This window comes from Diachasmimorpha longicaudata, unplaced genomic scaffold, assembly GCF_034640455.1.
Source record: "Diachasmimorpha longicaudata isolate KC_UGA_2023 unplaced genomic scaffold, iyDiaLong2 ctg00000089.1, whole genome shotgun sequence".
NCBI classification, from domain to species: Eukaryota; Metazoa; Arthropoda; class Insecta; order Hymenoptera; family Braconidae; genus Diachasmimorpha; species Diachasmimorpha longicaudata.
In genome coordinates, this window is record NW_026973913.1 from 219 (window position 1) to 72,307 (window position 72,089).

At 44.1% G+C, this 72,089-nt stretch overlaps 4 protein-coding genes and 1 non-coding gene across 5 annotated transcripts in view; 4 read left to right on the plus strand and 1 right to left on the minus strand.

The window, feature by feature from the left end:
• Window positions 1–1,491: 1,491 nt before the first annotated feature.
• Window positions 1,492–5,665, minus strand: LOC135171709 (uncharacterized). Its single transcript, XM_064138320.1, has 2 exons — window positions 5,596–5,665; window positions 1,492–5,507 (listed from the first exon to the last, which is right to left on the minus strand). Exon 2 carries the CDS (start codon window positions 5,398–5,400, stop codon window positions 1,561–1,563), a length of 3,840 nt encoding a protein of 1,279 aa, XP_063994390.1. The 5' UTR covers window positions 5,401–5,507; window positions 5,596–5,665; the 3' UTR covers window positions 1,492–1,560.
• A 7,547-nt stretch (window positions 5,666–13,212) lies between these two features.
• On the plus strand, window positions 13,213–14,240 carry LOC135171708 (uncharacterized). Its single transcript, XM_064138319.1, has 3 exons — window positions 13,213–13,352; window positions 13,689–13,781; window positions 13,894–14,240. Exons 1-3 carry the CDS (start codon window positions 13,264–13,266, stop codon window positions 14,048–14,050), a joined length of 339 nt encoding a protein of 112 aa, XP_063994389.1. The 5' UTR covers window positions 13,213–13,263; the 3' UTR covers window positions 14,051–14,240.
• A 20,331-nt stretch (window positions 14,241–34,571) lies between these two features.
• LOC135171704 (uncharacterized) lies at window positions 34,572–39,355 on the plus strand. Its single transcript, XM_064138317.1, has 3 exons — window positions 34,572–34,635; window positions 34,724–36,235; window positions 36,306–39,355. The coding sequence occupies exons 1-3, from the start codon at window positions 34,572–34,574 to the stop codon at window positions 39,353–39,355; spliced, it is 4,626 nt and encodes a 1,541-aa protein (XP_063994387.1).
• A 21,239-nt stretch (window positions 39,356–60,594) lies between these two features.
• On the plus strand, window positions 60,595–66,298 carry LOC135171705 (uncharacterized). The gene is made up of 4 exons (XM_064138318.1): window positions 60,595–60,743; window positions 60,863–62,118; window positions 62,185–64,439; window positions 64,496–66,298. Exons 1-4 carry the CDS (start codon window positions 60,595–60,597, stop codon window positions 66,296–66,298), a joined length of 5,463 nt encoding a protein of 1,820 aa, XP_063994388.1.
• Window positions 66,299–72,071: 5,773 nt separating this feature from the next.
• Window positions 72,072–72,089, plus strand: part of LOC135171714 (small subunit ribosomal RNA) — a 1,921-nt gene continuing 1,903 nt past the window's right edge. Inside the window, exon 1 of the ribosomal RNA XR_010300599.1 lies at window positions 72,072–72,089. This exon is cut by the window's right edge and continues 1,903 nt beyond it. This is a non-coding gene — a ribosomal RNA (small subunit ribosomal RNA).

The window sequence follows — 72,089 nt, forward strand, 5'->3', positions numbered from 1 at the left end:
CTCTCTCTCTCTCTCTCATCTCTCTCTCTCTCTCTCTCTCTCTCTCTCTCTCTCTCTCTCTCTCTCTCTCTCTCTCTCTCTCTCTCTCTCTCTCTTCTCTCTCTCTCTCTCTCTCTCTATCTCTCTATCCCCTTTATCCCGTTTAAACCCTTCCTGTCATTCCCATCAGTCCTCTCCTAAAATACACCTCTTCCCCTCCTTATTTTCCTATTTATATAAAATTAATTAATTTATTTATTTTTTCTTTTTTGTTGCAGGCCGGGGCTCGCTGGGAAGGAGGTGGTCGGTCCGGACACCCCGAGAGCGCGCTGGGTCCGCGCTGTGAGGCGCGAGGCGCGCCAGTTCGAGACCGAGGGCGAGCAGGTGCTCGCCCTCTACGATGTCGAGGATGCCTGGGCCCTCAGGATCCTCTTCGGAGAGGAGCCCGCCGAACCCGACCTAACGGAGGAGGACTGGTCCTTGGAGCAGTGGGACTGAAGCCGCTGCCCCCCCCCCCCTTAACTCTTACATTAAAATTAAAAAAAAATTTAAAAAAATGTATTCTAGGATTAAGTTTTTTTTGAATAAAGAAAAATTTTTTTTAAATGAATATTTTCTTGTTTATTTATTTATTTATTTATTTCCCTTAGCTTTAAATTAGAAAACAAAAAAAAAAAAAAAAAATTTTTTTTAATATATAAACAAAAATTTGTATTTTAGTTTAAGTTTTCTTTTAAAATAAATAAATTTTAAAATAAATATTTGTATTCCTTTTTTTTTTTTCTTAAATGTTCACTTCTTTTATTTTTAAATTGTTATTAAATTATTATTATTATTATGATTATTTTTATTATTATTATTTAAAAACTTGTATTTAGTTTTAAGTTTTTAATAAAAAATTTTAAGATAAATATTTGTCATCCTTCTTTTTTTTAGACATTTCCTCCTTTTATTTTTAAATTATTATTAAATAGGAATTGGGTGGGAATAAGTGTAAAGGGAGTCTTTTTAATTTTTATTCATTCATTTATTTATTTTTCATTCTATAACATACATTTTTCTTACAGATAATTTTCATTTTCGCGGGCCGCGGGTTTTTGAAACTTCGTATTTCAATTCGAAATACGAACGGCTGAAAACCCGCCCCGTCAAAGTTGACGGTGGCGCCCCCCTGACAGTCGGTAACCCCTCCCAGGACCCTAGAAACGTACATTCCCAGAATTCCACAGTGTCGGTAAAACCGTAGGGCCGCCTCCTGACACCAGGAGGCTCTGCGCAAATGTAAACACTGTAGGGCCCCATTTTTTAAATAATGAATATCTAGTGAACAAATTAACTTAAAAATATGGAAGTTGGATATTAATTATCAACAAACGATTCCCTATCCAATGATAATAACTATTCGAGGCTACAATAAAATATTAAGCGAGTGGAGGAATAGCCCCTACTCATTAAATTGTTTAATTAATTATTAAATAATGCAGGCCTACAAACGTTTTTCGTGCATAACAATATTATACAAAACTACTACAATCAATCTAAATGCATAAAATACTTAATTTTTAAAAAACAGTGCGCCAACTAGCAGCGGTTCAATCGCGGTTTTTTGAAACCATAGGGCAGTGTCGCGAAACCATCAAGCCGCCGTTTTGGTCCTGTCGCACGTACGATCTTACTCTCAGGTTTCGTGATGACGTCATGATACACTGTCCGACGGATACCATGATAGTCGATCTGGTAGGGATCTGCTTTATCGACAACGAGCGCGCGAATCGAGTCGTAATGAATTTGTTTACGCGATTCATAATTCAGTCTAACCCCTTTTATTTTACTAACTTCCGCGATACTACCGTCCGGTTTTTTTACGCGATAAGTATAAAATTTAGGCCCCCCAGAGACAAAAGAAGTAATGAAACTTCCTTCTCCGTAGCCCTCTACTTCGTCGGTCAAATCCCCTAGAAAATTCCCTAGCGGTAATTCATTTGATCCATCGCTGACGTAAATTACCGAATCTGTATCATAATATAAAACACGTTCTTGTTGTTTTTCTAGATAAGAATATAACTTTAGACGCGCGTGAGCGGTTGTATAAGCCGCAATAACAACATTAGCCTTAGTGGACATTTCCGCGGCTTCGTTTAAATGTTTCCAGGACATGAAGAGAGTGTCGTTATCGACAGGAACAAGTCCTGTTACTTCAATTTCAGGATTAAACATTATATTTGCAAATTCCTCATGTGTTCGAATAATAGCTTTTTTTGTCAAGTTCTCCCTCTCCCCAAATTTACCCCAGAGACAGTTTAAACAAAGTTTTGCTACGGCTCTTAATCCGGCATTCTTTTGAATTTTATCTTTGTCAAGTTTTATACCTTCTCGCGTCTCATATTCAGCAATATATCGATTCTTTGATTCATCATCTACACACTCAGCAGGCCAATCCGAAGCCTCTTGTTTTATTTTCAAAAAAGTGTTAATGTATTCGGCAAATAATCCACCTGTTCGCGTCACAGGATTATAACGCGTAGTACTCTTATACTCCCAAAGCTCACTGATTTCTAATATTTTATACCCCATTTCTACGGCTTTACGAAGTTCTGGAGCGACCCAAGTTCCCAAAAATTCGCGAGCAGCGGGATCATCATGAGGGCAATTATCTTGTACAAGATCATCGCAGCATGATCGACAGAGAGGGAACAGTAACTTTCCATGGGCTTTTACTGGTAAAACAGGGTGAAATAATTGACGAGGGGGTAAAACGCGACATTTCACGAGACCTTCTATCCGCGAAATATTATTATTAGGGCATATAAGCTGACAATCACGCCCCACATGGACAGTGGGATGTCCAATCGGGAAAATCCCTGTCTTTAAAACGTATGGGTATAACGAACAAACGTCAACATAGCGAATTTTCTCATTATCTTTTACATCATAATGTGTTACGGTATTTCCTGTTCGTCCCCCGAAAAATGCATCGCGCGGATCCAGAGCTATAAACATTTGCTGATCAACGTTTTCTACAAAATTCGCCAACACATGATCTGTCTTTTTTTGACGAATAAAATCGCATTCCCACATTTCAACGACTTCATAACCCGAGTGTCGCAATTCCCGGGTAATCGCCCCTGTTCTCTCATATCGGCTCTCTAGTGTATCCTTGTGACTTAACTCTTTATCTCTATTGAATTTGAAACACCGTGGGCATCCGTGCCAATAACATCCGTGGAACTGATATGCATATTTCTTATTATTATTCGCGGTATCCTCCCAAAAACCATCTAGACGCAGGCCTGAAGTTGTTCTGTGTTCACGAGTTCGTCCGGCATGTATTATTCGATGATTCTCGCAATGTTCGCGCCACAAGAGCCATTCAATTGCGATTTTCGACTGCGTTTTCCCTAACCGATATCCTCCCTGAGGTATAATGCCTATCTGCTTGTCTTTTAAGAAATTTGTTTGAAAAATACGCATGCATGTAGAAGCAATCGTTACACATTCTGTAAAAGGACAGACATTTCCAGCATTCATAATCAGTTTTCGAAATTCAACACAGGCTCGTCTCAAAATTGTAACATCAAGTCTGCAATAATGAAGAATTTCTTTACGAAAATCAAATTCATAATCTTCTTCGACACGATCATTATACCAGGATAAGAATTTTTCACGATCTTGTACTCCCATAGTGTCAGCACCATAATATTTTCTATCAGGTATAGGCCCTACGTAGTTTTGATTCTCTTTTGTATTGAAAAAATGTGGAAAATAGCCTTTCGCTATATTCCCCAATCCAAAAGCTTTCGGTAAACTTGCAAGAGCCATGTGAAAATAATTTAAACTGTCTATAAATTTATTATCCCCAAAATCCATCAAGATAATGTTTGTTCCGTTAATTATCGCTTTAATTTGACTGTTAATGCGTTTCATGACGTCTCTCAAAACGAATTGTGAATCATAGCCTTTCGCGTTATGTGCAATACAAACTACTTTTTTATACGTCTTACCCATCGACGTGATGTAATCAACAAATCCTCGCACAGGATCCTCACCATCGAAAACATTTTCCCGATGTTTACAAACGCCACATGGATTTCCGTGATTATCGTTTGCGTTCACAATGTCATCGTCGGTCATATCTGCACAGCGGTCACACACAGTTTGTGCAACGCAAAGATTAGGAATGTGTACGTTGACATCTGTAGTTCCTTGCAGAAGCTCATCCTGTCTGGTTTCAAAGTCGTAGAAAACAAACGCCACGCGTTTCAAAGTCAATTTTTTCTTGCTTTTTAAGGTGGGCATATAGCAGAGATGAGAACTATCTTCGTCCTTTTGACATACGTTGCAATAATATTTATGGCACACATGATTCTGAGCTTTGCGATGATCAATTTTCGTATTACATTGGCCACACAATTTTATATAGTCACAGACGGTGGGGTTATTTCCGCTGAAAGATCCTGGTTTCTTATGTTGATCGAAGCACAATTGCCCGTGAAACTCTCGATTACAATCGTCACACACTATTTTATCAACAATCGTAGAGTCACACGGAGGATTCTTCAAACACCTATCACAAGTCCTATCACAAACATGTCCTTGCGTAGTGTAAGGTTTGTTACAATGCTCGCAATAATACTTCACGCCAAAGAATGAAGGTAAATTTTGGATTGGCTCATAGTGGTTCTCTTCAGGATAATACACAATCGGTAAGGTATATCGGACGGTCATCTTTCTGCTAATCAATTCAGGTGTACCATCGTAGAGCACAGGGTGATCTTTTCCGTTTCTCATGAGGGAATAGACCTTGATAAGGCATCCTTCTTCAGCCAAGTATCGCTGATATTGAGCAACTTCCTGTAGACCACAGCCTTCGTCAGGAGCAATGACTCCTGCCCTTCGAGTTAGTCTTTCGGCCTCCTTACGTTGCATTTTTCCCTTGCATTGCCGGATTGCCTGCCATACCTCGTGGATCTTGCCCTTATCAGCTCTGGTTTTTAATTTTTCTGCATGTGCTTTGGCCACAACAAGTGATCGGGCTAGACACAAGCCATCTTCATTCGAAATCTGAAGGATACATTTTCTACTAAACCCTCTTTTCATGCCGTTTTCAAGGAAACCTTGACCTACCGGGGCTTCAGCCACGTGAAGTTTGATCCAAAACTTATCGGCACATCCGAAACCGTTTGCGCTCTGCGCGATAGAACTAACAAGATTCCATAGATCTTGAAACTCATATCCTTTGATCGCACGTGGACTTATCCAGGCATTGTCTCTTTGCATATTTGCAAAATTGAATGTAAGGCACATTCGATTCATACCACGTCCTCCAGCCTCAATAATTTTATTATAGACATCACGAAAAGCTTCTTCAACCCAGTCGGCAGGGTCACGACTTTCAGGTAAAGGGTTGATTGCAAACTCCATCACATGTGTGTCGAGTTTGAAACGTGGAAGTCTCTGGCGTGATCGTCGTATTGTCCTTAAGGCCGGCAATCGATTTTCAATCTCTTCTTCGCGGCCATTTTGTTGATCTGAAATTGGGTTTAGTATTTTTCAATAAAAAAATATGCCTAAAATTTTTTCTCGGTATTATAAAAAGGTATGAAGCTAGATACTTACCATTCTGCTGATCTAGTAAATCTAGATTAAACTCTTCAACAGCTTCCAAAGCCTTAGGGTCACTCACAACATTTTCACCACCACCGCATTGAATATCAAAGAGCGCAGAATTAAAATTTTCGAATAAATCTCCATCAAAATTATTTTCAATGGCGAAATCACCGAATAACTCAAGATCAAAATTATTTATCCAATCAAAATCTCCCTGTGGAGGTGTAGTATTTTCTTCGGACGGGTCACTGGGCCCCGCTAAATCGTTTGGGTCCGACATTGTGAATGTCCCTTGGACGACTGCAGTTAGTGCGAGAAAATTCGGGCTATATTGGGAAAAGTCAGGGGTTTTACTGTTGGCGCCACAGGGGGGCTACTGCACTTCTTCGCCTTTTTTACCTGCCCCCGCCTACGCGCATTGTCCTTGTCCTAGTCATAGGCAAGCCCACTTGACCCCAATACAGGTGCATTACGTCACGCCCCTCTCTAGCATTTTCAAATCCATATTTTCGGATATCGTAAAATTGTATAAAATGATGAGATTTTAGGCATGATTAATCAGAAGGCAATATGGACACGAGGTGGAAACATCCCTTTACTGCAATGATTTGTGGTCCCACGGGTTGTGGAAAAACATTTTTTGTTAAAAGGTTTTTGAAGGAAATTAAGCAAATGTGCGATACACAAATTGAAAAAGTGATCTTTTATTACGCTGAGTGGCAGAATGGATATTCGGATTATGATAATAATTTTGTCGAATTTCGTGAAGGCCTACCAAGATCTGGAGATTTTGATGATAATAAGCCAAAATTGGTTGTCGTGGACGATTTGATGCGGGAATCTTCGAATGGTGCAATAGTTGATTTATTTACAAAAGGAAGCCATCATAAAAATCTCAGTGTAATGTTTCTATCTCAAAATTTATTCCACCAAGGCAAAGGACAGAGAGACATTTCATTGAATACAAATTACATCGTCGTATTTAAAAATCCCAGAGATCGTGCACAAATTGCCCATTTGGCTCGTCAAATATACCCAGAAGATCCAAAATTTCTGCAAGAAGCCTATTTTGATGCAACTTCGGCAGCTCATGGCTATTTGTTGCTAGATTTGAAACAATCGACTCCTGAAAACTGTAGGTTTCGTACCAATGTATTCCCCAGTGATCCCCATCATTATGTTTATATTCCGCGGAAGGATCGCAATATAAAAGGAGGAGGGGCATCACGGAGTGTACCAGTCGTTCATGTGTGATGGCAACGAGAAGTCGTTCTGAAAGCGGCTCTGTTCGCAAGTCGCTTGGAGAAAAGAATACAGCCTTATTACACGCTCTCATCTACGCACCACCCAGGCTACGCCGGGTAATAATACAACACGCTAATAAAGATTTAATTCGCTGCATTTGCGAGTGTGCTTTAAATTTATTACACGGAAATATTCCTTTGAAAAATTGTGAGAAATCAAAACTGTGCAAACATAAAAAACTATTGAGAAAACTTGCCGATAAAAAACAAAGTTTAAGCAGCAAGAAAAAAATCATTAATCAGAAAGGTGGTTCAATTTTGCCGATGCTATTGGGTCCTCTGATAAGCGCACTTATCTCAGCCATTGTATAAGGATGGAACATGCACGTAAAATGATTCTTGTACCAGAGGAGAGTGTGGAGCGTCTAAAAAAAAAAAATTCTTCACATGTTGATGCTCACCATGTTTTAACGGAATTGGCTAAAGAAATTCAGCCATCAGCGCAAACTCCAGGCACTGTTACAAGCAGATTAGATACCCAGCTATTGGAAATTTTAAATTCGAAAAGCCCTAGAGATGACCATGAAAAATGGAAGTTGTATAACGACGTTCTGAGGCGATATTTGTTTTATACAGAACAAACTAAAACGCCGGTGTTAGAAACGGAGGCCCACGGCGAAACTGAAACCGCTGAACGATACGACCCAAAAGCTATTGTTGCTACTGTACCTAAAGTATATCAGCGAAAAGCCGCTGGTATACTAGAATACATTGACGCCATTGATACTGCTAACAGACTCAAATGGAATTCAAAAGGACAAGTGACTTTGGATGGACAGACATTTCCTGGTGTCAATATTGTGGATCTCATACAAGATGTTGTCAGAGCACGGAAAACATATTCAGCTAAAGGATGGGAGCATTTTGCCGTTTATCTCCAAAGCCTGAACACCCCTCGGGAGTTTCTGGGTAATCCCAAGTTTCATCAGTCTCCACCAGCATTGCCAGACAGTAGGAATCGAAGAGAACCTGAAATTTCAGAGGACGAGAGTTCCGTAGACGAAGATAGAAGAAGGAAAAGCTATAGATCACGCACTCCTCCTGTTCATCGCCCCCGTAAAAACTCGAAAAAACCCCGGCTTAGTTCTCCCTACACTGCGAAAACCGACAAAGTTACATCATGGCTTCCGTTTTGAACAATGAAAAACTCTCGAGGACATATTTTGACCTTCCAGAGCCTGAGGCATACACAGGGGCTCGAAATATTTTGTCAAAATATAAGAAAGAAATACCTGAAAGTGAAATAAAAAATTGGCTTAATGCTCAGAACACTTATACCCTTCATAGACCCATTAAGCGTAAATTTCCGCGTCTTCATTATACAGTAACCAACATTGATGATGTGTGGGAGGCTGACTTAGTTGAATTGAGATCATTAAAAACATATAATGATGGGGTTTCATATTTACTTGTAGTTATTGATGTCTTGAGTAAATTTGCCTGGGTAGAGCCATTGAAAGACAAATCAGCATCACAGGTTCTTGAAGCTTTCAAACGTATAATGGATACAAATGGAGGGCGCATTCCTGTTTCGATACAAACGGACAAGGGAAAAGAATTTATGGCCAACAGTGTCCAAAAATTTTTTTCTGATAAGAAAATAAAATTTCGTGTTGCACGTAATCCCGACATAAAAGCTGCAGTTGTGGAGCGCTTCAATCGGACATTGAAGGAACGTATGTGGCGTTACTTTACACATAGTCGAACATATAAGTATACAGATGTTTTGAAGCAAATTGTCGAGTCTTATAACAACTCGCGACATTCTTCAATAAAGATGGCGCCTGCGGCTGTGACTATGGATAATGCACCATACGTATGGCGTAATATACAAAGTCGATTCAAGACGGAGAAACCACGTAAAGAATCCTTTAAATATAAAGTTGGTGACTATGTACGCATCAGTCGAACGAAAGGCATCTTTGAGAAAGGATATGAAACTAATTGGAGTAAAGAAATATTCAAAATAACGAAAGCCGTTTTCAAACAATCATTGCCGATATACGAGTTGATGGATTTTGCTGACGAACCAATTGAGGGATTTTTCTACGAACCAGAATTGGTGCTTGTCAATAAACCAACGGACAAGGACGAGTTCATAGTGGAACGTGTCATACGCTCCAAGGGAAAAGGAAAAAATAAGCAGGTTCTTGTTCATTGGGAAGGATATCCTGATAAGTTTGATTCTTGGATACCTGCTGCAGAACTGCATGCAATTGGGAAAAAATGAAGAGAAACGAATTTTATATGGTGCTCCCCAGCAACAGCAGCATGAGCTATCATCCTGATAATACAGCATCGAAATTCACGACCTTGCTTCCAAAACAAGTTGAACTGGAAGGAGAATGGGTAGTGGGTCTAAGTGAAATACAGTTTCCTTGCAATTTTTTACATATACGTAATGGAAAAGATTCTCCAATCAATTTCGTTAGTAATCCAATCCCCAATAAGAGTAAGGTAAACGCACTACAAACATTTTTTCTACCTACTGCAGTTTTCAAAGATATAACAGATTTAGTGGGGTTCATGAATACTTTTCCGTCTTTGAGTACTCATATCCGATTTGAATATTTAGCGCAACAAGGTTTTGTGAAAATTGTAAAACACTGTACCTCCAGGAACTGCACTAGCACAGTTCATACAATAGACTTTTCCGATAAAGTATCCGATATGTTGGGATTTGAGAGAGGTATACACAGCCTCACAAACGCCAGGCCGTATTGTCAAGGATCTTCACCAGCAAGTTTGGCCAGAGGTTTACCTGCGAATTTGTTCATCTACAGCGATCTTTGTGTACCCTCCGTAACAGGTGACGTGCAGTCATCTCTGTTACGAGTGATACCATTCAGCGCTTCTACGTATACCTATGGGGCCATGCACTGTACTACGTTTTCCACTCCTCATTATATTCCGTTGATGAGGTATTCATTTCGCACAATTGAAATAGATATAAGATGCAATCAGGGTGATATGATTCCATTCGAGTATGGTCCTTTGAACGTGACGCTTCATTTCAAGAGGATTGATTGACTAAAAAATGAGCCCGTACATTGCATATTACGCAAACCAAGCTGGTGGAGGAACAGTGGACCGATATAATGATTTTGGAAGGATATTCGTTGGAAGTCCTTATCAACGAGGTCATGGAATTGGTGCTTTCCTTGGAGGTCTGTTTCGACGCATTCTGCCCTATCTGGGAAGCGCAGCCCGAGCTGTCGGTAAAGAAGCTCTCAATGCGGGTATTAACGTTGTTGGGGATGTAGTGACAAATGGCAAGCCCTTAAAGGTGGCGCTGGAAAACCGATTAGCCGAGTCTGGGCTGAAATTGAAAAGGAGGGCCCAGGACAAAATTGGGACCATGATGCGTGGCTCAGGATATAAGAGGAAGCGTAAACGCCTCGCCTCTCATAAGCTCACTGGCCGTGGATCTGCCAAGACATCCAAAACTCGGAAGAATAAAAAGAAAAGGCCCGTTGCAAACAAAAGAAGCAAGAAAGTGAAAAAAGTACCGAGACATAAATCAAAGCGGAAGACTCGTGATTTGTACGATATTTTCAACTAATCATCATGTCGTTTCTACATTCGCACTCTTCTGAGTGTGTGAAGTCGGAGCTGGACCTATTTACCATACCACCTACCCAAACAAGTATTGAAAATTCTCAATTTGTTTATTATAATCCTGTATCTACGCTGTCGGACGATGCCCCAATTGAATTCATCGTACCAGGCCATGGAGAAGAATATATTGATTTGGCACATACCATGATCAAAGTTCGCGCCAGAATCCTGAAATCCGATGGCTCTGCTGGTATAGACGACTCTGTTGGGCCTGTGAATAACTTTTTACATTCAATGTTTAACCAAGTGGATGTATATTTCAACCAAAAAGTTGTTACGCCTCCAAATAACCTGTACGCTTATAGAGCATACATTGAAACATTACTAAACTATGGAACCGATGCAAAGTCCTCACATCTTGGGATGTCTCTTTGGGCTACGGATAGCTATGGTGCAATGGATTCTATTGCTGTAACGGCGGCTGATGCAAGAAACAACGATGGACTAGCCGTACGTCAGGCAATTACTAAAGGTGGTAAAGCATTTGATCTACTGGGACATTTACATTGTGACGTGTTCAATCAAGACAAGTTTTTGATGAATGGCGTAGAGCTACGCGTTCGTCTTATCCGTGCAAAGGACGACTTTTGCCTTATGGACTCCACTCCCCTGCATTATAAGGTGCATATAGAAGAAGCCTCCTTGATAGTTCGCCGTGTGAAACTCAGCCCTGGAATTTTGATAGCTCACGCTAAAACGCTTGCAAAGACAACTGCGAAATATCCTTTGACACGGGTGGAGGTCAAATCTTTTGTTCTCCATCGGGGGATTATGGGGGAGACAATAGACAATGCCATTTTGGGTCAACTACCTAAAAGAATCATACTGGGATTTGTTGACAATGTCAGTTTCAACGGATCGAGAAAGAAGAACCCCTTCAACTTTCAAAATTTTGGGATAAACTTTTTATGCCTGAATGTCGATGGACGCCAAGTACCTACAAAACCTCTGCAGCCAAGTTTCACCTCTGGTGCGTGCCTAGATGTGGAGGCATTCAACACCCTATTTGCTGGTACTGGAACACATTTCAGCGACCATGGAAATAGCATCTCTCGTCCGGCCTATTCCGATGGATTTTGCTTGTTCGCGTTCGATCTGACTCCTGATTTATCTGCAAGTTCCGCTGGCCATTGGAATCTGGTGAAAAGTGGAAGTATTCGCATTGAAGTTCGCTTCAATAGAGCAACAGAGCAGAATGTGAATTGTCTATTGTACGCCGAATATGACAATTTGCTAGAAATTGATTCCACAAGGCAGGTTATTGTCGACTACAGTGGATGAAAATGGAGGGCTACTTAATGGGAGCGCAGAATAAGATTGCATTAGTTGCATTCAACCTGCTGAACGAGACCAACGCTCATTTCCCGGATTACCGACGTTCTATGAATACCCTTGAGCTCCTGGAGATATTACCGCATACAGATGCATGCATTGGAGGTGTCTACCCTGCCGACCGTGTCCCCTGGACATGGTCCCGACCCTGTGCTATCATCATCAACACCGACAACCACAATCAGGCCGGAAGTCACTGGGTTGCCGTTTACCTCGGTTCAAATAGGCGAGGAATCTATTTCGACAGCTTCGGAATGCCACCCTTCGATACAAGAATCTCTCAGCGCCTTAAGCGAAATTGCAATGTTTATGAATGGAGCCAGAAGAGACTCCAAGATATATCGTCTGATGTTTGTGGGCAGTACTGCATTGTTGTGCTTCACTGGTTGTTCAATGATCGGTCTTTACAGTCCTTTCATAAACTATTTACTTCAGACACAAAACGTAACGATCGCATTGTTATGAAAATGTTCAACAAAATTATTCATAAACACAATTGTAATCGTCGAAATTTAAGTAAACCTTTTCAGAACTTGTCTGGTAAAGGTAGTTTGCATTGTAACCAGCGGTCTTTAAAAAATATATTCCATTTGCGTTAATTTAATAATAATAATAATAATTTTGATTACTACTATTTTTAAATCCCTAATATTATGTACCACCCCTCATACAAGTATAATTTCTGAATAAATGATTTATATACTCAATAAATTATGTATTACATATTTATTTCATTTCCCCATATATACCCACATTTCCCACGCCATCCACTTTCCCCCCACTCCCGCCCGTTTGGATCACGTGATCCTTACCACCCATTTTCCACCCACCCTCCCGTTTGGATCACGTGACCGTTACCACCCCCCCCCTTTTTTTGAATCACGTGACCGTTACCACCCTCCCACCACCCACTTCCTGTCAAACAAAAACATTCCTTTGGGGACCCTCACCCCAGGGGGCCCTAGAGCGGCGACGTCCTCCTCAAAGGACAATGGGGAAAACGTGTTCGGACACGTCTGGAAAAAGGGGGGAAGGGGGGCGATTCCTGGAAGAAAATTCGCCAATCGTGCCCACTTACTACTGCCGTTCATTATGTGCAGTATTGTTTCCTCTGTCAGGCAGCTGACGATCAATTTTTGATGTGAAACATCTATAGGCGGACCCCTAAACTGAATCGTTAGCGTGGCGAAACTTGCCGTGGCGAGCATTCGCCAGGCTATACTAAGGTATGCCTATCTATATTCTGTGTAATAGAGTGGACGGTGTGCGGATGGGCCGCCACGCTATACTGAGGTATACCTATATATATTATGTGTAGTAGAGTGTACGGTGTGGCTTCTCACGCAGTTCCACGTGGTTCTTTATACGGTACAGATAACCTGTGTTTTATGTAATTTTTTATTTCAATTTTTGAAAATAAAATATGTGTGATAGTGATAACTTAGAAGATCAAAGTGATCAACCGTGTGCAAAGAAAGAGAAACTAGACTATGGCATACTACCAAGTCATCAGTAAGTAGATCCTATTTTTCATGTCTCCATAACTGTAATTTTATATCTATATATTTAATTAATTATATTGATATTAATCATATCAGTAATTTATAAATTATATTAGGATTAATAATTATATAAATTATATTAATATTATCTTTAATTAATTATTTTTTTATTATTCATGAAGGAATGAATATGGACAAATTTATTAACTAAATTTATATTCTCAAATCTTTAGTCATATATTGAAATAATTAACTAAGATTTGAGTTCATGAGTATATTGAAGCCATACTCAACATTTTTTTTTTTTTTGGTATATTTTAATATCATATTTTTTAAAATATTTCAGTTCCCAACAATCATCGCAGGGATCACAACATATTCTTATTGAAACTGGACGCCACCCTGATCATTCAAACACAAGGCATACTATCAATCTTGTGTAAGACTTTATTAATCGAATAGTACCAGACTATTTTAATTTTTATCTTAGATTTTATTAACATATTTATATTTTTTTAAATATAAATGTGTGTTTATATTTTTTAATATAGAACAACAATAGATGCTGTATTTGTGAGATATCTTGATGATGTTCCGTCCAATATTTTTGTAATGTACTTTAGTTATCATCGACCAATCGTCACAGTAATACCGGCAGAGGAAACATCAAATATAACTATTACTGAAATCACGAATGAAAATATTTAAATTGTGGCCACTTGATATTAATATCGAACTTTTATATCACATGTAAATAAATGTTTATTAAATAAAGTTACCATTTTCTGTAAGAAATTCGTAATACTTCATTTTTCCATTAGGCTATATTTAATTCCTGTAATAATATCATCTTATATGCATATTACTTGTACACACATGATGTTTCACATCTGCCAGGCGTCCCATGACGGCTTTTTTTAGCTTTACCCTCAAGCTTTTGCCACTCCTTCAATGCGGTACTATAGTTAGCAATAGTTGTTGAATTAGCCTCGGTTCTTGGGGCTCTGGGGTGGTGTCATCCCTCGTTATAATTTCGTAGGCTTTTATTGCCATGAGGTGAATTCGCAGTTGGAATTTCTAAACTGCCCAATTCTCTGCTCGTCGCAGTTTTCTATATTTTGTCTTATCACCTCGTTCGTCTTCCATTCTGGGTCATTTCGCGCAGTCACACACGGGCCGGTAACCTCAAACGTAGACTCTTATGTTTCTTTACTTTTCACTGGATTTTTATGAAAATATCTCAAAACTCAATCTATTTGATTATCCTAGAAGCTTTTCCCAGGGCCGATGACCTGTTATTTATTTGCAGGGTTCTAGGAGGAATGAAATGTACTCGGATTACGTTTCGTAATATATTGTTACATGGTTCCGTGATTGGTAGTACAGGTAAACGAAGTATAAATTGTAGGTTATGAAAACTGTCACATGGGAGCAAAAGGTAGACACCCGAAGAGAGGCTATGTGCTCTCTGTAATGATGAAAGTGTTCATATCGCAACAGTACAGTATCAAAGAGGCTGAGCATGGATGTAAATGTTACTAGTAATGAAGATTCGATATTTCCTAGTGATTTACAAGATGAACCTAAACAGGATTTATCTAACGAAGAAATAAAATTTGCTTAAAGTGTGGTTGGTAAAGAAGGAACACCTGCATTTAATCTGTTTTTACATTTTCTAATTACAGAAGAAGGGACAAAATATCTAGAAGTTCTAAAAAGAAAAGGAATAAATCTGACTAATATGGCCAGTGTTTTAGATAGAGCAGGATTTAATGCCCAGAGAGCTTTTAAAGAGTTATATGATCGTTGGTTTGATAAGCAAGGAAACAAAACAAAACTTTTAAACACTCTAGAAGAAGAAGTAATAAATCTAGCTATGATGTCCAATATTTTAAGTAGAGCAGGATCTAATGCTCCTAAAGCTTTTAAAAAGTTTGTTCAGATTTAAATCCGAAGACGGAGGGCAGTCAGCCTCGTCGGTCCAATTCGGTTGATCTCGGATCACCGACGAGACTGGCTGACCCACTCCTCACCTCAGTCTCAATGTTCCCCCTCTCTCTCTCGCTCTCACTCACGAGCGGAATGGAACGTCCGCCCGAGGAGAAGGGGAAGCACGCACACTGCTTACCCGCGGCACACGGACGGAGAGCCGCGCAATGCTCGCCCCCCATTGGTCGTTGTTTTCACTCCCATATCTCTGCAAGGGTGCGTCCGAGCGAAAAGTGGAAATGGACTTTTCTGCTCAGAATCACCCCCAAAATATGCCTGTTCACCATCCGCCTCGTTTCTCAGAGCACCCTGTATATAAAAATTCCATAATTTCGGTTCATTTAGATTTCACAGTGTATCGGTTCAAATCCATCATTTAATTAATTTGACGAAATAATTACCACGTTTCATAATAAAAGGACAAAAATCCAAATTTGGAAAGAATACGTCGAAAACCGTGTTCTAAAAATCCAAGAGGCCACACCCTACGGAGAATGGCTTCACATCAGCGGAACGGACAACCCAGCAGACTGTGCCTTGCGAGGGCTATCACCGGAACAACTTCATCACCACCCACTCTGGTGGGATCGGCCACCATGGCTCGTTTTAGCTCTACACCATTGGCCAGTCTCATCAGTCGGATCCACGGCGGCGGCGGTGCTTGAGGGAAAACCATCCTCAGCATATCCAGTGGTCATCGGCCCTCAGGAGGGCAATGTACTCCTAGAGCGGCATAACGATCTCAACAAAATTTTGAGAGTAACGGCACTCATCAATCGGCTCGGACGGCGGCTACGGCGGATAGAAGTTCCAGATCAACGGTTTGCAACTCCAGAAGAAGTCGAAGCAGCTAGACTTTTCTGGATAAAAAGGATACAGCACCATCATTTCAACGAGGAGATCCGGATCCTGATAAGTGGCAGAAAAATAGCAAATACTTCTCCAATGTCTAGGCTAACTCCTTACCTAGACCACCAACAAATCTTACGGATCGGCGGCCGTCTCCACAATGCGCACCTGGACTTTGAGGAGATCCATCCAGGGGTACTCCCACGACATTCCAGATTCACGGATCGGGTCATCGGAGATGCACACCGATGGTCTCATCACGGCGGAACCTAGGTCCCCCTGGCCTTTACCAGGCAAAAGTACTGGATCATCGGCGATAGAGCTCCTGTGAGAACCGACATCCATCAATGTGTTGTCTGTGTTCACCCAGCAGGCGCACCACATTTTGGCGGAAAATGGAAAGCGGCTGTTAAATCCGTCAAACACCATCTCCAAAGGACAATTGGGATATCAACTCTGTCCCTAGAAGAACTTACAACTCTCCTGGTGCAGATTAAGGCAGTTCTTAATTCTCGGCCCATTGCACCCACCTCGCACGATCCAGCGGACACTTCAGTGTTCACTCCAGGACACTTCCTCATCGGCGGACTCATCACCACGGATCCATAGCCATCACTACTCGAGGAAAATATTCCACGCCTCGATAGGTGGCTATTTATCACCAACAGGGTGCAAGATTTCTGCCTCGTTCGCGGATGTCTGTCTGCTCCGGTGTGTCTTCGTTGGAGTCATCGTCGGGTACGTGTGTGTCCAACAGTACCTCAGCAGTCTGACGCATCGTAATTGTCGTGCCATTCGCGGTTCTAAGTGTGCTGAGTACCGTGCGTACACGCAATTTATCAGCCGCGTATTTGTAGTGAAAGCCCCAGGGATTCGCGTTGCTTTCCGTCGTGATATATCCGCGGCAGCTATTTTCCTTGCACGTCCTAAGTAGCCTGGTGTACGACCGCAGGACTACACGATACCTATTCTGTTTAATTTTTCGCGCGTCAAGGTTAGTCTCGCTTCGGAAGCCGTTACGGAGACGACTGACCAGCTTGCGTTTGCTGGTCAGCTCCTCGGTCCACCACGGATTCGCGCGACGGTAATGCCTGCGGCGCGGCATCGAATCTTGGCAGGCTTTGTTGATTACGTCACCCAGCACCTCTGCCATTCCCTCAACATCCGCTGGGGAGTCCAGCGGATGGTCCGCGAGTTTCTCACGGGCCTCCTCATCGAGGGTCGCCTCGAACTTTTCCCAGTCGGCCCGATGAACGTTGAACCACATGGTAGAGCCCTCGCCGACTCCCGAGTTATTGACGCGCTGTGAGGAACTCCGGATCGCTAAACGAAAGAAAACCGACGTGTGGTCACTGGTGGACCACTCGTCCTCCAACATCCATGCACGTATGAATTTATACATGCCAGGAGTGGCCAGTGTGACGTCGATGAACGACGTACCTGTGGCACTCCTGAAGGTTGGGCCCTGCCTAGCATCATTCGCGACGCGGAGACCGAAAGACTCGATGAGCTCACCCAGGAGGACACCACGGTCAGTGGCCCTGGGGCTCCAAAGGGAGTGTTGGGCGTCGGAATCTGCCGCCACCAGAACGCGGCGACCCCTGAGACAGCTGAGAACCTTTTCAAGCTGCCCCAGTTGGATTTCTATGTCGTCGGAGTACTGAAAATAACTGGAGAGGACGAAGCAGGATCCACAGGAGACGCGGGCTTCAGCACAAACGCAATGTGCAGTACTTTATTGGGACACGTAAGCAATCTCCACGATGGAGTTGCACGCAACGACGGCCGCCCACGGTCGTTCCGTTGAGCTCGCGGCAATACGCATTCCGAGTCCTAGGCCGCGGATGGCCCAGGTGGTCGCCTCACGAATGGCATACGGCTCTTGGAGCAACAATATGTCCAGACGCTCTTTGCGAATTAGCTGGAAGACCTCCCCGGTTACTGCAATTGAGCGGGACATGTTCAATTGCAGTATTCTAACGTCGCGTTGCGCGCCCGGTCCCTCGATCGCGGTGGTCCGGGGAGGATGACCTATTGGAACGGGGCGTACCGGTGAGCCTCCAGTCGCGACGCGATGACTATCGATCCTACTTAAACTAACGTGGCACTCGCGAACCCTACCTAATAATTGAGTGGACTCACCGGTTGATGTTCTTGAAGATCCAGGCGTTGGCTGGCTCGGCTGTGCAGTCAACTCCTCTTCCTCTGCGACGTCCTTGTGGACAGGCCGAAGGCTGGAACCTTTCCCTCGTCGGGAGGGCAGTACCCCGGCGCACGGCGGGCGACTACGAACCCTTGAGGGCACCAACCTCCTTGGGTCCCTCGATGTAGTCACCTGAGATGTTGTTCTGGCATGCTGGGAGGCGATGCGCAGACTTCGCCGCACGACGGACGCATTATTGTGCCCCCCCCCCGGAGATCCGATTGGGGGCAGCTTAGACTCCGGAATGAATTTGCAATAGTGCTCTGCCATGGTTGAAGTTTAGACGAGACGGTCGCCGGCCGTGCAAAAAGGCAAGAGCTGAAAAGCTGAAAAGTAAAAGGAAGAGAATAAATAAGAGGATTAAGGATAAGATGGGGCGGTTGCCCGCGGCACCGAGCTGGGCAGCTCGGGACGCTGGGCACCGTCCCTGGGAGGGGGCCTTCCTGTTCCCGCCGAGCTGGGTAGCTCGGATCGGGGCCCGGTGGAGGCGCTGAGGGAGTGCTCCTCCTCGACTCCCCCCGAAAGAGGAGCAGAGAGGGAGCAGACCCACAGAAAGGGGGAACCCACCCATTAAACCCGACCCACCCCGCGGACCGTCCCTTTCCCGAGGGATACCCACCCGCTCCCCCTCAGACCCAGCACCACGTGTGGCGTCCCGTTTTCGCCGGCCTCCACCGTTGCGGGAGGTTCCGACTACTAACGCGTGGCTGGAACTACTTGCGAGAACCGTAGAGTCCACGCCCTTCACACTGCGAAGCAGCCTGTCCCCCCCAACCACCGCCCGCGCGTGGAAACACCCCACCGCCAACCGATTTTGCCCTCCACCACGTGGAACCACCTCTCCACCACGTGGAGACTACCTCTCCACCACGTGGAACCACCTCTCCACCACGTGGAACCACCCCTCCACCAGCCGATTTCTCCCTCCCTCGCGTCTCCCGAATGACCGCGACCCCTCCCCAACACCCCCGAACCCCCCTGGAGGACTCCCGAACGATTCCTCCCGCAGCCCCACCGAAAGTCTCCCAAACGGTGCGACCCCTTTCCCAAAACTTCCCAAATATTTGGGCGTCCGGCCCACCCCACCTCCACCTAATCCGCGACACTCCCCCTCCGAAACCCCCCCTCGGGGCACAGGGCTCACCCTGCACCCGTAACCCCCCTTTGGTGTAATTATTGTGACCCCCCAAAAGGGGGATCCCAATCCTTACACCAAGTTCAACTCAGGGTCCGCGGGGTCGTCACACCCCGTGTGTTAGGGCGGTTTTACCCACCATTACACCCCCTGCGGGAATCGACAACGGACACCCAGACCAACTCCCAGCGGAGTAAATTTCGTCATTCTGAAGATGACGGAGGCGGACGGAATGTTCGGATTTAAATCCGAAGACGGAGGGCAGTCAGCCTCGTCGGCCAAATTCGGTTGACCTCGGGTCACCGGCGACTGGCTCACCCACTCATCACCTCAGGCTTAATTTTCGCATGGAAAGAACCACTCGCCAAAAGTGTCCAGTAAATTATTGTTTCCGCGGTCAAACCAATATATATATAAATTCCATAATTTCTGTTCGTTTAGATTACACAGTATATCTGTTCAAATCCATCATTTAATTGACAAAATAATTACCACGTTTCATAATAAAAGGACAAAAATCCAAATTTACTATCAATTACTCTCCCTGAAACAATCCCGCTCCCAACCACTTCTAAACGCAAAACCAAATTCCAAACAGAGTTATACGATCTTTTGTTTGATAAGCAAGGAAACAAAACTCAATATTTAAAAATTTTAGAAAACGGAGAAATAAATTTAACTAATATGTCCAGTGTTTTAGGTGGCGCAGGATTTAATGCTCCAAAATCTCTTAAACCGTCACATAATCGTTGGTTTGATAAGGAAGGAAATAGCACACAATATTGGAAAACTAGAAAAAAAAGGGATGAATCTAGCTAATATGTCCAGTATTTTGAATGGAGCAGGAACTAAAGCTCCTAAGCTTTTAAAGAATTATAGAATACTTTGTTCAAAATCTCGCGGTCAAAATGTAAATAACCACAACCAAACACTTTTGACCGCCGTAACAAGAGGTGGCGATCTGTTTCGGGATCGCTACGGTAGTCAGTACATCATCGTAAATCAACTGGTTCGGACAAGTCATCTAAATCAAACGGAACCTCAACCGGAAACCCGTCCGGAAACTCAACACTAACTTATTCGGGAATATCAACCGGCAATTCAACGTACAGTCCACTAAAGAATTGAATATCGAAGAGTTTTGTTATCGGAGTGCATGTGAGTGTATATATTTATAAATAAAACAGGAATTTTAACGAAACCACGTGTGGACAATTATCTACCTTCCCGAAGTTCCCCACTCACTATCCCTACCGGCCCAACCATCATTTCGGAACCTTATTATTTAAACACACTTTTTTGATGAACAAGGAAATAAAGAGCAGCATTGAAAGCATTTTATTAAGGGAAAATAAGCGGAAATAAGTTTTATGATGCCTAGTTTATCCGGCATATTAGGTGGAGCAGGAGCTAAAGCTAAAGATGCTTTTGAAAAATTGCATAATGTTTGTGTGGTGACTATGTCGCCACTACACCCTGGCATTCCCCAATCCTGTCTAGACTTCCTAGACAGGACTCATAAAAACACTTAGCCTAAATTACCTGCCCGACCGTCGCCATCCCTACAATATAAATCTGGGGAACTCCCCAGAACTGTCCCAGGAAAAACCCAACCTTCCTGTGCACTTGGCCGGCATCACGACGTCACGTGTCGAGAATATGATGCCGAGCCAATCACAGTCGAGATCCCTGGCATCCCCTCTCCTGTTTCCCGACATGCGCACGCCCACACTTTTCCGCACACTTTTCCTCACTACACAGTCGTTCCTCTACCTTCCTCGGACACACTACTCCCCGATCTACCTGGACACATCAGACAACACATCATACGAAGACCATCGAGAGGACAAGCCACGCTTAAGGCCAACTCTCGCCCTTGTACAACAGTAGTTTAAAAAAATAAACGTTTGTTCACATCCCGACCCGGCGTTATCCTTCACCTGCTCAACCCCACATTTGTTTTGATGATGAGGGAGAAAGAACAGGACTTTTACATGATTCCTATGATGCAGCTTTCAGGCCAAGTAACTTATCCTCTATATTATGTGGAACAGGAATACGTGCTTCCTCTATTTTAGAAATATTGCATAATGTTTGTTTTGATGACGAAGGAAACAGAACAGAACTTTTATATGATTTTTATAACGCAGAGTTTAGGCCAGGTGATTTATCCAGCACGTGGAGCGCGGCAGCGGATAGTTGAGAAAAATGTCATGATTTTTGTTTCATAGGAGAAGCAAAAGGGTATTTGAGTCATTTCTTAAAAGAAGGTTTTATGCCGGAAAACTTATCCGAGATATTGGATGGAGCAGGAGCTAATATTTGTTCTGCTTGACAAGATTTTCATGATTTTTGTGTTGACGAGGCCGGAAACAGAAGGCAGCCTTTAGATGATTTCTATCCGGCAAGTTTCAGACCGAGTGATTTATCCAGTATATTATCCATGGCAGTAAATAATGCCAGTTATATTTTAAGAAATTTTCATAGATTATGATTTAATGAAGAAAATTATTTAATTCACTTCTTAGCCGAGGAGGAACTTTTTACCCTAAGAAATTTATCTAGGGTGTTACATCGAGTAGGACTTAGAATTTGTCCTGCCTTGTCCTGATCGTGAAGTATGCTTCAGAATACAGAACCTCCTAAGCTAAATCCTTGTTAGTATTAAAAACCGCGTCAAGTACGTTTGTATTCAGAGTCGTGGCTTCGTGAATAAGGCCTTATTTACGAAGCCAGATGATTATTTACTGCCATGGATAATATACGGGATAAATGACTCTGTCTAAAACTTGCCTGATCGAAATCATCTAAAGGCTGCGTTCTGGTTCGTGCCTCATGAAAACTAATAACATGAAAATCTTTTAAAGCAGAACAAATATTAGCTCTTGCTCCATCCAATATCTCGGACAAGTTTTCCGGCATAAAACCTTCTTTTAAGAAATGACTCAAATACACTTTTGCTGCTCCTATGAAACAAAAATCATGACATTTCTCTACACTATCCGCTGCTGCACCCGACGTGCTGGGTAAATCACCTGGCCAAAAACCTGCATTATAGATATCATCTAAAAGTTCTGTTCTTTTTCCTTCGTCATCAAAACAAACACTATGCAATATTTCTAAAATAGAGGAAGCACGTATTCCTGTTCCACATAATATAGAGGATAAGTTACTTGGCCTGAAAGCTGCATCATCGGAATCATGTAAAAGTCCTGTTCTTTCTCCCTCGTCATCAAAACAAACATTATGCAAATTTTCAAAAGCATCTTTAGCGTTAGCTACTGCTCCACCTAAAATGCCAGATAAAGTAGGCATCATAAAACTTTTTTCCCTATCTTTTTCCTTAATAAAATGATTTCAATGCTGTTCTTTATTTCCCTGTTCATCAAAAAAAAGTATTATATAGCTCCTTAAAAGCTTAGGAGCTTTAGTTCCTGCTCCATTCAAAATACTGGACATATTAGCTAGATTCGTCCCCTTTTTTTTAGTTTTCAAATATTGTGTGCTATTTCCTTGCATATCAAACCAACGATTATATAACGCTTTAAGAGATTTCGGAGCATTAAATCCTGCGCCACCTAAAACACTCGACATATTAGTGAAATTTATTTCTTCTTTTCCCAAAATTTTTAAAGATTGTGTTTTGTTTCCTTGCTTATCAAACAAAAGATCGTATAACTCTGTAAAAGATTTAGGAGCATTAGATCCTGCTCCACCTAAAATACTAGACATATCAGCTAGGTTTATTTTTTTATTTTCTTCTACAATTTTTAAAAGTTGTTTTTTGTTTCCGTGCTTATCAAACCAAAGATCATATAACTCTTTAAATGGTCTACGAGCATTAGATCGTACTTGCAAGAATTATTGCCTTTCGGCAGGTTCTCAGTCACACAAACACTTACTACCGCTCACTGTTAGGCAACGATCAAAACAAATCGATCGTTGCCATGGGTCTAACTAGCATCCCTTTGGTTTCGGGGCCACTTCCTGGACACAGCCCACTATTATCCTGGATAGGGTGATAGCCCCACCAAAGGTCACGTGGGACCGGAATTGCGAGCAATTTCATCGATCGCGCTACTCACCCGGTCAGTCGTTTCCGGATGGTTTCAATTGTAACCCGTGTGTTCAAGTGTACCGCTCTACTATACATTCGAACTCTTTTCAACATTCGACCCGCTCGTCAACGGTTTCTCCGGTATTGCTCATCTCGGGCCAATTAACTATTTCGACCGCTCAACTATTATTATTATAATACGCGGAACAGCTCATCAGTATTTTGTATTCAACATTGTGCAGTGACGGAGGTTTTTTATTGAATAAAAAGTGACTAGGGGTGCACCGCGCCGACTGTGCTTTTTTTTCTGGGGCTGCTCGCTCCTCACCCGCACGAGCTTCTCCGATCCAGGTCCCTCATTAAACACCACTCCATTCAAAATATTGGACGTCCGAGCTAGATTTACTCGATTGCCTTTTAGAGTTTGCAAATATGGGGTTTTATTTCCTTGCTTATGAAACCGAACATCATATAACTCTTTAAAACCTTCAGAAGCTTGTGACCTTTGTTCTAAATATCTATTAATTAATTAGAGGTCGGGTCAAATATTAAATAAAAAGGGGGCAGAGGCTGTTACATTAAATATATATTTATTTAATAATGATAATAGTATCTTACAATATTATGTCCAAATTATAATGAAAAGAAATACCGCCTGTTTCTTGAAATTCTCAGGGGAGGGGGGCAGGCAGATCACTTGTCGAACCACTCTTTATATAATGCAAAAAAGGGGGCGGCTCTACATTTGTTAGAAAAAGAGGGAAGAATTTCGGGAACCAATGACTGTCGATAGAATAGTAGAAACACTAGTAATAATAATAATCATAATAATACAAATAAAGAACGAAGTCTACATTCACCGTCGGAGGAATTCTGGGAAGTATCGTTGGGAGAAAAAATGCCGCTGGGTGAAGGGGGGAAAGAAAGGGTACTCACTCGGATGATGCCAATTCCCTGATTTTCTCGGGTTTCTTCCTCTCTTTTCTCAAGTGGGTGACTGCCCACCCTTTTCCTGATGTCAAATGGGGTCGATCCTACTCCTAAGTAGCCTCCCTCATAGCTCGGAAGATTCTGGGTCACTCACTATCTTCCGCGATCAATTTAACTATATATTTTTGAGAACGTACTAACTGCTAGGACAACTGAATGACGAGTGGCGATCAATTAGCCACTTGAGGATCTCTTCGAAGTATTCGGGGGTCCTCGGTCTGGATTCGTCCCTTTCCGGGGACGACACATCCGCATCCCTCTGATCCACCGATCGATGCTTGTGGGCATCTTCGGGGGCCGAGGGGAAGTGGGGAGACGCACTACGCAACGTACGTGTGCGCCCATTGTCTTGAGTCCGTGCGGCGAACAAGGGACTGCGGGGGGGGGGCGAGCTACGTCATCCACTCCTTCGCTGGTGAGTGAGCGTGGCGAGTAGGGGACTGCGGGAAGGAGAGGGACGTCCTACGTCATCCTATCCTCCAGTTACCCGATGATCGTCGCGCTGTCCGAGCGCGGCGAGTAGGGGATCGGGGGAGAGGGAAGGACTTATATGGGAAGGGGTTCTCCAACGGTGAGCAAACGAACGAATAAGTATATTAGTAGAATAGGGGGCGTGCGGGGGGGTGTCAAAATAACCTTTAAGGTTAGATTGCCTCGTCACAAGCTTTAGCTCCTGCTCCATTCAAAATACTGGACATATTAGTCAGATTTATTTCTTTTCTGCTTAGAACTTCTAGATATTTTGTCCCTTCTTCTGTAATTAGAAAATCTAAAAACTGATTAAATGCAGGTGTTCCTTCTCTACCAACCACACTTTTAGTAAATTTTATTTCTTCGTTAGGCACATCCTGTCTAGGTTCATCTTGTACATCTCTAGGAAATACTGAATCTTCATGACTAGTAACATTTACATCGATGCGCAACCTCTTTGATACTGTACCCCTTTTGTCTGTGACAAAACGCCCCTGTTTTCTACGCCTTTTACGATTTTTCATACATGAACTCCTCGAATAACTACCTTGTTCATGTGAGGAGGTTTCGGCATTTTGCAATGGTAATGTCATTTTTTTATGCCTAGGAGCACGACTTTTCAATAGAAAGATATTTTCATACTCTTTATCATTGAAATAATACTATAATCACTTTTATTTAATTAAAAATGACGAGCGTGAGAGCTTTCGTTTTGGGATGCGTTGGTCTACCAAATGATCTGTGCGAACTTGTATGTCGGAGAAAGCATCTAATGTTTTCAGCTAAAGCGTTAAATGCAGAAAACAGGAACTCGGAGTGCGTACTTACATATAGAATCTGTAAAAAAAATAACAGCTCCCTTGTCAAAAGTATAGGCTGAACGGTAGAGTAGAATGACCTAAATGGTTATAATTCTATATTCACAAGCCTGGCCTTACTTTTCACTTGTGACCTTTTCCCTAATTTACTAATTATTTAAATTAGAGGGCAGGTCAATTATTAAATAAAACAGGGCATAGGCTGTTAATATCAAATATATTTAATTAGAAATATCGATTAATGGAATTACAATGTTGGGAGTCAAAATATAATTAATGAAAAATATAATATTAATTACGCGATTATACAATAGTTTGTTCAATAATACAATAATTAGAGTAATGCCTGTTTCTTGGAATATCTCAGGGGTGGGGGGCAGGCAGGTCACTTGTCGGACCACTTTTTATATTATACAAGAAAAAAGGGGGTGGCTCTACTTTGAAACAAAAGGGGAAGAATTGAGGGGTCCAATGATATTAATAATAAGAACAATACAATGATGAGATTATTTATAACTAGAAAAGAACAGAGTTCTTTATCACCGTTGGAGGGGTTCCGGGAAACGCAATTGGGGGAGATGATGCCGCTGGGCGATGAGGGGAAAAGAAAGGGTACTCACTCGGGTGATGCCAATTTTCCTTATTTTTGGGGGTTCTGTCCTCCTTATTTGGGGTCCTCCGGGTCTTTAGCCTCTTCCTGAGGGACAACAGGTTGATCCTGGTGCAGGGTGAGCCTTTCTTCCAGCTCTGAAGTCCTGGGCCACTTCACCGATTCTCCGCGATTTATTTTAATAGTATTAATGGGCGCACTAAGTTGTCTTAATCGACAGCCGAACGACGAGTGACGAGTTATTGTCCACTTGAGGAACTCCCCGAAGTATTCGGGGGTCCTCGGCCCAATTTCGTTCGTTTCCGGGGTGAGTTATTCACCTTCCCCTGATCCACCGATCGATGCTTGTGGGCATCTTCGGGGGCTGAGGGGTGGCGGGGTGACGCACTACGCAACGTGCGTGTGCGCCCATTGTCCTGCAGCGCGTGGTGAACAGGGGACTGCGGCGGAGGGGGACGCGCTACGTCATCATCCTCTTACGTCGGTGGCTGAGCGCGGTGAGTAGGGGACCGCGGGAAGGAGGGGGACGGCCTACGTCATCCCATCCTTCAGTGGTGCTTCTTACTGGTGTTTCTCGCGCTGTCCGAGCGCGGTGAGTAGGGGATCGGGGGAAGGGGAAGGAACCAAGGAAAGGGGCTCTCCAACGGTGTGTATTGAGTGTATAAATATTTAGTAAGAAATAGGGGGCGTGCGGAGGGGAAAAATCAACATAACCTCTAGGGTAATGTTGCCTCGTCACAGCTGTCCCGGGGGTAGAGAATACATGGGGTTTCCACAACCCCATGTTGAACGATATCAAACCTTATTTTTCCAGCGTCGACTCCAGGAACGGCGAGCTAGAAGAGAGGCTAGTAGGCGATTAGAACATTTTAACACAATCGATTCTTTGGAACTAAATAAAAATATATACCCCTGCTTCTCCTTCAACCCAGCAGGGTTTCTCCGCGGGTGACTTTCCCGCTTAATATAATAATTATCTTAATCTAGTGTATAAATTATGGGGAGTGTCGATAAGGTCAACTAAAAATCATAATTGGTAATTTATGAACTGTATAGAATATTTATTATAAAAGAGAAAGAAAAAATACACATTAGACTAACTGTACATGAAAAAGAATTAAAGAATGAAAACAAAAATAAAAAAGAAAGTTTGGGGGTCGTCCACCGGATCTTCTTCTATGGGAGGAGCCTGCAGTCGGGACAGGTACGGACGTCCTCCCCCCACCGGCCACAGAAGTAGCAACGGCGGGCACCGATGGGGCAAATACTAGCCTGGTGGGCCCCGTTGCACCTCCAGCAACCGGTGAAGAGGAGGGGGGAGTGCTTGGGGATAGGGGCCAATTGGGGGAATCCAGGAGCTCGCCTCACATAATGGGAACGCTTGGGAGAGGGTTTGGGGGAGCGATTGATAAAGGGTTTGGGGGATGAAGGGACAGAGCTGGGAGGGAGGTTTGCGGGTCGAGGGATGTGAAGGGACATCAGAGCAGGGATGGGTTTGGTGGGGTGGTTTTGGGGGGTGTGGTAGGAGGGTGAGGGGACTTGGAGGCTCATCAGGGAAATTCGTGGGGTGGGTGGACGTCTGAGGGGGGATAGCTGGAGGGGGAATTCAGGGATTCCGAGATCGGAGCCGGTTGGCAACGGGCTCCAGGTCTCGGGGGTTGGTGAGGGGGAGAGTGGGGATTTTTCGGGGGCGACCTCGTCTTCTGACGAGGTGGGTTGGAACTGGGGATACTCTATGGGGGAGAGTGAGCGAGAGGTGGGGATGTCCAGGGAGGGAACTGGGGAGGGGGGAAGGGAGAGCTCCTCCGAGTCTTCCCTGGTCGACGTCTCCGGGGTTTGATAAGTGGACGTCTCCGACGTCCTCGTCCTGGGGGGGCTCCTGACCGGTGGGTGTCCGTATTGGCGGTATTGGTCCGTCTCTATCCGGGCTCGACGGAGCATTTCCTCCATCTCCCACCACTCCGTGGTGTGTGGAGGAGTCTTGGGAGTTACCTCCCCTACTGGGGCACGATATGGCCCTCTCCCGAAGAGGGGAGTCCTTCTCATCCTTAGCATCTTCTGTGAGATCTAAAGGGGAGCGGGAGACAAAGGGTCTGAGGTCAGAAATGTGAATTTTGGGGATTCGATTACCATGGGGGTCTTCCAAGTCATACATTATAGGGGAAATTACATTTAAAACGAGATAGGGGCCATCGTATTTAGGGGCTAACTTTGCGGTGAAATGGGTAGCGGCATGGGAGAGGGGGCGATGTTTTCGTAGAACCAGGTCTCCGACCGCGAACGCGAGATCTTTCCGTCCGAGGTTATACCGTTCGGAATTCAAGTCGGTCACATAGGAAGGAGCATTTGTCGGGATTTACCGTCAGGTTATTGTCCTGCAGTCTTTTGAGGAGTTGGGAAACGAACCATTCGTGTTCCTCTAAAGTTCGGGTAAAAATCAGGAAGTCGTCCGCATATTTACGGACATTGGTGGACCATTGGGCAGGGATTATCATGTCAGTGAGGAGCTGGAATATGGCAGGGCCATTTTTCAGCCCAAAGGGCATTCGCTTATATTGAAATAAACCGGGGGGTAGTCCAGGGATCGCGAAGGCAGTTTTCTCCTTGCTTTCGTCGTCCAGGGGGATATGATGAAAGGCTTGGCTAACATCGATTTTGGACACATAGACCGTTCCATGAGCACAGTCAAGTAAATCTTCAAGACTCTGCATGGGGACGGCTAGGTGTTTCGTAACAGCGTTAAGGGGGCGGTAATCGATGCATAATCGATAGCTGTCATCGGGTTTTCTGACTAATACGGGCCAACTACACCAATCGCTTTGGGACGGTTCTACTATTCCTTGTTCTAATAATTTTTTAGTTTTTTCTTGGGCAACTTTAAGAATTTGGGGGGCGTATCGTCTTGTGGGGCTGCGTATAGGGGGATGTCCTTGGGTGTCAATGTGCATCGTCAATAAGGGACAAACGTTAGCGACTTCTGGGGCAGGTTTGATCCAGCTTTTAAATTTCTCTCTCAGAGAAGCTGATTGATCTTCTGGGATAATGGCTAGGGAGGTGAGGGTGCAGGGAGGGGGTCTGTCGAGGTTAATAGGTTTAGGAGAAGGTCCGTCTGAAGGGTACCAAATAGTGAGGGGTTGAGCGGTTAGGGTAATAAAGGGACGGGCAAGGTCATCCCGATAATTTTTTCGACACTCGAGGTTAAGCCCTAATTGTTGAAGGGCGTCCATCCCGAGAACGCAATCAAAAGCTAAGGCATTAGTAAGCCGAAAAGGGATAATACTAAAATGGGACTCGGAGATCAGTCGCATTGCGACACATCCTTCAAGGGGCCTTGATTCCCCGCTTCCTAACATAACGTCTTCGCCGACGTCAACCGCGTAATTCCGCAAATGGGGTCCTATTTCGGTGCTGATGAAAGATCGATTGGCACCGGAATCAATCAAGGTCCGTAGCTTCATCCTACCAAGGTTAAGCTGGGCAAAATATCTATTTTCGGAGGGGTCATCATAGACGAGGGTTAAAAAATCTTCATAGGTAATAAAGTCGGGATTATTTTGGTCATTGGCTGTCAGGGTCAGTAGGGTCGGGATCTCTTCGGGGGGAGGGTTGCTGGGAAGCGGGGTTTTTTGGCGTCGGCGGGGTGTGGGGATGCAGGAAGTTTGTGGTATGGGGGTCGAAGGTAAAGGGGCCGAGGTAGAGGGGACGGGAGAAGGGGGAAGGGTTGCTTGGGTAGGGAGTTTAGGGATGGGATTTATAGGGGTGCTGACTGGGTCTGGAGAGGTAGCTAGGGGAGCAGGGGATTTAGTGGGATTTTCAGGGGTAGGATTTACGGGGTTAATTACAGAGCGTGAGGGGGTGGTGACTGGGATAGGGGGATCGGCAAAATTTTCAGGGGGTGGAAGGGGAAGGTCAGGGTCAGGTATTTTTGGGGGATGATCAGGAATGTGGGATTCAGGGTTTGGAGGAGGGTTTTTTGTCACGTTAGTCGTCAATTGGAAACGTACGCGTTTTTGTGGGTACGGGCGTCTTGGTCGTGGGGGGGAGGTATTATTGGTCCCCCCCGATCTTAGTTTCCCTGAGGGGGATATGGTTGTTGGGAGTACTGGGGATAGGAAGGGGGGGTTCGTTGGGGTTGGTTTTGTGTGGGTTGCTGGGGATAATATTGGGGAGCAGGATTTCGTCTTATTGGGGTAGGATAAATAGGACATTCACGGGCGACATGTCCAGGTTGGTGACAGCGGAAGCAGGTGAACTTCTCCAGCGATCCGTTGTTGGAAGGGGAGGTGATAGGAGGGGGCGGTATGGCCAGACTCATTAAAGGGGGAGGGTAACGGTATTGGGTATCAGGAGTGGAGAAGGTGGGGGGAGTTCGTGAACGTCTTTGGGGAACAGGACTGTGCGGGGGACTTGTTGGGATTCCATGTGTGGGCGGAGGACGGGGAAAGGGGACAGTATGATCAGGAGGGGGGGCGTAAGGATTGGTGGCGAACTGTGCTGGGGGGACGTCGGGGGCTCTCGAGGGTTGTGCACCCAGAGCCGAATAATGGGTCGTGTTTCGTCTCTGTCCTTTGGGGGTGGGAATGTTGAAGGCATAGGCCGAAGCATAACTATCTTCAGCTGAGGGGGGAGGCTGATAACGGGATGCATTAATCGCGGTATATTCCACTTCATGGGCGCTTTCTAATAGCTGGGCGTACGTGGTGAAAGATTTTCGTTTGATTTCCTTTGCAAACGAGGGGTGCATTTGGGAGTGCACAATATTTAATTGTCTGGTTAAGGGGGGAGGGGGGTGGAGGTTCGCGAAAAGACCACGCATACAAATGATGTAATCCCGGATTGATTTTTGGGGGCCTGGGTACGTCGGCGAATATCTTGCCAAATACTTTCTTCCCTTCCGAAGGGGCAGAAAGTGGCAGTAAAGGACGATACAAAATCGTCGAAAGTAATCAAATAGGGGTGTTCTGTGCGATACCACGTCCTTGCATTTCCCCGAAATGCAAAGGCGAGGGCGCGAAGGGTCTCCTCTTCGGTGAGGTTGTATGCCGTACAACTGTCACCAATTTGGTCCAGGAATAGATAGGGATCCTCACTTTTCGCTCCCGAAAAAGTGATTCCATCTCTCTTAAAAACGGAACTAATTTTTAATTCGCGGGACGTAGGGTCCGACGATCCCTGATCGCGGAAAGTGGTATGATGAGGGGTGTGGGGAAGGGATGGTTGGGGCTGTTCAGAGGGATCATAATCATTGAGGGTGAGAGGGGGAATTTGGGAGGCAAAATTCAGGGTACGGGAAGGTCTGTGGGTAGGGGGACGGGGTCTGTTGGTGGGGGGAAAGGGATATCGGGGGTTGGTGCGAGGAGGGAATACCGGCTCATCCACATTGTACGTGGAGTGAGCAGAAGGAGGGGGTGGATAGGTAGCAGGAGGGGCAGTGGGATGCGACTCAGTGGGGTAATTGGTAGAGGGGAAAGGGGGAAAAAGGGTAGTGGGCCGGGGACGGGGTGTGGATTGAATGGGGTATGTCTGGGAATAGGGTAGAGATACCTGAGGATCAGTGTGGGTAGAGAGGGGTTGGGGGGTGGTAAGGGGAATGGAGTTGTAAGAGGAGGTGGTAATAGGGGTGGCTTAAGGGGAAGTGGTAACAGGGAGGTTAAAGGTGACTCGATTAGGGGAGCGGTGATCAGTCTGGGGGGAGTCGTGGGTAGGGGAGCATTGGGTCTGCCCGAGGGGGATGGGATCCTGATAAATTCCCATACTTTGTCCCGTTCTGAGATATTCGCGAGTCCGATCGCGAATGGAATCATCGACTTCGGGGATGAGTTGAAACCCGATAGTAGTCAGAGGGACCGTCATTGAATCGTTAGACGTATCCCAATAAGCAGCGTGAGGCCCGAATTTTCGCCTGATTTCGGCCCGAACAAATCGATCCTTAAGGGTCGCGTATGACCCGACTGTCGAAAGACCCAGCGAGTCCAATAAAATCATATGATCGCGTGGGTGGAGGCCGTCATACCGATTTTCCAATTCGTATTTGAATTGGGATATTTCCGAGGGACCTGGTTCCGGGGGTGGGAGAGGGGGAGGTAGTGAGGGGACCATCCGAGGGTAAGTGTCCATGGACGTCGCCGTAGTGACATATGTACTAGCGCCAGCGGTAATACCGTGAGCACAAGTACAGGGGGAAGAGGGGGTGTGAACGTGAGTGACCGCGGTGGTACTCACGGAAGTGACAGGAGGGGAGGTAGTAGTAGCAACTACCTCCGAATACAAAGGGATTCCGGGAATAGGGGGGTCTGTGGGGTCCATGGTGGGGGAGATGCAAAAGAATTCAACAAAAGGAGAAAAAGTTGAAAAAATTCAACATTATTGAAAATCGGCCGAAACTGAAATAATTTATTAATAATTAATCAAAATCCTTGAAAAGAAACAAGAAAAAAAGAACTGAACAAAAAAGGCCGGTAACGAGGGAATCTGCTTTTTATTATTTAAAAATAATTTAATTTCATGTAGGAAAGATTTTTATTTTGGTTAGAAAAGGATTTTATTTTATCTGGGAAAAGATTTTATTTTATTCGGGAAAAGATTTTATTTTATTTGGGAAAAGTTTTTATAATAGAATATTGTTCAATTAATAATCAGGGGGGAGGATTGACAAAAGAATTAAAAAAGAAAGAATTTTCAAATAATAATTATTTCTAACCCGAAATTATGATATTATTTTCGGATTAGGACGGATAGGTGAAAGGGAATAGCAATTAGACAAGGGGAAAGGGGGGGCGGAAATAATATTGAAGGGATCTTTTGGAATCGGGATGGATAGGGAATGAGGGAGACCTCGATAACTCGAGGGGCGGGTCTGTTTACGTGCCGATGTAAACACAGCCGCGCGAACGAATTCCTTGACTATACGCGAGTCAAGTACAAAAGAAATATTTTATTGTGTGAAAATTCACACTGACTATTTCCGAGAATTAATTTTATTATAGTCGGGTATTATTTTCCCGGTCTGAATGGGGGAGGGTGAACAAAGAAACCGATTTCAAATCACGGCGATTTGAACAATAGAATAGAAGATGGGGTCACGGGGAAAGAGGGGCGGAAGAAATCGCGGGGGACAAGGGGTTTGCACGGGGAAAATCGTACAACTTGGAAAACAGAAAGACAAAGAAATAATAATACTAATCCAATGGAATAATATAAAATAATACAAAATAAAATTAATTTAATGAACAAATGAAGGGGGAATATTTTCTAAACAATTAATCTACTCCCTATTTTTATTAAATTTTTTCCCACCTCCAACGGTGAGAATAAAAACGAATTATTGCGGGGGGGGGGAAACAAAAAAAATAGCCGATATACAGCGCCTGCCCCACGTTGGGCGCCAATTTGTGACCTGTTTAAACTATAGCTAAAAAACGCCCCCCAACTCAACGACAAGTGATCGATGAATTTCGGATACTTCCGGGGTTCATCGGGTCACTGGTCATCGGTCTCGGTCACCAACTTGAGACCCCCCCCAAATCAGTCTTTCAACGTACATTCAACGTATCAGTCAACTTATTCCTGTCTTTCAACGTATCTCCAACGTACCGGTCAACGTAATTCTACCTTTTCGCATTATTCAACGTCTCTCAACTAAATTTTGACCCTCAACGATCCAGGATTTCACACGGGTGAAACCCAACGAACTTTGTGAAACTTGTATAGTTTTTTTACAATTAGTGACAATAAACATACGAAGTTTTTATAACTTAGTGTCTTGTGTCTTCAATTGCATCTCACTACACCAATCCCAATTTTTCCGACGCCCGACCACCCAAAACAACGTTCCTCAACTAAACATTGGTCCTTCGAGCCGGATGGTGCGGTAAAAAACAGTGAAAAATTGTGAAAGTGCAGTGAAATTTCAACGAAACCAAAAAGGACGCCAAGTCCTATAGTAAAATCAACGACCCGTGGAATCTTCTGGAACATTCCAACGGTAATCCAACGACATTCCAACGATAATCCAACGAGAACAATAAGTGTTTATTGCCCTTGACCATCAGTGTTTACATTCCATCGGGTCTCAAATTTCCCGGACTGCGTGTGTGACAATTCGGGAATGCTCGGCCCACTTCGCTCAACTTCGTCAGTAGTCCCCCACTTACTGGAACTGTGCTCAACGAGTGAGGTCGCACCCCACTCAACGTCAACTCAACGGTCGGTAAAACTCAACGGTCGGTAACGTAGCTATATTAGTTACCAACATAGCAGATGATGGAGAGTACGAGCCAACCCAACCCATTGAAATCAACGTCGAGATCAACCCCGTACCTCCAATCGTCGTTAACCCTCCAGAGACGCAAGCTTCAACCACACAGGAGCATGAAGACTGGGCAACTGCTGTGGAAACCTTTCCTTCAGTCAACATCTCAACTATTAAAACGAGGAAGTCCGAAATTGCAACGATGCCATCAACTTCAAGTACACCAACGCAGCTCTCAACAGGTACCGCCAATCAACTAGAGTTTCTGGAAGACAGAATACTAGAATTCACCGCAATTGATGAGGAACTGAGGGAATTAAGAGCCTCAGATACAACGCTGGAGGAACTCAACGGCCATGAGGAGTATTTAAAGGACGCCTGGATTGAATTTGCTGAGCGATCACAGGCATTGATTGCTAATCTACCTGCTGATCACAGCTACATGACGGGAAAGGCATTCCTCAAAACTGGAGAATTAAAACGGCAGACGCTGAAGAGGATCTGGAAACTTAAAGGGGAGATATCAACGAAGGAGAAATTATCCGCGGGTAGAACAACGACCAGTCAACTGAAAAGAATCGATCTCCCAACATTTCAAGGTAAATTTTCCCAGTGGAAAGAGTTTTCTGATCTGTTTCAGAATCTGGTTGGGAGAAAACCAGACATGTCGCCTGCAGAAAAGCTGGTGAGGCTGAAGGAGGCTCTTAAGGGACCCCCAGCTGAGTTAATCTCGTCCTTCACTGCTACGGACATCAACTACGAGAAGGCATGGGACAAACTTCAACGGCATTATGAAAATCCACGTCTCATCGCCGGACACCTCTTCAACAGGGTGCTCAACTTGCGGCCAATGGCTAAGGGAGACGCCAAGGCCATGATAACCAACGCACACATTGCTCGTGAGACAGTGGACCACCTGATCAGCACCGCCGGGATTCCCAAAGAGGATTTGGGCGAGCAATTCGTTTTTCACTTGCTCAAACGATCAATGGAGGCTGATACTCGCACCACGTGGGAACAGAGGCTGGGAACATCAACAAATTTCATACCTCTGCAGGATTTAGTCGACTTCCTGGAGTCAACAGCAAGAGGCATGACTCCAGATGATCAACACGAACCAACGGTTCATCAACGGCCAAAAGAGAAAATTCAACGTGGAAAATCACCACCTCGAGCACGCGTTTATCATGCCGCCGAAGCAACAGCTCAACGAAAGGAGCCTCAACATATTAAGCCTGCTGATTGCTGTGCATATTGCAACGCCAAGCATTTCATTGGAAGGTGCCCATCATTTCTCAGCCTCTCAGCGCAGAAAAAACTAGAGCATCTGTCAACAACACGACTATGCTACAACTGCTTCGGTACACACCTGGTGACGAGATGCAAGTGCACTAAATCTTGCATGAAATGTCAACACAGGCACCACACGCTGTTGCACATGGACCCAACAGACAGAGAGCGACCAACGACATCGACAATCAACAGCGGTCCAGAGCAACCATCAACGAGTGCGGAATCAGGTTTGAGTGTTTGATTTATTATAATTTTCATTCATCACTCAGATCACTGATCCTCACTCGTTTTCAACAGGTCGTCCAACATCAACTCAGTCAACTAGATCCAACGAGAATTCAACAGATTCAACGACTAGCCAGGGGATTTACGCCCCCCTGAGTCAAGTCGAAGAATCGACTCAACGGAATTCGAGCAACGTAGAGGACACTAAGTTCTCCCACAAATCAACGGATCAGCGACTAGTGCTCTTGGCTACGGCTAAAGCCAGGGCATTCTCCAAAAGCGGATTCTACACGATCGCCAGAATCCTCATCGATCAAGGCTCAGAGCTTTCATTTATTTCGGAAAGCCTGGTGCATCAACTTCAACTACAACGACGACATTCAACGATCGAACTCATCGGAATTGGTGGAAAACACGCATGTTCAACGAGAGGGATTGTGGCAATCACGCTCCAATCAACGAAACAGCCATTTCAACAAGTTGAGATCAACGCCCACATCCTGCAAAAGCTAACCTCACGGTTACCAACGTTCTCATGCTCATCTGCATCAATCGGATCACTGCAGCAGCTTCAACTGGCAGATGAGAGCTATTCAACACCTGGACCTATCAACATAATTATCGGAGCTGACAACTACGGGAAAATCATCGGCAACGGGATTGAAAAATCCAACGATGATCAATTAGTTGGCCAACTAACAACATTCGGATGGATCTTATCCGGTCCATTATGCAACACAACGTATTCCACGAGGACCTCCTTATCCGCGGCAAGGGGATCTACCAACGAACAATTAACGGAGCTTCTACAAAGATTCTGGGTCCAGGAAGAACCACCAATCTCAACAAATCCAACCAACGAGCTCACACCAGACGAATTAGAGTGTGAAGAACACTTTCAACGCACTCATCAACGAGACTCGTCTGGGCGCTACATTGTGCGACTGCCACTTCGCACATCAACAGCAGCGCTCGGAGAATCGAGGAATAAAGCGCTTCGTCAGCTCCAGTCGGTGAAACGAAGACTAAACGCTAATCCTGACTACAGCAAACTCTACTATGACTTTATCAACGAATACGAAGCACTTGATCACATGCGACGTATACAACAAGTATCAGAACCAGCAACAAACTACTACCTGCCACATCATGGGGTTCTGAGGGAAGATTCGTTAACCACGAAGCTTCGAGTAGTCTTCAACGGCTCCAACAAGACATCAACGGGTATCTCACTCAACGACATCCTCCACGCGGGCGGAAAGCTCCAAGTGGGTGCAATGGATGTACTCACATGGTTGAGACGACATCGACTCGTCTTCGGCACCGACATCGTTAAGATGTTTCGACAAATCAACGTACACCCTGACGATTGGAATCTTCAACGCATTCTTTGCATAGACGAAAATCAACAACTTGTGACATATCAACTAACAACGGTCACATATGGACAGAAATGCTCTCCATGGCTCTCTTTGAGAGTTCTTCAACAACTCGTCAACGATGAAGGTCAACGATTCCCTGCAGCAGTGCTACCGCTAACTAAAGGCCGTTATGTCGACGACATTTACGGTGGAGCGGACTCTGAGGGAGAATTCAAAGAAATGATAATTCAACTTCAACAGATCTGCCAGGCGGGCGGATTTCCACTTCAAAAGTGGACCAGTAATCGCCCAGAGATACTCCAACAGCTCAACTTGTCAACGGGACCGGCAGGTACAGTGCAATTCGAGGAAGCAGTCATCAAAACGCTCGGATTGTGCTGGCATCCAGCAACAGATTTATTTCAATATAAATCTAGAACATTCAACTCAACGAGCTTCACCAAGAGGGTACTGCTATCGGAAATAGCTCAAATTTTCGATCCTCTTGGATTCATCGCACCAGTCATTGTTCGAGGAAAAATACTCATCCAAGAACTATGGCTACTTAAACTCGCTTGGGATGATCAACTTCCACTCGACTATGTTCGAAGGTGGAAAGAGTTCAGGGAGGAACTCACGCAACTAAATCAACTGTCCATCCCAAGATGGCTAAATCCATCTCCAACGACTACCAACGTACAAATACATGGATTTGCCGACGCATCAACAGCTGCCATGGGAGCAGTCGTTTATCTACGAGTTCAACGAGACAACGAAACACCAACAATCAGCTTGGTGTGTGCAAAAACAAGAGTTGCACCACTGAAAAAGCTGACGATTCCACGCCTGGAGCTAACCGCGGCCCTTCTGCTAACAAAGATTGTCAGCTGGGCACAACGCACATTGGAAATCAACGGAGAGACATACCTTTGGTCTGATTCTTCTGTAGCTTTGGCATGGATCAACAGCCATCCATCGAGATGGAAGGAATTCGTTCACAATAGAGTAACGAAAATCCAGGAAGAGTTACCAACAGCCGTATGGAGACATGTTGGTGGGATTTACAACCCTGCTGACTGCGCTTCACGTGGCATCTCACCGAGCCAACTCAACGAACATCACCTTTGGTGGAAAGGTCCTGACTGGCTAGCAAAACCGCCGTCAGCCTGGCCACAAAATACAACCAGTTCTCCAACGGACGTGTCTCTTGAAGAGAGACCAGCAACAGCTCACCCAGTAGCTGCTGAAGCTAGGCAGCATCCACTGACAGAGTTCCTCAACAGATACTCTACTTTATCGAAAGTATTACAAGTCACCGCAACGATGAATCGAGCCATCCAACGACTTAGACGACAACCAACGCCCGATTCATCAGTATTAACAACGATAGAACTCAACGAAGCGAGGACATTCTGGGTTAAGGTAACACAACACCAATATTTTGAATCTGTGTTTCAGAACTTGAACAGAGATATTCAACTACCTCGCCAACATCCACTGGCCAAGCTCACCCCGAGAATTGATGATCAAGGAATTCTCAGGCTTGGTGGACGACTAAAGAACTCATTGCTTGATCCAGACGAGACTCATCCAATTATCTTACCACGACAATCTCGCCTGACAACGCTCATCATCAACGAAGCTCACCAGAAAACACTCCACGGAGGAGTTCAACTCACCATGTCTTACACCAGACCGATAGCAAAACTTTGCTTGCTACCAACGGACCCAACACCAGCAGACCAACAAGATGACAACTAGAGATTACCATCAACAGAGGATTCATCACGCCTGATGAATGCGGGCGGGATGTTTAAACTATAGCTAAAAAACGCCCCCCAACTCAACGACAAGTGATCGATGAATTTCGGATACTTCCGGGGTTCATCGGGTCACTGGTCATCGGTCTCGGTCACCAACTTGAGACCCCCCCCAAATCAGTCTTTCAACGTACATTCAACGTATCAGTCAACTTATTCCTGTCTTTCAACGTATCTCCAACGTACCGGTCAACGTAATTCTACCTTTTCGCATTATTCAACGTCTCTCAACTAAATTTTGACCCTCAACGATCCAGGATTTCACACGGGTGAAACCCAACGAACTTTGTGAAACTTGTATAGTTTTTTTACAATTAGTGACAATAAACATACGAAGTTTTTATAACTTAGTGTCTTGTGTCTTCAATTGCATCTCACTACACCAATCCCAATTTTTCCGACGCCCGACCACCCAAAACAACGTTCCTCAACTAAACATGACCTTTTCCCTAATTTACTAATTATTTAAATTAGAGGGCAGGTCAATTATTAAATAAAACAGGGCAGAGGCTGTTAATATCAAATATATTTAATTAGAAATATCGATTAATGGAATTACAATGTTGGGAGTCAAAATATAATTAATGAAAAATATAATATTAATTACGCGATTATACAATAGTTTGTTCAATAATACAATAATTAGAGTAATGCCTGTTTCTTGGAATATCTCAGGGGTGGGGGGCAGGCAGGTCACTTGTCGGACCACTTTTTATATTATACAAGAAAAAAGGGGGTGGCTCTACTTTGAAACAAAAGGGGAAGAATTGAGGGGTCCAATGATATTAATAATAAGAATAATACAATGATGAGATTATTTATAACTAGAAAAGAACAGAGTTAATTATCACCGTTGGAGGGGTTCCGGGAAACGCAATTGGGGGAGATGATGCCGCTGGGCGATGAGGGGAAAAGAAAGGGTACTCACTCGGGTGATGCCAATTTTCCTTATTTTTGGGGGTTCTGTCCTCCTTATTTGGGGTCCTCCGGGTCTTTAGCCTCTTCCTGAGGGACAACAGGTTGATCCTGGTGCAGGGTGAGCCTTTCTTCCAGCTCTGAAGTCCTGGGCCACTTCACCGATTCTCCGCGATTTATTTTAATAGTATTAATGGGCGCACTAAGTTGTCTTAATCGACAGCCGAACGACGAGTGACGAGTTATTGTCCACTTGAGGAACTCCCCGAAGTATTCGGGGGTCCTCGGCCCAATTTCGTTCGTTTCCGGGGTGAGTTATTCACCTTCCCCTGATCCACCGATCGATGCTTGTGGGCATCTTCGGGGGCTGAGGGGTGGCGGGGTGACGCACTACGCAACGTGCGTGTGCGCCCATTGTCCTGCAGCGCGTGGTGAACAGGGGACTGCGGCGGAGGGGGACGCGCTACGTCATCATCCTCTTACGTCGGTGGCTGAGCGCGGTGAGTAGGGGACCGCGGGAAGGAGGGGGACGGCCTACGTCATCCCATCCTTCAGTGGTGCTTCTTACTGGTGTTTCTCGCGCTGTCCGAGCGCGGTGAGTAGGGGATCGGGGGAAGGGGAAGGAACCAAGGAAAGGGGCTCTCCAACGGTGTGTATTGAGTGTATAAATATTTAGTAAGAAATAGGGGGCGTGCGGAGGGGAAAAATCAACATAACCTCTAGGGTTATGTTGCCTCGTCACACACTTTAAATGGTAATGTATGGTGTTATATAAGATCAACACCTTTTTAGGCATAGACGTATCGAAAGATCGCTTTGATGTCTTTCTCTCATTTATAAGTCAAAAAGGGAAACGTGAAACTAGAAAAAGGAGTTCTAAAAATGATTATCATGGATTTCAAGGTCTGCTGGGTTTTTTACGAAAGTATAACGTAGAAGAAGTGAAGGCATGTATGGAATCTCTTGATTGCTGGAATGACGCTTTAGCTGAATTTACACACAACGCTGGACATTTTGATAGTATAGTAAATCTTTATTGCATAAAATCTTATGCAAGGAATAAACTTGTGCAACAAAAGAATGATCAACCAGATGTAGAAATTATTGCTGATTATGGCCAAAGGCAGGAACCAACTCGCTGGGCACCACCGCAACTGCTTGGCAAGACCATGCAATAAATATAAAATAAAAAGTAGAAATAACAATGTTAATTAATTGAGGTTCCGTTGGATGATTTGAGCCGGAGGGGATGGTGGGTGAGGAAGTTCGGGGAGTGTAATAAATGTGCACTAAATGTTGGATGATGAGCCAAGACGCATTGTATCTCGGTTGTAAGTCGGATGACACAACCCCACGCGTGCTTCCCGAGGGAGTTTCTCCGATGCCAATGATAGATAGCGATGATGACCTCCGTTTCAGATGCAGTTGGTTGACCAAGTGCTCAGATACCAATAACACTTCTGAGCCTTGGTCGATGAGGATCCTTGCTGGCCTTGAATATCCTTGGTGATTCAGGGTATTAACCCTTGCCGTTGCCAAGACCACCAATTGACTTCCCTGCTGACAGCTCTGTTGAGCTTCTAAAACGTTGCGTGTGTCCATCTGATTCACTTGTTGCGGTTCTAAATGATATTGATCCCCGTGATGATCAACCTGTTGCTTTCCTAATTGTTGTTCATCTTTATGATGCATGGCTTTTACATGGGATTGGTGTCCGGTTTGCTTTTCCTCCGATTGTAGATGATCACCCGAATGTTGTTGCCTTGCCGGTAGACTATCCGATTGGTGGCACACTTCCGTTCGTTGAGAATCCCCATGGTTACTCGGAGAGGTCGTTGACCTCTTCCCTATTGGTGATGCGCCTCGTGTTTTGCGTTGGCGTGATGCTGGTCCCGATGATTCGTTGACAGGATCTTGTTTGATGCTCGCTCCTGTTCCCTTAATGATGTTGTCTCCTGTCAACGTACACAGCGGTTAAGGTAGCCATATTTGTTATGATCGATAATAAAATGCTACTTAACCGCTCGTGCTGGGTTCCGACGATGTGCTGGCCTTTGTTGAGGTTCCCGTTTGGCCACGCCTCTTTTCATGGATTGATGTGTGGTGTAGAGCATCACACCGACAACACTTCCTAGTGTTTTTGCACTTGCTTACCCGATGAGGCCCCAAACATTTATCGCAAAATCCATGCTCTATCAGGAAGTGCCTCTTCTGGGCGGCATTCATCCCGAAGAACTTGGGACATTCTGGCCCAATCCAGGATCGCCCTCCGCAAGCCACGCAGCCTGTCTTCTTCGTTGATGATCCCTTTGAGGCCTCTGAAGGTGGTCCTGTTGATGATCCCTGAAAGGCCTTTGCCGTGGGTCTGGGCCTTTCCGAGCTCTGGGACGAGCCCGTCTTCTCCCCCTCCCGTTCCATATTCTCCCAGGCCCTCGCTCTGGCCCTGCGGAACTCCCAGAAGCTCTCCAGCTTTGGGGAATCCGTCTAGTCACCGAACTTCAACTCCCACTCCTGCCTGGACTTGTGATCAAGCGCCTTCGTTATCTGGTGACTTTCCACTATGTCCCATGCGTCCGTTGGAGCCCCGAGATTCTTCAGTACCGTTAATGACTCGGTCACTGAATCGATGACTTGTAGGAGACTCTTTGATGACAGCTCCTTAACTTCCCTGGGGTTCATCAGCCGGTTGAGATACGCTGCCATAATCAGCCTCGGATTCTCGAAAGGGGCTACGAGTTTCTTCCACGCCGTTTTGTAATGGGCAGCTCCCGTTCCGATGTTAGTTATGAGCGCCGCCGCCGATACATTCAAGGCCTTCCTCAGTCTTATCATTTTGTCCATATCCGAGTAGCCCGGCTGGCTATGGACAAAGAAGACGAAAGCGTCATGGAAATTTCTCCATTCCGAGTAGATGCCGTGGAACTCCGGCACCTGCAGCCTTTTCAAGTGGCTGGTTGTGGCTCCCTACTGCTGGCCCGTCTCTCTTGACGGGAGGCTAGCCGTTCTGCGGCCTAGCTCCTCCATAACTCCATAGCCTTTTCATCGGCCCGATCCGCTTGGGCGAACATGTCCTCAACGAAGTAGGGGCGATCCATCACCTCTTCGCTGGCCTCCTCCATTAATTTCTCGTGGTAGACCGAGAATTTGGACCAGGTGTCCCCTACCACGGTGCGGCGTGATTGAAGTTCGTCGTAGCGAAGTACGCTTGCGTCTTCGCTCTCGAGTGTATCGACAATTTCCCGTAACGATCTCATCCGAGTCAGCTGAATTCTCATTTTATTTTCCACGCTGCTTGGCCATGGTGTGATCGACCTCCTTGTCTTGATGGCAGGCTCCGATTCCGGTTCCCTGGAGGAGGCCTCCTCCGATGTATCTCCGGGCTTTTCCACGCATCCAGCTGAAGAGAGCGTTTTGTCGTGTTCCTCCATCATTGTTGCCAACAATGTAGATTCGTCCCGTTGCATTTGGATTTGTTGAATTTCCCTTTAATTGATTTAAATTTATTGAATTGAAATCCAAATGGGTGAGTTTCCCTCTTTTCTTATATTGGCAATGCGTTCACACGGGATGTAAATAGTCTAAGTGACTTACCGATCGGCGGAGGTAACTCTTTACCGACTGTGGGTGATACCGCCGATGTATTGTCACGTCCACACTTCTCGACCGCACTACCCAGACGGCCTGGAAGGAAGAGAAATACGACTTTTGAAATTTGAATAAATTATTAGCAATCTAAACTACTACATACTTATTAAAACCATTATCAACCTTGATGTATAAATAATAAGATCATCGTCAATACTGGTAATAATAGAATAAATACTAAATACCAAATAATTAAGGAATTTCCAGTACTGATGAACTCAAAATTAATATTACCCACTACCTTATATTGTAAAAGTATGATTTCTAAACAGAAGAAAACTCAATCGAAAGAGTTACCATGGCAGAGGATAACAAGTAAATCAGTAGCCGGTTACCCACGGTGCGAATTATTTACGGGTTACCGACTGCACGAGTTATCGGCAGGTTACGAACAGTGGAATATTTACAACGCACGGTAAACCGACCTTCTAGTGGTGATCGACTGCTGCCTCGAGTTATCCTCCGTATGGAAAAAACTACAATAGAAATAGATAAATTAAGATTATAAATAAGATTCCAAGTAATAATAATTATAAACAATAAACCAATAATAAATAACTTCAAACAATAATTGTAAGTCAAGGGAAATTCCAGACCGGGGTCAATGCCCGCGTAAGCAAATTCAAATGCTGAATTGGGAAGAAAACACCGGATAAGGAATTTTCGCTGACAATCCAACAGGAAACAAAATTAATATAAATAGTCCGAAAAATGTTCAATAAAGTCAGTTCTAATTCCAACTCCATACCGTGTGTTTCTTTCCAGAGTGTAGAGCAGAAGAGTGCTCACGCTTTATCCTAGAACCTATTTGATTAGAGCAGAATATTGCTCGATCAATCCTACCCTTTAACCGATATAAAGTTTCGAGCAGAAGTTTGCTCAATCTTTATTCCTAAAATTATTCCCCCTACCTGGTTGTTTAGAGCAGAAGATTGCCCTTTCAATTCTATCCTGACTAAATATAGAGATTAGAGCAGAAGAGTGCTCAATCTTTAATATTATCCTAGACTACTCTCCTCCTATCACCCTAATGCCTAAAAAAACGAGACGTGCAGGAAGGAAGTACCAACTCCGGAAGTTAGCCGCGATTTATAGAAATCCCCGAAAAGTCGATTTAGATTCATTATTCTCCGATAAAAATTCAGTCCCGACCATAGTTAATTGTGACACCGTCAACATCGAAGTCACTAAGGATCATCAGGGAAATTTCCGATTGACCCAACCTTGTGGAACACATTCCGCACCTCAGCAGGAGACATTTGAAGCTGCATCACCTCCCCTGACTCAGGGATATTTCACCATCGAATACGTAGTTAAGCAGCAGCACATCCAAGCTCCAGCCAGCAGGGACCACCCATTATCCCGAATTTCTCCCTCTACGCAGAAGTTCCTGGCAGAATTAAAACAAAAACTCCAGCATCTAGAAAAATAAGGTAAGATTCAATTCATTCGTAACGAAAATTAATTGGATAAACGTAAGAGACGGAAATCCCTCAAACCTGTTGCGTTTGAAAAAGTAGCTAAATAATATTTTCACGCCCAAAAGAAAATTGGACGTAACAGTATTACCGACCGCCTGGTCGATCGACAGCGCGCTCGATGTTTGACTCGAGTGCCCGGTTTACCTGACCTTATGGCCTTTGTTCCCTCATTGAGATCCCGACGTAAACAAGGCCCGTGTTATCCACGTGGTAATCCCTTGTGGAATTTGGCCGTTGAGCTTCCCAATTTGCAGGCGTTGGAATGTGGTCCTGTTGTCCTCGGTGAGTCCCTGGGTTTCGTGATGTAGGCCGCGTAGTTCAAGCGTGCGGCCGGCATCCTTTTTCCAAGTCGAATTTTCCGCTGCACACTTCACAACACTTCACTCCCGAATCCGGCTCAAAGAACCAATGTTAATTAATTGAGGTTCCGAGGGATGATTTGGGCCGGATGGGATGGTGGGTGAGGAAGTTCGGGGAGTGTAATAAATGTGCACTAGATGTTGGATGATTAGCCGGGTTTATTTTAAAAGTTATACAGGGTGTCCCAGAATTGGACGTCCAGTCTTTAAACTTAAGTTGGGGGTGAAATTCTGGATCGAAAAGTCCTGAGCGACTTTTTGATCAGACGCACCCTCTTCAACTTATTCAGGGTTGAAGTTGGATGAATCAGGGACGTGGAATACCCGGTCGCACGACGGTGAGGAAAACATACGAGTGTGGTGGTGTCCCCACCATACCGTACTATTCCCCTGCGGCGGCAGAAAGAGATGACTGGTGGCGGCGGGTAAGAGGAAGGAGGGGGAAATGAAAAAAATGAACACCCAAACAAAAAAATCATCAGCGATTGATCATTTTTTTTCTCCTTCGCTGAAAGAAAAAATGAAAATCTCATACAGGGCCAATGGGGCTTTAGAAAATTCAATTGCCGGGTTTTTTTTTCCAGCGCTGTAATTTTCAACGCTATTTTTTTCTCTTCTTCGATTAGATTAAGAGATGTAAGGGCCCTCAATCGATGGGGAATTTATTCCTCCATCGAATGCCCTTGGTTTCATCCCTTGGCATTAATTAGGGGAGGAGTAAATAATTTTTATGCAGCGGGCGGGTGTTCATTTTTTTCATTCCCACTCCTCCCCTCCCTATACCCACCCCCGCCAGTCATCTCATTCTGCCGCCGCAGGGGAGTAGTACGGTCTGGGGGGACACTACCCCACTCTCATGTTTTCCTCGCGGTCGTGCGAGCGGTTATCCCACGCCCCTGATTCGTCCAACTTCAACCCTGAATAAGTTGAAGAGGGTGCGTCTGATCAAAAAGTCGCTCAGGACTTTTCGATCCAGAATTTCACCCCCAACTTAAGTTTAAAGTCTGGACGTTCAATTCTGGGACACCCTGTATATGAGCTGTTTCTTTCTTCCGCTAGGGAAACAACTTCCTGTTTTACCAACAGTTACATTAAAAGAATACAAGTTTCGCGCTAGCGTTTAAAAAGGTGATTCATTTAAAGTTTGAAGTTGATAAATTTCTCCAAAATTACAGAAAATCTCGAAATTTTGGGGAACTAAGAAAATTATCAGTATGCTCATTTCAGCTAAGAATTAGAAATCATCGGAAAGCCGGAAAAGTAGGAAAACCTGAAAAATCGAAAATATACTCGTTTTATTAGAGAATTTTACCAGGGACGTGATTCGATGGTCGGAAAATCGTTAAAAATTATGGGAAAACCGGAAAAGTAGGAAAACCTGAAAAATCGAAAATGTTCTCAATTTAGTCGACAATTTCACTAGGGACTTGAATCAACGGTCGGAAAATCGTTAAAAATTTTGCGAAAGCCGGAAATGTAGGAAAACCCGAAAAATCAGAAATATACTCAATTTAGTAGAGAATTTCACTAGGGACGTGAATCGACGATCGGAAATTCGGATGGTCGGAAAAAATATATAAGCTACGATTGTAGCTTTAAAAAAATCTACATTTTTATTTTTGATTATAGATTTGTCTTGAAAATGGATGCGGTTTTATATGAAGAATTTGATTTAACGATGTCCAATGATCGCGATCTTAGCACAAAAAAATACAAAACTACTTGTGATGCAGTATTGACAAGAAATGTAAATAGATTTAAATCAAAATTGTTCATTTCACACTTTAGTTGCCATAGACCTATTGTTTCAGGTTTAGAATTTGATGAAAATGCTGATAATGATGATGTAAGAGTTGTTTAAATTCTGGATGAGAATTGATAAATTTTGTATTTACTACTTACTAATATTTACTCATTTAAATAAAATCACTTCCTTCGAATATAGTTTCTATATTATTATACTTCATATCCATACAAAAAGTGCCCACATTGCTTTGATAAACTTGATTTTTTATGTACAATTTCTCATGTCGCGAGCGCACCTAAAAATGCTCACCCAAAAAAGTGCCCAACGCGCCATAAGTTCAAGTTTTCACTTCTGCCTGCACTCCCGGAGTGCAACGAGTTTTTTTAAAATATTTCAGTTCCCAACAATCATCGCAGGGATCACAACATATTCTTATTGATACTGGACGCCACCCTGATCATTCAAACACAAGGCATACTATCAATGTTGTGTAACACTTTATTAATCGAATAGTACGAGACTATTTTAATTTTTATCTTAGATTTTATTAACATATTTATAATTTTTATAAATATAAATGTGAGTTTATATTTTTTAATATGGAACAACAATAGATGCTGTATTTGTGAGATATCTTGATGATGTTTCATCCAATACTTTTGTAACGTACTTTAGTTATCATCGACCAATCGTCACAGTAATACCGGTAGAAGAAACGTCGAATATAACTATTACTGAAGTCACGGATGAAAATATTTAAATTGTGGCCGCTCGATATCAATATCGACCTTTTATATCACATGTAAATAAATGTTTATTAAATAAAGTTACCATTTTCTGTAAGAAAGTCGTAATACTTCATTTTTCCATTAGGCTATATTTAATTCCTGTAATAGTATCATCTTCTATGCATATTACTTGTACACACACGATGTTTCACATCTGCCAGGCGTCCCATGAGGGCTTACATTTTTTTTATTCACTGATCCATGCTCTAATTATAAATAAAAATTAGGATAAAGTCACAAGGCAAAGGGACTGACCCCCTATGCAAAAGATACAATAAACCCTTTAAATAGATCAAGATTACTCCAACAATAATGATTTTGCCCATAACAATAATATTCTATCATAACAACCCCATAACAACACCACATAGACTACCGACATTTGTACGGCGAGCGGTCAACAGGTTTCAAATTGACGCGCGTTTTGGAACAATTACGCAATGAGGATTTTTTTTTTTTTTTCATTTGCCATTACCCTAATAACATCTTCAAATAGTAGCTCCTCTGAATGGGTTTCCTCGGATAACCCTTCCATCATCCTCGATGAAGAAGACTCCTTGCACGATTCTCCATCACAGAGCTGAGCAGGCTGGAGTCCTGGACCTGTGCTCCGCGATTTCAGTGGGCAATTGATGGGTTGCAAAATTCTCGACTTTGACATGCTTTGCATCCTCAAGCCGCAACCAGCCACTGCTGGTTGGTTTATCGGCACTCTGAGGACGTCATCAGTGAAAATAACTGGGGAGTGTGTGACTACCGCTTCCGTGTTATCAGAATCCGAAGAGTCTGTTGAGTCATCATTTGCTGCCACGAACGGCTGATATTGGTAATGTTGTTCCAAGCTATCGCCATGAACAAGCACCGTTAAGAAATCCATCGGTTGTGGTAGCCGCCCATTATCGAACCACTTAATGACATTCTCCACTGCATCTTCAACCTTTTGCCACATCAGGAGTTCAACACTGTCATCGAAGGCATTCATAACGCCAGTCTGGAAGGTGGCACTATTCCTGATAAATTGTCAAGGTGTGGGATTGCTCTTTATAGCTGTGTTGAGATCGCGATTACGGGATTCCGCAAAATTGTTAGTGTGGTGTGATTGCCCATGGACTGACCATATTGAAGGGTCTTTCATCCATTGGTTGTCGAAATACTCCCGGAAACTCTTCAGCCTCACCGATGCCTCACCACTTGCCGACTTCACGATTGAAACAATCAGATCCTGAGTGATCATTTCTGAGGGTAGATGGAGTAACTTCGTGAAGAATGTCATTATCTCCTTCAGCTCCTGTCTCAGTTTCTCTTTCCCAGGAGACAAATTTTTATTTTTTCTCAATCCTCGGAAAACTCTCTTTTTCTTAGATTGTCTCCACACGGCTTGGGCAAAGTGGAAAAGACAAGGGACTATCTCTACTCAGGGCAGCAACTTACGAAACGCATTATGCTCCGCCTTTTCGAAATCACAGTGAATTTTTCCGAGTTTGTCCCGTAAATCTCGAGCTAGTTCCGAAAATACGTATTTCAGTATGGCTTCGTAGGCTTCGGTGGTCTTCTTCTCCATTAACGCGTAAAAAAGAATTACGCGATGGTTAAATCGCCCAACCTGGAAAACCAAAAAATCCATCCAAACTTCCGTTCTGAACACGCCTCAACACCAGCTCGATGAGCTCCTTATCTGCTAACACTACGTTCCCACTCGTGGTTGAATCCGAATTTGTATTGCGGATGAGCTTCGACTCTAATCGTCCGGAACTGTTACCGCTTTACTCAGACAATTTCTTCCACCGCTCTTCTTTAAGAGTTGTGGAGAGCTCCTCCAAGGTCGTGGGTACCTTTGGATTGACTTTCGCCGCTTGGTATTCCATCAATTTTTTTATAACGATGATAGGGTAATTTCGCCTTGGTTGGGCCAACTATGTTGCGTTGAGTATCGTAAGCGGCGCGATTCGTCCCATGACCGACGCGTATGGAATCGATGAGCTTTGTTACGAATTTCTGATTCGCCACTGCATCCTGAAGCGGTTCGCATTCATGCGTTATCTGCGTTGCTGTTTGATGGCAGGTTTCATCTGGCATCAAATCTCCGCATCCCGAACATTCATGCGGGCCACATCTAACCCTTCTGTGGAATAAAATGAACGCTCATTAATTAATTGTGTAATTTTCGTGATTAATCATCACAAGTGTCGGGAGTAATGGCGATATCTTTCCCACTTTGAAATACAATGTTAATTGATTTTTACAACTACTTTTTTTTCATCATTAAAATGCTCAACAAAGTTGATGAATGTTCTCCGCGAAAATTCCCCAGGGAATAATTCAAAAATTTTTACCCTGTTGATGTACTTTACTCTTAACGCAAAATAATTTCCTCAACAAAAAGTAAATTACCTCCTGCCAAGGGTAATTAGCCCTTAGCGCCCTTTCTCTGTCCCGATAATTGATTTAACCCTTTACACTTATTCCCGATATTAGCAATAAATCTACATTCCAAACTTACATTACTCCCCTTGCCGTCGTTCTGGAAAAACGATATCGATGATGTTTTATTATGTATATATCATGGTTCTGCCTTGCACTAAGACTAGCGTCTGGTTCGATAATATAAACCTCACTCGCCTCTACAACATATTTTTGAAGCGCGAACTGGACACTTTTTCGAGAACTCATGGTGACACCTTCACTTAACAGTTGACGTTTGAATGTACTTCCTACCTCTTTCCACCTTTAACTCTTCTCTCCTCCTATCCTGAACTCTGTACAGATGGTACAGACAAACAGTGGATAAACATTAACAACAAGATATTGGGATTGGATACGGTGGCGTCGTCGAAAATTACGGTGTTGGTAAGTCGCATTGAACAGTCGGCAGATGTGAAATGTACAATTTTTTATTCATGTCACAGCTCACTTGCTGTACATCGTGACATATACCTTGTCTTCCGCACGTGCCAACAGAACATGCTGAACGCTATTTAGATGGTATAGACAACACTAAATGCCAAGTTAAGTACACGGGTAGAAGTGTTTGGTTCATATTACACAGGCTAGGTAACTATTATCACGATTCGTCAACTATTACCGAATCGCGGTAACAGTTAAGCAGCCTCGTTTGAGACAACTGAATCATTGCAGCATTCCTATCAGTGTAGCTTCCTTTAGCAGCGTCGATAAGATTATGGATTTAAATGCTGGAGGGTCAGAGTTCGAATCTCGCCCAAACCATTGTTTTCTATTATTAACAATGAAGATTAACAACAATTATTTGTATGGGATGATCGAATGAGCAACTATTTATTTATCATTTTGTTAAATTTTAAATTACATCACCGGTAATTTAGGTTGGTCCAATTATATATAATTAACCGTTACAATAAGAAATATTATAGTGTCGATCGATGGAGAATTCAATTCTCCGTCGATCAGTCCCCGTTTCATCCGTTAATCTTAATTACAGTAAGTGCGGCGATTTTTGAAGTGAAAACTTCTTATGGCGCGTTGTCCACTTTTTTGGGTGAGCATTTTTAGGTGCGCTCGCGACAGATGAGATTTTACAGTGAGGCCAGATGCGGGAGCCACACGTCTCTCACTGCCTCACTTCGCGTACAACTGCGCTCTAGCCGTAGCAGTTGTTGCGCGAGGGAGTTGCGCATGAAACTCCCACGCGTGGGATTTTTGCCCCCATCTGGCATTTTATTTAAATATTTTATTTGACTGGGGTAGCTGCTATGGTATTGTGTTAAAAAAACAAATCTAAAGTGTTAATAGAAATAATAAAAACATTGTTGTAGTACTTTTGTAGACTATAGTGTTACTATATTTTGTATACATTATTACAACTGCTACGTACATAAACAAATGCAACACGTTATTGAATAAAATTATCTAAAAAATGAGAAACACGTATATATATATATATATGTTTCCAATAGTGTACAATACTATTAGGATACGCATAGGTATATATCCGCTGTCTGTTTCTTCGGCTAGGGAGACAACTTCCTGTTTTACCAACAGTTACATTACAAGAATACAAGTTTGGCGCTAGCGTTTAAAAGGGCGCTGCATTTAAAGTGTGAAGTTGATAAATTTTTACAAAATTACAGAGAATCTCGAAATTTTGGGGAATTGGGGAAATTAACTCTATGCTCATTTCAGCTAAGAATTAAAAATTATCGGAAAGCCGGAAAAGTAGGAAAACCCGAAAAAATATATATGCTACGATTATAGCTATAAAAAAATCTACATTTTTATTTTTGATTATAGATTTGTCGTGAAAATGGATGCGGATGATTCAAATGGTGCTCAAAAAGGAAAAAGGAAAAACTCGATAGATGACTTCACTAGGGACGTGATATTATTGTACTTCATGTCCACTCAAAAAGTGCCCACATTGCTTTGATAAACTTGATTTTGTATGTACAATTTCTCATGTGGGGTTCGGGAAGGGCATGGACGGTGCGGCTCTCGCAACTAGTTTCAGCCACGCGCTAGTAGTCGGAACCTCCCGCAACGGTGGAGGCCGGCGAAAACGCGACGTCACACGTGGGGGTTGGGCCTGGGGGACTGGGTGGGGATCCCTCGGGAAAGGGATGGTTCGCGGGGTGGGTCGTCGGATGAAATGGGTGGGTTCCCTCCTTTTGTGGGTCTGCTTCATCTCTGCTCCTCTTTCGAGGAGAGTCGAGGGGGAGCACTCCCTCAGCGTCACCACCGGGCCACGATCCGAGCTACCCAGCTCGGCGGGAACCAGAAGGCCCCCTCCCAGGGACGGCGCCCAGCGTCCCGAGCTACTCAGCCCGGGCCGCGGGGAGGCGCCCCGTTTAATCCTTAATCCGTTTTTTTCTTTACTTTCTATTTTACTTTGCAGCTCTTGCCTTTTGCCATGGCCAGCGACTGTATCGTCTAACTTCCACCATGGATGCGCATCATTGTAGTTTCACCCCGGAGTCTAAGCTGCCCCCAATCCGATCTCCGCGGGGGCACAATAATGCGTCCGTCGTGCGGCGAAGTCTGCGCATCGCCTCCCAGCATGCCAGAGGAACATCGACGACGACTACAACGAGGGACCCAAGGAGGGTGGTGCCCTCAAGGGTTCGTAGTCGCCCGCCGTGCGCCGCGGTACTGCCCTTCCGACGAGGGAAAGGTTCCAGCCTTCGCGCTGTCCAAGATGACGTCGCAGAGGACGAGGGATTGACTGCGCAGCCGAGCCAGCGAACGCCCGGATCTTCAAGACCATCAACCGGTGAGTCCACTCATTTATTAGGTAGGATTCGCGAGTGCCACGTTAGCTTAAGTAGGATCGATAGGGATCGCGTCGCGACCGGAGGATCACCGGTACCCCCCGTTCCAGTAGGTCATCCTCACCGGACCACCACGATCGAGGGACCGGGCTCGCAACGCGACCTTAGGATAATGCAAATGAACATGTCCCGCTCAAGTGCAGTAACCGGAGAGGTCTTCCAGCTAGTTCGCAATGAGCGTCTAGACATACTGTTGCTCCAAGAGCCTTATGCCATTCGTGAGGCAAACACCTGGGCCATCCGCGGCCTAGGACTCGGAATGCGTATTGCCGCGTGCTCAATGGAGAGACTGTGTCCGGCGGTCGTTGCGTGCAACTCCATCGTGGAGATTGCTTACGTGTCCCAGCTATCTACAGCACATTGGGTTTGTGTTGACGCCCGCGTCCCCGGTGGATCCTTTTACGTCGTCTCCAGTTATTGTCAGTACTCCGACGACATAGAAATCTACATGAGCCAGCTCGAAAATATTCTCATCTTCCCTAGAGGTCGCCGCGTTCTGGTGGCGGCTGATGCCAACGCCCAACACTCCCTCTGGGGCTCCATGGTGAGCTCATCGAGTTCTTCGGTCTCCGCGTCGCGAATGATGCCAGTCGGGGCCCAACCTTCAGGGGTGCCGCAGGTACGTCGTTCATCGACGTCACTCTGGAAACCCTGGCATGTATAAATTCATACGTGCTTGGAGGTTGAAGGACAAGTGATCCACACGTGACCACACGTCTGTTCGTTTTCGGTTCGCGATCCGGAGCTCCTCACATCGCGTCAATAACTCCGGGGTCGGCGGGGGCTCTACCATGCGGTTCAACGTTCGTCGGGCCGACTGGGAAAAGTTCGAGGCGACCGTCGATGAGGAGGCCCCGTGAGAAACTCGCGGACCATCCGCAGGATTCCTCAGCGGATGTTGAGAGAATGGCAGAGGTACTGGGTGACGTACTCACCAAAGCCTACCAAGATTCGATGCCGCGCCGTAAACACTACCGTCGCGCGAATCCGTGATGGACCGAGGAGCTGACCAGCAAACGCAAGCTAGTCAGTCGTCTCCGTAACGGCTACCGAAGGGAGACTAACCCTGACGCGCGAAAAATTAAACAGAATAGGTATCGTGTAGTCCTGCGGTCGTATACCAGGCTACCTGGGGCTTGTAAAGAAAACAGCTGGCGCGGTTACGTAATGACGGAAAGCAACGAAAATCCCTGGGGCTTTCATTATAAATCGCCTCTGATAAATTGCGTGTAGGCACGGTACTCAGCACTCTTAGAACCGCGAATGGCACGACACTTACGATGCGTGAGACTACTGACGTACTGTTGGACACACACGTACCCGACGATGACCCCAACGAGGACACACCCGAACAGACGGAGATCCGCGAACAGGCGAGGAACCTAACGGTCCAGACGGAAGACGCACGAGACTTGCCGGACGACCAGCTTAAGGGTCTTGTAAAGACCCTTAAGAATTACAAAGCCGCAGGATGCGATTTAGTAGAAGTTAGGGTCCTGAAAGTCGCGGTCATGAGGATACCTCACATCTTCACTCGACTCTTCAACGCCTGCCTGAAGCACGGCGTTTTCCACGCCGTTTGGAAAGTCGGCACACTTCGTACTTTCCTCAAAGGAGTTCACAAGGATGTGTCCAACCCCAAATCCTACCGTCCCATTTGCCTCTTGTCGGTTGTCGGGAAATTTTTCGAAAAGGTCCTGCACGGGATCCTTACGGCGAAAGTCCTTACCGAGGACAAATTATCAGGACGTCAATATGGCTTTCTGCCTGGACGCTCCACGGAAGACGCGATAGTAGAGTTGCGTGAATTAGTCGAACGCGGTAACGCCAAGAGGTACGTCATTGGACTCCTTTACGATATTTCAGGAGCCTTTGACAACGTGTGGTGGCCCCTAGTCCTCCAGTCTTTGGCGGATCGAGACTGTCCGAAGAATGTCTTCGAAGTGCTCCGGAGCTACTTTGACAATCGGACCGTCAAGATCGCCTGGAGCGACCAAGAGATTTCCAAGCCGGTCACCCGGGGCTGTCCACAAGGATCAGTCCTGGGCCCCGCTTGCTGGAATCTCATGTTCGATGCCCTCCTCAAGCGCATCGAGCAAAACTTCGGCGAAATCGAAGTCGACTACGCGGACGACCTTATCGCGGTTTTATCGGCCGACTCGCGTAAGGAGATAGAAAGAATAGGTCAAGGCGTCGTTAATCACATCGCCTCGTGGTGCGCATCGGCGAAGCTCGAACTCTCGAAGAGCAAGACAGAGGCAATAGTCCTGTCATGCAATTCGCAGAAGAGAGCGTCGCCGACGCTGTACAGGTACGATCGGGCGCGAAAGACGCGCCGACGCGTGAAACCGGCGTTGGATATCCGCCCACCCGAGATTAGGCTCGCCGGGGAGAAGATCCGGTTTAAGGAGAGCGTTAGGTACCTCGAGGTACATTTTAATAGGAACATGCGGGTCCGGACCCATACCGAATATATACAAGAAAAGGCTCGGGTCCTTTTCACTCGGCTATCGGCCCTAATGCACAAGCATTGGGGACTCCGATACCGATCGGTTAAGGTAGTATTTCAGGGCGTTTTTCAGGCTGTCGCGTCGTATGCAGCCCACGGGTGGGTGGACCGGTGCACAACCTACGACTGGAAGAAACTCCGTATCGCACAGAGGAGCGCGCTGCTGACGGTGACTGGCGCGTATAGGACGGCCTCACACGAAGCACTCTGCGCAGCGGCGGGAGTTCTTCCTGTGGACCTATTATTGAGGGAAAGAGCAGCGCGCTACCAAGCCAAGAAAGGCATTCCCGTCAGAATAGGAGATGCAGATAGACCCCGCGAATCCGCGCGTTGGTAACAACGGCCGCCCGAATCGAGGCCGTTGAGGAAATAAAAAAAAAAGATCCGAAATCTCTGGCGGAGTAGGTTCGAGCGGGCTTCAACCGGGAGGAACGCCTTTGCGTTCTTCCCCGATAGTGCGGCGTGCCTGGGAGATAAGTGGGTCGAGTGCGACCACTGGGTCTCGCAGGTCCTGACAGGGCATGGGCAATTCCGGTCTTATCTTCATGACCGGTGACTTCCCCAATCACGCAACTGCGAGTGCGACCAGGCTGAAGACACAGTCCAGGACCTCATCATAGACTGTCCGATATATGCACCACAGCGGGAGTGCATCGCGGGAATAATCGGGAATCGCCCATGGCGACACAAGCGCTAGTGTCGTCCAGGGAGTCATTCGCCGTGTTCGCGGATTTTTGCAGGGAATGTATGTGGTTGAAATGCGTGGAAACGTACGCGGAAATTAGAAATCGCGGCGACGATGAGTGAACGAATAAATGGGACCAACCAGCTCTTGTTGTCGGAGACGAGAGTCGTGGGACAGGAACCCTGTAACCTTCTCCGGGTAACCCTGTCCCGGTTGGAGATACGAATGAGTATTAAAGTCACCTCTTCTCTTTTCCTCCTCTTCTTCTTCTATTCTATTTCTTTTAATCCCAAATACCCTTATCCACTTTTCACATTCTGGGTGTCAGGCTGACACCAAGGACCACCGCCCCGAGGTTCGCCGCGGGAGCCATGCCTGCGTCAGTCACTTGTGACCTGGCGCCGTCATGGTTGCAAAGTGTCCTTCGGCCCTCTGAACCGGCCGACAGTATGGATTTTTCCAAACCCCCCCTTGGCAGTCGGTAATGGCCTAAGTGTTTGATATTATGTAAGTAGAGTAGATTAATAGGCCGTGCGAGGTTTCCGAAAACCATAACCTGGCAAGGTTGTTTTCATACAGCCGCATTGAGTGTCACTACCTACTCCCCGCAGGGGGGAAAGGGGGGTGGGCAACCCCCCCTGGACCACGGGCATGACGAACCCGCGGACCCTGAGTCCAACTAGGAGCCTCCCGACACGCTCGAACGCATTTGAAATACGATTGGGCTTCGTGTGCACTTCACTGGGGACCAAAACCTCGAGATGGTTCTATCTCTACTAGCCGGACCACCAGTTGAGGTTGTACAGGGGTACTTGAAGTAAGGATAATGCCAAGTGCGTGGTGTGTGTTCCTGGTTGTTTCGATAATAATTCGATAATATTACCAAATATAAACATGGAAACCGAACCATGGAAATCGGTACCTCGCTGAGTCCTAAATTCCATCAGATGTTCTTTTGATTGTAATGGCATCCGTTGTGAATTTGGGAAACGGACCATTGAGGGGCAGTAATGCGTGAGGTCCTACAAATCTGGGCTTAGGCCAGGGACTACCTCCCCGTGGTTCCCCGTGGGTGCAATTCCAGTCCTTTTCAATAAGAAAAGTGCTGTCATTGTAGCGAAATTTCCTCCGGCTTGCTGGCAGATCTGGATTTTTCCAAGACCGAAGAAACTTGGCAGCGGATTCGCGTTTTCCGGAAACCATAACACGGCACGGTTGTTTCCTTATAGCGACATTGAATGTCCCTAACGAAAAATTTCGAAGCGAAAGATCCGAAAAATCCTACGAATGGGACATGGAAAATTTTTTCAACAATCTACATGGTCACATAGATGTAGTATCGGAGATTTTCAGACCTAGTTTTATTATTTGATTAAAGTAGAACCCGGGCTCTCTCACTAATGGCACCTAGGCCATTAGTAGCTGGCCCACTCCGCCACGTTTGGGGAATTTCCCATAGACGGAAAATGGCAGCCAGAGCCCCAAAACGGTGGTGGGGGAAGAGGCACAGTTGGATGAATCGGGGGTGCCAAGGGTATTTTCTTAAGAGGAGTAAGTAGTAAGGAGTTAATAAAGAGAGTAGAGAGCAGAGAGCGCGTGTAGAGTTAGAGTAAAATCGAGGAGTGATAGAAGTTGTTTCGACGAGGATTATTTAGATTTAGACGTTTTTGTTTCATTAATCCGTGTCGGAAAAATTTGAGTGTATAGTGATCTTTGTAAAACCAAGTGAAACGATAGTGTTTATTATCAATAATACAATTTGCTAGAAATTAAACGGTTTTTCTCTTTTTAAAAAGTATCCCCACATAGAGAATATCTCAAATACGAAAAACGAGTATACCTATTCGTTCCTGAACAGCGTCAAAAGGATATTGACTAAAGAAAAGTTGATGCGATTATTGTTGGTACGTCAAAATGGTTATCCACATTCTCAATCCTCCTGGAAAAACCGGCCACCGGGTAATTGGCGAGTCAAAATTGTCGGTCATTTTGCGTTCCTCACATCAAATTACGCTTATAAACACAGCTTTCATGATGACTGTTGAGTATCCGACTGTCCCGACCAAAAAATTTCGAAGCGACAGAATCGAAAAGAACCACGGATGGGACTCGGAGAAATTTGTTCAACGATCAACATGATCACATCGAGAATATCTCAAATAGGAAAAACGAGTATACTTATTCGTTCCTGAAAAGCTTAGGAAGGATATTGACAGAGAAAAAAAAGTTGATGCTATTATTGTTGGCATGGCAAAATCGTTGTCCCGATTCTCAATCTCCATCCAAAACCGGCCAGCGGGAATTTGGCGAGTCAAAATGTCGGTCATTTTGCGTTCCGCACATCAATTTACGCTCATAAACACAGCTTTCATGATGGCTGTTGAGTATCCGACTGTCCCGAACAAAAAATTTCGAAGCGACAGAATCGAAAAGAACCCCGGATGGGACTCGGAGAAATTTGTTCAACGATCAACATGATCACATCGAGAATATCTCAAATAGGAAACACGAGTATACTTATTCGTTCCTGAAAAGCTTAGCAAGGATATTGACAGAGAAAAAAAAGTTGATGCTATTATTGTTGGTACGGCAAAATCGTTGTAGCGATTCTCAATCTCCCTCCAAAACCGGCCAGCGGGAATTTGGCGCGTCAAAATGTCGGTCATTTTGCGTTCCTCACATCAAACTACCCTTATAAAGACAGCTTTCATGTTGAGTGACGAGTAGCCAACTGTCCCTAACGAAAAATTTCGAAGCGAAAGAATCGTAAAGAACCACGGATGGGACTTGGAAAAATTTGTTCAACAATCAACATGATCACATCGAGAATATCTCAAATACGAAAAATGAGTATACCTATTCGTTCCTGAACAGCCTAGACTGGATATTGAATAAAGAAAAGTTGATGTGTTTGAAACGTAAACAGAAAATCGCCAGGTTTAGCATCAGAACAATCGAGAAAATTCGGGCGACCTTGAGGGCATTGAAATTCGGGGCCAGTTCATGCAGAACAACCTAAAAACGTTCAGTTCGTTACGGAAACTCAATCAGAGCAGTTCTCATCTATAAGGTGTACCTAACGTCCCTATCGAGAAATTAGAATCGGGCGTTTAGATATTTTGTAAGGAACGTATAAGTTCATCGGGTTTTTGAGTACATCATCTATTAAAACCTTATTTTGTCAGTTTATCGGAGTGTTAGCAATTCAGCGGATTATTATTGAGATACGCAACGTTATAAATTTCCACGAGGAATAGTTTGTATAATCAGGACACAAGGCTCACGCCTAATAAAAGTACATCAGCAATAGGTTTAGTGGACCATTTGTGTTAAAACATTATTTTCTACCACCAATTGTCCCACTTCCCCTAAATCCCAGCAAAAAACATAGTCACTCCTCAAACATTGGTCCTTCGAGCCGGATAAGGGGCATAGTGAATAATTAGAGTGGTAGAAAACCTCGTGGAAAATCGACGCCACGTCGATTAGAAAATTATCGGGGTTCACATAAGAAAATCAACGGACAGAGATTTCGGGTCAATATTCGTGGTTTATTAGAGTCAGTGCCGAATTCCTTGAGGTCATAAACTAAAAGTAAACACGGCTCGTTGTAAACACCGTGAGTGAAAAACCGAGGTCCTTCAAATTGGCCGAGCGAACCTAGCCGAGTCCAGCAGACGTGAGACACATCAACACACCGACACAGTGAAGAGCACAGTCGGTCGGTAACCCCACACAACGGTCACTTACCATGGACAACCAAATCACGGAGCAGCGCAGCAGCAGCGATTCTCAAGACGACCAACAATCAGATGAGTCTATTCAAAGTGTTGTTCCAACCATTTCAATATCTGATTTATCTCATAATGCACATTGCAGCAAGGACATTCCGAAACCTATGTCAGAAAATCATCGAGAATCGGAAATTCAAATCAAAAAAAGGATGTCTGAGGTACCCCCGCTAGGACAATTGAATGGATCTCAGCGATTTAAATTGCAAGAGATCGAGTTGCATTTAGATACCCTCAATCATACCAATCAAGAACTTCATCAAGCACTGGAGAGTTCAAGCCTACACTCACGTGCGAGGAGTTGAATGGGTTGGAACGAACTATCAACGCGGATTGGAAGGAGATGCTCGACGTTCATACAAGTTTAAGCGACGAGTTAAATCCAACTCAAGAGGACATCATCAAAGAATCCTTCCAGAGCGCAACAGTCCTGAAGAGAGAGTGTCTCAGGATGATCTTTCGTCTAAATGGAGAGTTGCAGAGAAAATCAGCTCAGAGCAACTCAACCTCATCAAGTCAGTTACATCAATTAAAGCGCATCAGCTTACCTCCATTCGATGGGAGGCACTCAGAATGGGAACAATTCAGTGACCTGTTTCAGTCATTGGTAGGAAAGGATCAATCCATCCCGCCAGTGCAGAAGCTGGTTCGACTGAAAGAAGCCCTGAGGGGAACAGCTGCTAGTCTCATATCTACCTTCACAGTTACTGACGATAATTACGAGAAAGCTTGGGAGAAGCTCGTGAGGAAGTACGAGGATCCCAGATTGATCGCTCAAGCTCTATTCAATCGAATCCTCAATCTTCCAAAAATCAGCAAGGCAACTGAGGAGAGCCTCAGCTCCAATTCAGCAGCCGCTCTGGAGACAATGGACCAGCTTGTAGCCATGACTGGTCTATCCAAGGAGCAGCTTATCGAACAGATGATCGTACATCTACTCAGGAAGTCGCTGGACACTGAGACATTAAGAGCCTGGGAGCTGTATGTGGGCAGCTCTAAGGATTTTCCTACCTTGCAAGAAGTCACTAGCTTCGTTGACTCTTGCGGTAGAGGTATCAACGCTGGCTCTAAGCTACATGCAAACACAGAGAAAAATCATCAGAGTACATCAGCAATGCATCATCGAAAGAAGAGCGCTCTCGTCGTGGCGAGTGCTCAGAAAGAGCCAGGACAAACCCCAAAGGATTTTTCAAAGGACAACTGTGCCTTCTGCAAGGAGGCACACTTCATCTCCAGCTGTCCTAAATTCATCGATCTATCACCTGAGAAGAGGAATGAGGTGGTGGCCAGCAAAAGGCTGTGTTTCAATTGTCTTGGACCACATCTGTTCTCCAAATGTAAGAGCAGCAAGACTTGTTACACCTGCAAGAGAAGACACCACACCCTCATTCACGGCGGAAACTCCTACACTGGAAGTGGAGGGGCCGAACGAAGACTTTCCACAGCAGGAGACCAACCAATCGCCGGACCCTCGCATAACGGAAGTGAGTAAAATTTCCTACTCATAATCCACTCGAGCATTCACTGATCGCATTTAAACCACATCTTAGTAGCACGAGAAAATTCATCAACATCAATCATCAATGAGAAGATCAGTGAGCCAACGGAGAAAATCATCGAGGAAGGTATCAAGAATCAGGAAATCAGCCAGCAGAGCAGTCATCATTCTTCAGGAGATCATCAGCACGTACTGCTTGCAACAGCACAAGCCAAAGCTTATTCAGCAAAGGGCTATTCACTCCTAGCAAGGATACTAATCGATCAAGGCTCAGAGCTATCATTCGTCTCTGACTCTTTAGTGCATCAGCTTCAACTTCAACGGAGGTCATCATCAATAGAAATAGCAGGAATAGGAGGAATCAATTCAGGTCGCACGAGAGAAGTCGTTTCAATACTTCTCCAGGCAGTTCATGCCACGCAACAAATTCAAATCCACGCACATATTTTAAAGAAGCTAACCGCAAGACTGCCATCGTTCTCGTGTTCGACAACCGGGATCAACCACTTCCGAGGTCTTCAGCTAGCTGATCCTGGCTATCTTACACCTGGTCCAATAGACATCATCATAGGGGCGGACATCTACGGGCGGATCATCGAAAACAGAGTCGTCAAGCCCAAACAAACTCACCTAGTTGGCCAACAAACGATTTTCGGTTGGATAATAACCGGGCCAATCGAGAATCAAGGTTGTTCACCGAGAGTATCCCTAACGGCCGTAAGGAACTCATCGAACGAACAACTATTAGAGCTATTGCAAAAATTCTGGACCCAGGAGGAGTTACCATATAACTCACATCAAGAGCTATCACCAGAGGAAATCGAGTGCGAAGAATTCTTTAAACGTACACACTGCAGAGATATCAAAGGACGGTACATAGTGAGACTACCCTTAAGGACATCAGCAAAGGTGCTAGGAGAATCGAGATTCATTGCCTCAAGGCAACTCCAATCAGTCACAAGGCGCCTCAAATCAAACGAGGCCTACGCCAAACTCTACGCAGAATTCATCGAGGAGTACGAGTCACTTGGACACATGAGGAAATCAGCGGAGAGCACAGCACCCGCAATAGCTTATTATCTACCGCATCATGGGGTTCTGCGCACAGACGCAACCACAACAAAGTTAAGAGTTGTGTTCAATGGATCAAGTCCAAGTTCATCGGGGTTGTCGCTGAACGACATCCTCTACCCTGGTGAAAAAGTTCAGGTTGACACAATGAACGTGCTGACCTGGCTTAGAAGACATCGGTTCACATTTGGAACGGACATCGTGAAGATGTTCAGACAAATAGCAGTGCATGAAGACGATTGGGATCTACAAAGGATTCTGTGGCTTAACAAGAATCATGAGCTCATCATCTATAGACTTACCACAGTAACCTATGGACTCAATTGCTCTCCATGGCTCTCACTTCGAGTCCTTCAACAATTAGCCGAAGACGAAGGACATCGCTATCCAGCCGCAGTCGAGACTCTCACCAAAGGCCGTTATGTAGATGACATTTACGGCGGAGCAGACACAGTACATCAGCTTAAAGAAATCGCTTGGCAGCTACAAGGTCTCTGCGAAGCAGGAGGATTTCCTCTACAGAAGTGGAATACCAACTGCCCAACGGCGCTGGAAGATTTAGGTTTATCAACTAATTCATCACCTATCCAATTCGAGGAGTCTATTACTAAGGTGCTCGGACTGTGCTGGCACCAATCGAGTGACACATTTCGTTACAAATCCAAGGAGTTCACCTCACAGACCTTTACTAAGAGATCAGTGCTATCAGAGATAGCCCAACTATTCGATCCATTAGGATTTCTAGCTCCAGTCGTCGTACGAGGCAAGATGATGATCCAGGACTTATGGAGACTCAAAATCAATTGGGATGAATCACTTCCTCAGGAGTACGTTCGAAAATGGAGAAACTTCAGAGAAAATATCAATGAACTAGAGAAGATATCTGTACCCAGATGGCTGAGAATCTCATCAAACACATCTGGCATCGAGATTCACGGATTTGCAGATGCATCAACCGTTGCAATGAGTGCAGTGGTGTATATCCGTTGCAAGGAGATCAACAAACCAGCATCAGTGACAATGGTCTGCGCTAAAACAAAGGTGGCGCCTCTCAAACGTATGACCATCCCCAGACTCGAGTTAACCGCAGCTGTACTGCTCACTCAGCTAGTGGTCACAACGCAGAAGATGCTGGAATTAACAGACGAGAAAATTCACCTATGGTCTGATTCAGCAGTAGCACTGGCTTGGATCAGGAGCCACTCATCACGATGGAAGGACTTCGTTCAAAATCGAGTAAATAAAATTCAGGAGTCACTTCCCACCGCTACCTGAGGGACATCAGTGGAAAGGAAAATCCAGCTGACTGCGCCTCCAGGGGAATAACAACGAGGGAATTATCAGAGCATAAACTATGGTGGTCAGGACCCGAGTGGCTAACTCAAGAGAATGACCACTGGCCATCATCACCAATCGACATTCCAGAGGAAGCAGCAATAGAAGCAAGAGCAACTCCAGCTCATCCAGCAACAGCAATGCAGGTTAAAGAAATTGCGGCAATCCTCAATAAATACTCAACACTAGAGAAAGTCCTACAAGTATCAGCCACAATAAGTAGGGCAATCAAGAGATTTAGAAGAGAAGAGGTCCCCCAGTCACCTGTCCTTACAACTCAAGAGCTCAACGAGGCCAGGATATTCTGGGTAAAATTAACACAAACTCAATATTTTGCCTCTGCTTACAGGATACTTGTGAGAGATCAACAACTGCCAAAAAATCATCCAATGGCTAAGTTGACGCCAATAATCAATGAAGAGGGCATCATCAGACTTGGTGGCCGCCTCAAAAACTCTCTATTAGACCCTGACGAGATTCATCCAGTTATTCTACCTCGTCAGTCTCGCCTCACCACATTAATTATCGAAGAAGCTCATCGGAGAACCCTGCATGGCGGCACTCAACTAACACTAGCCTACACCCGCCAGAAATATTGGATCATCGGAGGACGAGGAACGGTACGCGCGTATAGTTTACGCTGCGCCATTTGCACCAGGCACCGAGCAAGAAGGGCGCAGCAACAGATGGGCCAGCTACCAGCCGTAAGAGTATCTCCGACGAGAGCGTTTCTCCACACGGGAGTGGACTACGCAGGACCCCTTCCCATCCTCAAATGGCGACCCACAAACGCTCAACCCTCACGGGTACATATTGCAGTATTTGTGTGTTTTAGTACATCAGCAGTCCATTTGGAGTTGGTTACAAGGGAAACGGTAGAGGGATTCATCGGAGCCTATAAGCGATTCACCGGAAGGAGAGGTATCCCAACGGTCATGTACAGTGACAACGCAACAACGTTCACCGGAACGTCCAAGGTCCTCACCAGGCTCTACAATCAGCAGACCGAAGAAAATCAGCAAATCCAAGCTGCCCTCGCCACGAATGGGAGCCAGTGGAGCTTTTCACCGCCTAGAGCCCCCCATTTCGGTAGAAAATGGGAGGCAGCCGTTAAATCGACGAAGCATCATCTAAAGAGAGTCCTCGGGCCATCGACATACACATATGAGGAACTCAATAGCGTCCTGGTTCCGATAGAAGCCTGTCTGAACTCCAGGCCAATCACCCTAATGTCGGATGACCCAGAGGACCTACAAGCGCTCACCCCAGGACACTTCCTGATCGGTGAGCCTCTGCAACTAGTTCCAGAGCCATCACTAGTCAATGAGAATCCTATCAAGCTGCAGAGATGGAATCTAGTCACGCAGAAGGTCCAACAATTCTGGGCCAGGTGGTCCAGAGGATGCCTTCAAAGATACCAGGCCATCTACAAGTGGAATCAACGGAGAGAAAACATCAAGGTCGGGGACATGGTTCTCATGGTAGATGAGGACTATCAACCCGCACAATGGCCAATAGCAAGAGTTATAGCTGTTCATCCAGGAGCTGACAGTTTAACAAGAATAGCAACTGTCAGAACATCAAGAGCAGTCGTTCCAACAAATCAGAACGGCACACCCATCATCGAGAGAGTTAGCAGTACGAGTACGACGTTCAAGAGACCTATCGCCAAGCTCTGTCTCTTACCGACGGATCCACCACCAGCAGAAACTCCTCCAGAAGATGAGCCAGAGCCAGAGCCAGAGTTAATCGACGAGTAAAATTCAACGAAATAAATTCATATGAACATTTATCAAAACGTATTGAGAGAATTATCAAAGAAATTCATCATCCCTGATGATGAATGCCCCCGGGATGTTTGAAACGTAAACAGAAAATCGCCAGGTTTAGCATCAGAACAATCGAGAAAATTCGGGCGACCTTGAGGGCATTGAAATTCGGGGCCAGTTCACGCAGAACAACCTAAAAACGTTCAGTTCGTTACGGAAACTCAATCAGAGCAGTTCTCATCTATAAGTTGTGCCTAACGTCCCTATCGAGAAATTAGAATCGGGCGTTTAGATATTTTGTAAGGAACGTATAAGTTCATCGGGTTTTTGAGTACATCATCTATTAAACCCTTATTTTGTCAGTTTATCGGAGTGTTAGCAATTCAGCGGATTATTATTGAGATACGCAACGTTATAAATTTCCACGAGGAATAGTTTGTATAATCAGGACACAAGGCTCACGCCTAATAAAAGTACATCAGCAATAGGTTTAGTGGACCATTTGTGTTAAAACATTATTTTCTACCACCAATTGTCCCACTTCCCCTAAATCCCGGCAAAAAACATAGTCACTCCTCAAACATGATGCGATTATTGTTGGTAGGTCAAAATGTTTGTCCACATTCTCAATCCTCCTGGAAAAACCGGCCAGCGGGTGATTGGCGAGTCAAAATGTCGGTCATTTTGCGTTCCTGACCTCAAATTACGCTTATAACCACAGCTTTCATGTTGAGTGACGAGTATCCGACTGTCCCTAACGAAAAATTTCGAAGCCAAAGAATCGAAAAGAACCAGGGATGGGACTTGGAAAAATTTGTTCAACAATTAACATGATCACATCGAGAAGAACTCAAATACGAAAAATGAGTACACCTGTTCGTTCCTGAACAGCGTCTAAAGGATATTGACTAAAGAAAAGTTGATGCGATTATTGTTGGTACGTCAAAATGGTTATCCACATTCTCAATCCTCCTGAAAAAACCGGCCAGCGGGAATTTGGCGAATAAAAATGTCGGTCATTTTGCGTTCCTCACATCAAATTACGCTTATAAACACAGCTTTCATGATGACTGTTGAGTATCCGACTGTCCCTAACGAAAAATTTCGAAGCGACAGAATCGAAAAGAACCACGGATGGGACTCGGAGAAATTTGTTCAACGATCAACATGATCACATCGAGAATATCTCAAATAGGAAAAACGAGTATACTTATTCGTTCCTGAAAAGCTTAGCAAGGATATTGACAGAGAAAAAAAAGGTGATGCTATTATTGTTGGTACGGCAAAATCGTTGTCCCGATTCTCAATCTCCCTCCAAAACCGGCCAGCGGGAATTTGGCGAGTCAAAATGTCGGTCATTTTGCGTTCCTCACATCAAACTACCCTTATAAAGACAGCTTTCATGTTGAGTGACGAGTAGCCAACTGTCCCTAACGAAAAATTTCGAAGCGAAAGAATCGTAAAGAACCACGGATGGGACTTGGAAAAATTTGTTCAACAATCAACATGATCACATCGAGAATATCTCAAATACGAAAAATGAGTATACATATTCGTTCCTGAACAGCGTCAAAAGGATATTGACTAAAGAAAAGTTGATGCGATTATTGTTGGTACGTCAAAATGTTTGTCCACATTCTCAATCCTCCTGGAAAAACCGGCCAGCGGGTAATTGGCGAGTCAAAATGTCGGTCATTTTGCGTTCCTCACATCAAACTACCCTTATAAACACAGCTTTCATGTTGAATGTCGAGTATCCCACTGTCCCTAATGAAAAATTTCGAAGCGAAAGAATCGAAAAATCCTACGAATGGGACATGGAAAATTTTTTCAACAATCGACATGGCCACATAGACGTAGTATCGGAGATTTTCAGACCTAGTTTTATTATTTTATTAAAGTAGAACCCGCGCTCTCTCACTAATGGCACCTAGGCCATTAGTAGCTGGCCCACTCCGCCACGTTTGGGGAATTTCCCATAGATGGAAAATGGCAGCCAGAGCCCCAAAACGGTGGTGGGGGAAGAGGCACAGTTGGATGAATCGGGGGTGCCAAGGGTATTTTCTTAAGAGGAGTAAGTAGTAAGGAGTTAATAAAGAGAGTATAGAGCAGAGAGCGCGTGTAAAGTTAGAGTAAAATCGATGAGTGATAGAAGTTGCTTCGACGAGGATTATTTAGATTTAGACGTTTTTGTTTCATTAATCAGTGTCGGAAAAATTTAAGTGTATAGAGTTCTTTGTAAAACCAAGTGTAACGCTAGTGTTTATTATCAATAATACAATTTGCTAGAAATTAAACGCTTTTTCTCTTTTTAAAAAGTATCCCCACATAGAGAATATCTCAAATACGAAAAACGAGTATACCTATTCGTTCCTGAACAGCGTCAAAAGGATATTGACTAAAGAAAAGTTAATGCGATTATTGTTGGTACGTCAAGATGGTTATCCACATTCTCAATCTTCCTGGAAAAACCGGCCAGCGGGTAATTGGCGAGTCAAAATGTCGGTCATTTTGCGTTCCTCACATCAAATTACGCTTATAAACACAGCTTTCATGATGACTGTTGAGTATCCGACTGTCCCGAACAAAAAATTTCGAAGCGACAGAATTGACAAGAACCACGGATGGGACTCGGAGAAATTTGTTCAACGATCAACATGATCACATCGAGAATATCTCAAATAGGAAAAACGAGTATACCTATTCGTACCTGAAAAGCCTGGAAAGGATATTGACAGAGAAAAAAGAAGTTGAGGCGATTATTCTTGGTACGTCAAAATGGTTGTCCACATTCTCAATCCCCCTCGAAAACCGGCCAGCGGGTGATTGGCGAGTCAAAATGTCGGTCATTTTGCGTTCCTGACATCAAATTACGCTTATAAACACAGCTTTCATGTTGAGTGACGAGTATCCGACTGTCCCTAACGAAAAATTTCGAAGCGAAAGAATCGAAAAGAACCACGGATGGGACTTGGAAAAATTTGTTCAACAATTAACATGATCACATCGAGAAGAACTCAAATACGAAAAATGAGTACACCTGTTCGTTCCTGAACAGCGTCTAAAGGATATTGACTAAAGAAAAGTTGATGCGATTATTGTTGGTACGTCAAAATGTTTATCCACATTCTCAATCCTCCTGAAAAAACCGGCCAGCGGGAATTTGGCGAGTCAAAATGTCGGTCATTTTGCGTTCCTCACATCAAACTACCCTTATAAGGACAGCTTTCATGTTGAGTGACGGGTATCCAACTGTCCCTAACGAAAAATTTCGAAGCGAAAGAATCGTAAAGAACCACGGATGGGACTTGGAAAAATTTGTTCAACAATCAACATGATCACATCGAGAGTATCTCAAATACGAAAAATGAGTATACCTATTCGTTCCCTCGACTCGGAGGGGAGCGGCCGGTGGTGCGAAGCTACCATCCGTGGGATTATGCCTGAACGCCTCTAAGGCCGTATCCTTTCTAGTCAAAGGAGGCAACGATATTTCTAGGAGTCTCGTGAGTCGAAAGGCTCAATACAATGTGACACTACTAGGTATCAGACTCATTCGTGAGTTTGATATCGCACGAGCCCCGTTTGCCGTATGATGCGATTTGGTTTATTTCAATACCGGGATCTTACCGTGTATTGGCCAGCTTTCTAACGGTCGACAATGGGTTTATTTTAATTCGATGTCGACACTCGGAATCGTCTGTAGACGACTTAGGTACCTGGCGGGGTGTTGTACTCGGTAGAGCAGTTACCACGCTGCGATCTGTTGAGACTTAGCCCTTGGCTTGGGGATTCGTCTTGTCGGTTAGACGAGACCTCAATACATATATTCAAAAGAGAATATATGTAATGTTTTTTTCTTTTTTTTTTCAAAGCAATACGAATCAAAAAGAACTACGAATGGGGACTTAGAATAATTTTTCATTTTTCCCAACTTTGAAAATAATGACTTGAAAAAAATCTTAGAATCCAAAGAATAGTATACTGGATCGTTCTACAAGTCGAAAATTAGAAAAATAAGTGATATTTTTGCTTGATCCTATTTTTGTTGGTATGCAAAAATAGCATCACAGAATTTTCAATTGAAAAAAATATATATTCATATATAATTGACTGCATAAAATTAAACTAAATTCTATATAACTATTTTATAATTTATCAAGTAACCGATATTATTAATTTTCAATAATGTCTTGGAACGTTGATTCTATTTTTGTTGGTATGCAAAAATAGCATCACAGAATTTTTAATTGAAAAAAATATATATTCATACATAATTGAATGCCTAAAATAAAAATAAATTCTATGTAGCTAATTTATAATTTATCAAGTAACCGATATTATTAATTTTTAATGATGACTTGAAACGTTGATGCTATTTTTGTTGGTATGCAAAAATAGCATCACAGAATTTTTAATTGAAAAAAATATATATTCATATATAATTGAATGCCTAAAATAAAAATAAATTCTATGTAACTAATTTATAATTTATCAAGTAACCGATATTATTAATTTTTAATGATGACTTGAAACGTTGATGCTATTTTTGTTGGTATGCAAAAATAGCATCACAGAATTTTTAATTGAAAAAAATATATATTCATATATAATTGAATGCATAAAATTAAACTAAATTCTATATAACTAATTTATAATATCAAGTAACCGATATTATTAATTTTTATTGATGACTTGAAACGTTGATGCTATTTTTGTTGGTATGCAAAAATAGCATCACAGAATTTTTAATTGAAAAAAATATATATTCATAAATAATTGAATGCATAAAATTAAACTAAATTCTATATAACTAATTTATAATTTACCAAGTAACCGATATTATTAATTTTTATTGATGACTTGAAACGTTGATGCTATTTTAGTTGGTATGCAAAAATAGCATCACAGAATTTTTAATTGAAAAAAATATATATTCATATATTTGAATGTACAAAATTAAAATAAAATCTGTATAACTGATGTATAAATTATCCAGTATTCGATATTATTAATTTTTAATGATGACTTAAAAGTTGATGCTATTTTTGTTGGTATGCAAAAATAGCATCACAGGATTTTTAATTAAAAAAAAATATATATTTGCATATAATTGAATGCACACAATTATAATAAATTCCCTTTTATATATAATTAATTTATTATTCAATATTTATTCATATAAAGGTTGACAATGTAATCATGGAACGGGCAATATATTCTATGTTCAGGCGGTCGAAGTGGACCTACAGGTACAAGTACGCGGGACTCTTGATGCACGTGTTCTATACTAGGTCGGGCAATGGCTTCGCTTCCCATACCCAAGTATACTTCGCTTATAGTATAGCACAGCATTGCCACGAGTCCAAGTCGAAGACAGAATGACTCTCTATGTGGTACGCGCTACGGCGTTTGATATTTCGTGTGTAAAAGGATATAATATTATTACTTTTTCACTCATTTTTTTTTAACAGAGCGTCAACTTACTTCACTCCAAGTAAAATTATAAAGTTGTCAAAATGAAAAAAGTTATTTCTTATAACCATGTCGTTTAAAAATCTAACGATGAATGTTTTCACATTTACAAATGTGGATGAGAGGAAAGTGTTTGAAATTAAAATCAGCAAAACACCTCAAAATGTATTTGATGTTAATAAAACAAATACAAAATAAAATGTGTTGCACATTTAATTTAAAAATGTGTTATATCAACACCAAATAAAATGAAAAGAGTTTCATATTTTAAAAGAAAAAAAATCGAAGCTCCCTGGTTGATCCTGCC

Coding starts and splice junctions, on each gene's coding strand:
- LOC135171708 (XM_064138319.1), top strand. CDS start 13,264: ATGTGTGATAGTGATAACTTAGAAGATCAAAGTGATCAACCGTGTGCA. Junction 13,353..13,688: donor GGCATACTACCAAGTCATCA/GTAAGTAGATCC, acceptor AAAATATTTCAG/TTCCCAACAATCATCGCAGG. Junction 13,782..13,893: donor AGGCATACTATCAATCTTGT/GTAAGACTTTAT, acceptor TTTTTAATATAG/AACAACAATAGATGCTGTAT.
- LOC135171704 (XM_064138317.1), top strand. CDS start 34,572: ATGCTCGGCCCACTTCGCTCAACTTCGTCAGTAGTCCCCCACTTACTG. Junction 34,636..34,723: donor ACTGGAACTGTGCTCAACGA/GTGAGGTCGCAC, acceptor CCAACATAGCAG/ATGATGGAGAGTACGAGCCA. Junction 36,236..36,305: donor ATCAACGAGTGCGGAATCAG/GTTTGAGTGTTT, acceptor CGTTTTCAACAG/GTCGTCCAACATCAACTCAG.
- LOC135171709 (XM_064138320.1), bottom strand. CDS start 5,400: ATGGAGTTTGCAATCAACCCTTTACCTGAAAGTCGTGACCCTGCCGAC.
- LOC135171705 (XM_064138318.1), top strand. CDS start 60,595: ATGGACAACCAAATCACGGAGCAGCGCAGCAGCAGCGATTCTCAAGAC. Junction 60,744..60,862: donor AAGGACATTCCGAAACCTAT/GTCAGAAAATCA, acceptor AGTTGCATTTAG/ATACCCTCAATCATACCAAT. Junction 62,119..62,184: donor CGGACCCTCGCATAACGGAA/GTGAGTAAAATT, acceptor ACCACATCTTAG/TAGCACGAGAAAATTCATCA.